This window comes from Sinohyriopsis cumingii, chromosome 4 (assembly GCF_028554795.1).
Source record: "Sinohyriopsis cumingii isolate HCF-2022 chromosome 4, ASM2855479v2, whole genome shotgun sequence".
Classification (NCBI taxonomy): domain Eukaryota; kingdom Metazoa; phylum Mollusca; class Bivalvia; order Unionida; family Unionidae; genus Sinohyriopsis; species Sinohyriopsis cumingii.
This window is the reverse complement of record NC_142964.1, coordinates 62910140-62982228: the sequence shown is the minus strand read 5'-3', so window position 1 is coordinate 62982228 and position 72089 is coordinate 62910140. Positions and strand designations below refer to the sequence as shown.

At 34.4% G+C, this 72089-nt stretch overlaps 2 protein-coding genes across 5 annotated transcripts in view; both read right to left on the bottom strand.

Annotated features, from left to right (window-relative positions):
* Positions 1 to 11896: 11896 nt before the first annotated feature.
* Positions 11897 to 43864, bottom strand: LOC149801318 (BLOC-1-related complex subunit 8-like). Of its 4 annotated transcripts, none has more exons than XM_089955357.1 (7): positions 43724 to 43864; positions 35884 to 35973; positions 31640 to 31752; positions 27560 to 27624; positions 25800 to 25907; positions 15875 to 16021; positions 11897 to 12633 (listed from the first exon to the last, which is right to left on the bottom strand). In XM_089955357.1, exons 1-6 carry the CDS (start codon positions 43770 to 43772, stop codon positions 15886 to 15888), a joined length of 561 nt encoding a protein of 186 aa, XP_089811483.1. In that variant the 5' UTR covers positions 43773 to 43864; the 3' UTR covers positions 11897 to 12633; positions 15875 to 15885. The 4 variants fall into 4 exon arrangements, with proteins under 4 accessions (XP_089811483.1, XP_089811486.1, XP_089811487.1 ...); XM_089955360.1 differs by lacking the exon at positions 43724 to 43864 and adding an exon at positions 43578 to 43707; XM_089955361.1 differs by lacking the exon at positions 43724 to 43864 and adding an exon at positions 43273 to 43388.
* A 26762-nt stretch (positions 43865 to 70626) lies between these two features.
* Positions 70627 to 72089, bottom strand: part of LOC149801317 (uncharacterized) — a 4250-nt gene continuing 2787 nt past the window's right edge. The window contains exon 2 of the mRNA XM_089955356.1: positions 70627 to 72089. This exon is cut by the window's right edge and continues 394 nt beyond it. Coding sequence (XP_089811482.1) covers positions 71720 to 72089 — 370 coding nt within the window. The 3' untranslated portion in view covers positions 70627 to 71719.

Genomic DNA, 72089 nt, shown 5'->3' with positions numbered 1-72089 from the left:
CCACATATGCATACATTTTAAGGCGTGAATGTACAACTGCTATTAAATTGTCGTTTTCCTTAACGTTTTAGTTCATTCATTCGTTGTTGCTGCAAATGTTAAAGTTTCTGGTTCAGATTATTCATACTTTGTAATCACCCAGCATCAAAATCTACCGTAATCTTTGATATATATTTCTCGTCTTCCTAAAGAATGTAAGGGGATTGTAATCACTGAATACAATAACCGGAGAACTACTATACACTTTAAAGTGATGCAAAGCCAACACCAAAGCGAAACATTTCCCCTCGATTGAGAGTAATTTCTCAAGTGCTTGTTTAATTTCTTAGCAAAATAGCACACTGGATGATCGACACCACTTTTGTCTTCTTGAAACAATATGGAACCAGCCCCAACATCACTTGCATCAACATATTTGAAACGATTGAAATTTGAAGCTAAAAGACCTGGTGCACTTTCAAACATGGCCTATAACTTATATTTTTCAGACCAGTGAAACATGTTTTTTTACTTAATAAATTTGTCAGAGCTTCCGCAATTATGGAAAAATTGGAACACAATTTCCGATAGTATCCAGCCATACACATAAATCGCATCAGTTGATTTTCACTGATAGGCAAGGGGAATTCAGAGATCGCCTTGACTTTAGCATGCACCGCAAAAGTCACTTTTTGATAAATTAATTGTCAAATTTGTATCGGTGAGTATATGAGAAAAAAAAACTTCCGAATCGTGTTCATCTTTGCAGACATCATTACAGATGATGACATCATAGATGTAACCAGCACAATTATCTAGACCGAATGCAACCATGCTCATTAAACGTTGAAAAGTACAAGGCGAACCTATCATACACATCGGCCTCACTTTATATTGAAAAAGTCCACCTCAAGTCACGAATGCCGAAATTTCCTTCGTCCTTTCTGTCAGTGAAATTTGACAGAACCCTCGTAAAAGTTCAAATGTGGTGACATATTTTGCATTTCCAATTTTGTCAATGCAGTCATCGATTATTGACAATTGAAACGAATCTGCTGTAGTCACACTATAGTCTGTTCACATGTTGAAAGTATTATCTGGTTTCGGTACAAGAATGCTTGATGAACTCAAGTCACTTTTACTCTTGTTAATGAAATAATTCTCAAGCAAATACTGAATTTATTTTTTGAACATTCTTGTTTGAGAGGGTTAAACCTGCAAGGATGCTGCTTCATTGATGTGGAATCTACAATTTCAACTTCATAGTAGATTTTATTTGTTGTGTAGGAACATGTGGAAAGAAGTGGTCATAAACAAGTAATTAGCCTTTTTAGTTCATATCTGTTTTAGTTCATATCCGTGTTAGTTCATTCTTTCGTTGTTGCTGCAAATGTTAAAGTTTCTGGTTCAGATTATTCATACTTTCTAACTGCTAAGGATTGGTTAGACCAAAGTTACTACAGTCTAATTACACTACATCGCTTAAATCCTCACTCTGTTGGACAGGTGCAATTACATTGACTGTGTGATTAACCTGGCTATCTCTATCAACATACTCCTTTTACATATTAATATGGCAAAATGGTTTTTGTTTCCGCGTCCCACCAGTATTAATAATATAACTTAAATCAGTTGCTTTCTTTTCAACTGTGTAAGGACCATAGTACCTAGCCTAAAGAGGATTTTGTGGTATGAGTAAGAGAGCCTGAACTCTATCACCAGGCTGAAAACCACTTTCCTTTGCATTTTTATCATACCTTATTTTCGTTTTTCACCGAGTAGAGATCAGATTAGGTCTTTAAACTTCACAGGCATTTGGCAATGTATATTTAAAATTAGAAATATAGTCGAGAAGTTTAATTTCTGAATCTTCATTTAAAAGAAGCTTCTCTTTTAACTGCGATGGTTCATGGAAAGTATGTCCTAAACTAGTTCAAAGTGACTAAATCCTAAGGATTCTTGATCTTAATCCATACCAGCAAACAACTGCAAATAGACACCGTCTTTCCAATCTTTTCCAGTATTAAAAAAATGGCCAAATCATATTGTTCAATTTTTGATAAAATCATTCTGCAGATTTCCGGGTGACAGGCAGAAGATTTGAACTGATGGATGCCTAATGCATGCATAAAGTGCTGAAAAGATCCATACATAAAATTTCACCCTTGATCAGATTTGACAGATTTGGGATGAGATTGGACAGATTTGGGAATGCCAAATCGAGTGAAAAACTTTATAAAATCTTTTACTATTGTTTTAGTTTTAATATTCTGCAAAGGAATTGGCTCTGGGAATCTTGGAGACGCACATATTATAGTCAACAATTATTGGTTGCCTGACGTGGTCTTAGGCAAGGAATCGACACTGCCTACCATTATTCTGCTAAATGGTTTTTCACATGCAAGAATAGGTTGCAGATGAGCCTTTTGTATGTTCGGATTGAGTTTTCCTACCATTTGACAAGTCTGATAAGATCATTTGTAATGATTGGCCAATAGGAACGATTCGAAGTCTCGTGATGAGTCCTACTGATCCCTATATGACCAGCATAACGAGTTGCATGGGCTAGAGTTAGAATTGCCTGTCTATACAACTTTGGACTCCAATTTGAGAGTTCAATGACCACTCATCACCAGGCGGTACCTTAGGTGGCCTCCATTTTATAATAAAGCTCCCATTTTTAACAAAATAAACAGTTACGTCTTTGACTTTTGTTTCGCTCACAGTTCTGTGGAATAAACAGATTTCAGGATCTTTTTCTTGTTCGACAAGTGATTGTTGTTTGTCAACCTGATTAGAATAAAGAGAATGAATAGTAAAAAGAGGATCACTATGATCAATACCTTTTGACTGATCCAAATAAAGAGCATATGTGATTTCATTAAAAGCCTAGCCAATATACGTGTCAGCTAAAGGAATAATCTCCTGATCAACATCATACTCAGAGAAAATGATTAGTTTTTCACAGAATAAAATATCAATGATTCAGGTCAGGTAAAAAATGAACTTGATTTTGGACAAGGTCAAGTCCTAAATACAAATATCCACAGCATATAATGAAATAAAAAATAAAACAGATAAACAATCCAAATTAAATATCCATAACACAGTAAACAAGAGGAGAAACGAGGAATTTAGACATTCAAAACTTCAGTTCCCAATTAGCTCAAGAACTTCATTTAAAAACGTCTTAAAAGATGTGTAATGACAGATAAAAAAAAAGATTCTATTTGTGCATCTTATTTGGTAGGTTCAAGAAGAATTGGCAAATATTATGAAGGTTATAAATATCTCCTTAATGTTACAGATACTTTTACCAATTAAGCCTGGAATATTACTGTCGGTAATGAATAAGGATTAGAAATAACATACTTCAAAAAAATATCACAGAACCAGGCAGAAAACTTTAAAAACTCTGGGATGTCAATGGTCTTGAATTATATATCTGTATACTGATGTTAATAAGATTAATATGTACAGTATATTTAATGAAGTTAAATCAGTGATTGTTGTTGTTGTAGGGTTTAACGCCATTTTTCAGCACACGATAGGCTATACATGGCGGCCAGTATTAATGGTGGAGGAAAAACCCGGGAAAACTCCGGAAAGAACCACCGATCCACGAGAAGCTACTGGCAAGCTTTCTCACATACCTACATTAGCCGAATTCGAGACTCGAACCCACGCAGACAGAGGTGAGATGGTAGTGATCCGTAACGGAGAGTGCTTTAGACCACTCGGCCCCTCGGGACCCCAAATCAGTGATTGATGAAGATTTAACGGAACATTATTAGAAAAAGAATTCTGGCCTCAATTTTTACTAACAAAGATTATAATGCTTTAGAAAAATTATCAACAACTATACAATTCAACATACAGAGGTATTACAATTACACCATCAGCAGAAAAGGAAAGCAACCAGTCCTTCATACAAACCTGCGTAATGAGCATTATGAGTTAAAACCACCAAGATATCAACTGGGCGAATTACAATTTCTGAGGAATAATTTAAAAATAGATGAATCAAAGCACTTACAATATTGTTGATTGAAACGTGAGAAAAATTAAGGTTCCCTTTATCAGCAAGAATTACAAACATGTAAACACGTTTTATAAAAATACTTTAAAAAACCCCAAAACAACCTTTACATTGAACTTGATGGGAATCAAATAATTTGTGTTGAAATTAATTTAAATAGTACAGACGTTTTAACAATATCCATCTTTGCATTATTCTGGTGCAATTATTGTGATAAATCTTTTATTCTAACATAATGGTAATTTATCTGGCATTTAATGTCTTTATCTAATAACAATAAGTTACTGCTTTTAGAGAATATATTTCCACTTTGTTTATATATAATGGGTATAAAACATTTTCATAGCTTACAATGTGTACATATAACGGGTATAAAACATTTTCATAGCTTACAATGTTTATATATAATGGGTATAAAGCATTTTCATAGCTTACAATGTTTATATATAGAATGGGTATAAAACATTTTCATAGCTTACAATGTTCATCCTCAAATTGTTCATCAATTTCAAATTTGTGAAAAGATATTACTTGATTGGAAATAGTAAATCATAAACATTTAAAATATTAATATAATTTTGTATTTTGATAACTGCTTTGCATTGCATTTAGCTGGATATATTGCACTTTATATTAGACCAAATGCAACATTTATTATCATTATTTTAGATAGTTATACATGCCTAAAATATTTTTTATTTCTTCTGGTAGATCAATATAAGCTAACCCTACAAAAGATGAATACACGGAAATATTTATATGTATCAAATTTGCTCCATCCAACATCTGTCTTCTACCATTTTCCTAAAATTTATAACATTTGTTAAATATTTCTTTAAATATTTCAACCATATTATCTCCCCTGAACAATGCTTTCATGTTGTTAGCTATGTGGATATCATGAAATACTTCTGCATGTTTTCCACCTGTTGTTATTGTCTTAAAAATGACATTTACATATATTTTAGTCTTTTAAGTCAAATATTTAGAATAGTATAATTTCTATGATACTTCTCTCAACAAAACCAATTAAATCTATTACTCTTTCTCCATATTATTTAAAATTCCAGCAAGTTTTAGCATATATGTTTAGTAGCTTTTACTAAAGTTAAATGTTTTATTTTTTATTTCCTGTTTTCTTGGTTTACTAATTTCATATTTGTTTACATTTAAACTGACTATCTTCTAAGTTTTTTCTATTTTAAAGAAGTCAATAACTTCATTGTCCACATTTGGTTTATTGTTATTACTTTTTTAAAAATTCAGAAAATTTGCTTTCTAACCTTTCTTTCAGCAAATTTTGACATAATTGTTTTTGTTCATTTAATTTATTATTGTTGTTTTCAGTAATATATCAAATTATCTTCCCAAAATTCCTCATCTTATCCTTAAAACTGCTGGAGAATTTTTTTTACATTTCAGTTACTAGTATTTTATAGCTTGATACTCTTTGATTAAAACTTCAGCTAAACAGGTACTTTTGAAGCAAGGTAAGGTGAGCAAAATGGCATGGAAAAGAGCTGAAATCTCTAGTACCATTATGAATCCCATTATTAATCAAATGAATCCCATTATTAATCAAATGAATCCCATTATTAATCAATGAATCTCATTATTAACTAAATGAATCCCATTATTAATCAAATGAATCCCATTATTAATCAATGAATCCCATTATTAATCAAATGAATCCCATTATCAATCAAATGAATCCCATTATTTCATTAGGATTGAGGAATTCATTAGCATTTAGGTTTTATCAGGGCATAATTTATCTGGATCCTGAACTTTATCAAAACTTCATACAAAAAAGCGTGATGACGGGATCCCTATTTCATGTCATAGTTTTCAGTGTTTGAACTTATGCAATACACATATACAAACTGAAACAACATATTGTACTAGTGCATTATACTTTTAGTACAATTATGTCAGATGTATATGAATTTAAGGTTGATTACTGTATTTTAAAAAAAATCAATCCTCCTCAGTGTCAGCTCCTTTATTTTAGTGTATACAACTCCTTAATTTTTGTGTACACAATAACAAAAATCAATTGTTTAAAACTTGACTAACTTTGAAAAACAAATATATCTAACTGTACAAAAAATTACATGAAATGATATTGCTCATTGCCACTCTGCTTAATACAGTCAATCCTGCTTAATAACTACTTTCATATATCCATGATTTTTTAAGAATATCAGAAAAAACTTGAAGAAAGCAATAGAAGATTGGATTGGACAAAAGTGCACAAAAATAGAGAGCAGTCTGATAAGGAATAACAGCAAAAAGACATTCCAAATTGTGAAAGACCTCACCAGACAGAAACAACCAAGAGTCAGTACCATTCAAGACAAAAATGGAAAATGCCTCACAGAAGCGAGTGACATTGCAGAAAGATGGACTGAGTATTGCAAAGAATTCTACAACCATCAGTCCACAAGAGACCCAGAGGTGCTTGAAGTTCCAAACTCCTCAAATGATGATGACTTCCCCATTCTCAAAGAAGAGGTGGAGTCAGCAATAAGAGCACTGAAGAATGGGAAGGCAGCTGGAGTAGACAACATCCCAGCTGAACTTATCAAGAATGGGGGGGGGGAAATCAGTGAAAGAGCTACTAACAAAAATCTGCAACAAGATCTGACAGGTGAATGGCCAACACAATGGACCCAGTCACTGATTATAACACTCCCCAAAAAAGGCAATCTCCAGCCGTGCCAAAATTACAGAACTATCAGTTTGATCAGCCATGCAAGTAAGGTAATGCTGAAGATCGTCTTGAACAGACTGAAACCACAAGCAGAAGAAATAATCACTGAAGAACAGGCTGGGTTCCGGAGTGGAAGAAGCACAACAGAACAAATATGCAATCTCATGGTTCTGTGTGAAAAGTACTCGCAACACCAACAAGACGTCTATCATGTGTTCATAGACTTCAAAATGGCTTTTGACAGAGTGTGGCATGAGGCATTGTGGGCCACAATGAAGAAGTATAACATGGGTCAAAAGTTAACCAATACCATCAAGCAGCTGTACGCCAAGGCTACCAGTGCAGTAATTGCCCAAGGTTCTGTGGGGGACTGGTTCCAGACAACAGTGGGAGTGCGTCAAGGCTGTCTCCTGTCACCCACGCTTTTCAACATCTACTTAGAGCGCATAATGAGCGAAGCCCTGGAAAACCACTGTGGGACAGTCAGCATTGGAGGGCATAACATCACCAACCTCCGCTTTGCAGACAACATTGATGGGCTGGCAGGCAGTAAAGACGAACTTGCCACCTTAGTGAAGAACCTGGATGAAACATCTTCCAGATTTGACATGGAGATAAGCGCTGAGAAGACAAAACTGATGACAAATAGTGGCAAACAAATCTCAGCCAAGATTAAAGTCAAAGGACATGAGCTGGAAAGTGAGCCAGTTCAAATATCTTGGTTCCATAATCACTGAAGAGGGATCAAGAGCAGAAATCTGTCAAGAGCAGCACAAACAGTGACAGCTATGTCAAAGCTAAGACCCATCTGGAGAGACAAGACTATGTCTGAAAACTAAAATCAGACTATTGCGAGCTCTAGTCATCTCAATCTTTTTGTACTCATGTGAGGCCTGGACCCTGACAGCAGAATTACAATGAAGAATCCAGTCACTTGAAATGAGATGCTACAGAACCATCCTTGGCATCTCTTACATGGACCACATCACAAATGAAGAAGTGCGTAACACCATCAGGTGCGAAGTAGGCCAATATGAGGACCTCCTCACCACCATCAAAAAGAGAAAGCTGAAATAGTATGGCCATGTCACTAGAGCCAACAGTCTATCCACAACAGTCCTACAGGGCAGCATCCAGGGTGGCAGAAGGAGAGGCAGACAGAGAAAAAAGTGGACTGACAACATCACAGAATGGACCAGGAAAAGTTTTGCAGAGACACAGGCATTGGCACATGAATGAGACAAGTGGAGGGAACTGGTCAGATGTTCAGCAGCACAGCGCCTTGACGACCACACTAGGTCAGGAGACTGATGATGATGATGATGATGACCACCAATAACTGCATAGTAATTATATATATGGTGTTGGTAAATTTGCATACCTTGCAATGATACTATAAATAGCTGTATTGAAGAAATAGCCAACAGTTTCCAGATTTTTCTCCATTTGGACATGAGATGCATATTGAGGTCACCTGTCAAATAACACTTCAATTTACAACTTTTTATATTCTCAATTTATTGCACTTAGCACATCTAGTAATTATTTACATACCATGTAAGAATCATAATTCTGTTAATGGAAATATTTGCAAAAAGAAAAAACAAAGCTATATAGCAAGTTCAAACTTGAAGAGAAACTTAGTGTTTTGGCTATAAGAAATGTCTCAAGAAATAAGTCATGTAATGAACTCTGCAATATCATTGGATATCATTTAGTAAACAATGCTTCATGTATATGCAAAGGCAGCTAATTGTTAGTTTTAGTTTTTTTCTGATCATTGGTGGAAAGGCCCAGAATGTGTTAAGATTGCCAGCAATGATGTTATCACCTCAATGGCAGTTACTGTGGTTGTAACAATGCCATTGCTTGTCAGGAGTAAAAAGTTGTCAGTGTCAAGAGTCTTATCCAGATCATCGTTCAAAAGGACTCACAATGGCAGAAATTTTGTGACAGCCTAAAAAACATTGATTTGCAAATCCTTTAGGAAAATGCATTTGCAAATACATGTAATTTCATTTTCATTTATCATTCTGTGTTAACTTTGCCATTATTCTTTATTTTGAATTTGATTTGGTTCATTCTGTATTCTGTTTGTTGACTGAAAAATATTATCCATCTCTAAGTTTGAATTCATCATTTTCAATGCTACTCATACTGGTTTATATCTCTCCGACCGAGACTGAAGCAACTCTGACATTCAACTTAAGGTGTGACAACAGTACATTAAATTCTAATATCTTCATAACACTAGACCTCTGTTCAAGTGCAATTTACAAGTGTGTAATTAATCCAAAGTTCATAAGTTTACATGAAGTATAAAACAGTCATTTCCATTGATTCTGCCCTGTTAAATAAAAATAAATTCATGAATGCGAAAAGTAATGCTTTCAGCCATCTATTATTATTTGAATAGCACATGACCTCAAAAATGGTGGCTGAGCATGACGTTGCAAAGATTAATGGCCACCCATCATTTGTCCATGATTTAATCTTTCTCCAAGTGTTCTTTACCTCATTAGCCACTTCCAGCAAATGTTTGCTGCACTACAAGGTTTCTACTTTGATTACATCAGTAATACTTATTGCTTAAATGACAAAAATCACATAAAATAAATATATTTTGTAAAATTTCATTTTGATAAATGATGCAGATATTTATGTACAATTCTTTAAAACAAAAATCCAGCCACAAATGGTTTCATACACAAACTGTATAATCAACTGTGGTTATAGCATACAAGACATTAGTTGAGATATCTGCTTTAGGAAAATCAACGCTTACTGCATAGCTTTAAATGCTGTGACTATTACTTTATGATGTCATTGATATGATGTTTCTGATATGATATATACTGAAGTACAATGAACTCTTTAAGAAATTGGGTGTACAATGATACGGTTGAGATTTCTGCACTTGCAACCAAAAATAAGCCACACTTTCAACACATGTGACAGAAAATTATGTCTTGCACAACTGGATAAGTAATAACTGCAGTGATTTAACTCGAAAAACACACCACTATAAATAGCCTCACTTCCTGAAAGTCATCTATACGTGTTTCTATCCTTGCCAAATCACACAAGCATTTGTGGCATTACAATTGTAAAACCCAAAGACATGTATGTGTTTTGTAAGAACACTTTCTACTAGATGAAATTACAAATCGTCTGGCTCTTCAAATGCATTTAACCAATGAAAATAATCTGATAAAAAGTTAATATAAAAATGTTCTATTATTAGTATTCCAGACTACTGATGAGAATTAAACTGTGAGGCCTATGTACATGGATAATTTCACAGATGATTCTGGGCCAAGATTGTTTGGATGAAATGCATGGGTGATCAATTTCTCTTTATAACTTTTTACCATGAGTAAACAATGACTCTTCATTAACTGAAACTAACAGATATGCTGAAAAACAAATTAATGAAAAGCCTGATTCCAAGTGGACACATGATGGTCTTGGGTTCTGCCCAGCATTAGCTGCTGGAAGAAAGACTAGCATTATCAAGATCAAAAGCACTCAGTACCTGTGGAAGGTACGCAGTCTATCAAATATTTATTATTATGGCTTGTACCTACTTTTTCTTCCTATTACTACTTGCACTATTTGATCAGGCTATACTGAATTTAAAGATGTAAATCATCAGATTTTCATTATGTTTCAAACATATTAAAGAAACCAATTTTTTCAGTAAGAAATGTGTCTTTGATAATACTTGCCCAATCATAGTACCTTCATAGTACTACCACTACCTCACAAATCCAGCCCTTCAAGATAAACATTTTTAACTATGGGAACTAAATGTTATCTGGATATGTGGCAGTCAGACAGAGTGATCTTCCCTTGACACAGGGATTGGTTCCTAATTCCATGTGTATTTCAGTTAGTACTGGACCAGAATGTACACTATCCAAATAGGATGCAACTGAGGAGGCTGTATCCATATTATGATCGAGTAAGTATTGCCAAAGAAACAGTATACAAGACAAATTTCTTTCTTCTTCAAACATATTACTCCGTCATAACACCTTCTGAGACCAGGCAAGATGTGGGGAGTTACATACTCTTACCCAGATAAGTGGCTTCCTTTTTTCCACTCCCCCTTATTTCTTTCACAAAGGGGGAGGTCTCTCTCTCAAGATAAAATCATGGCAGTATCTCTCCTTAAATTGTAATTGGGGAATAAACTTGGAATTTCTCTTTTTATGCAGAGATATTTAACCAGTCAATGAAAGTGCCAATGGAATATATAAAATATGCACAGAATCAGCAATGGGGCAGATTTCAAACTGCTCAAGTTTATCACCTTGATTAAGATTTAACAAATTATAGACTGTGTGTTGTCAATAGTTTTACTTCTTCAGAAACAAATATATGTACCTGTGGCAATAGCAGTCTTGCGCATCTGCAGGAAGTACAATGTGGTAGTTTTTGCTGGTATTCATCCTCATTCCCATGCCACAATTTGTTCTAGATGAGATTTTCTTTGCAAGAAGAAATTGCACGATTTCTTCTGTTTTGAAGATAACATCGTAATATCTTCCAAGTTTAACATGAAATTGGTAATAAGATGTTTTCAAAGCATTCATGCTTTGCAAAACAATGGGGCTGGTTGCTAAAGTGAGCTGAATGGAGCCACCATTAAACGGCCTAAAACGCTGAATAAAACTCACTGACAACCAACAGGCAGTCTGTTTGAAAGTACTTTTGTTATCTTGTCATCAATGAGAATTGCATATAAATATATGATAACTATATGTCTATCTGTAATCTGCAGACTGGAAATACAACCAAGAATGTCAACATACATAAAATGGCACCACCTACCTTCCAAAGAAAAAGACCATAAAGTTCATATGTATTGTTTCACCCCTAATATTTAATATGTTTATTATGTCCAACCTGTGCAAATTTGATGAATTTCAAAGTACTCATTCAGCTATTATGGGCAGTTAGTGACCAGGTACTTTTTTCATGATGATTCTTTGCTGAGCTCCATCTGGAGATATTCAGCATGATTTTGGATTGCTTCAAACCTTAGCTATTACATAGCTAGACAAATATCATTTTAAAATTATTTTTAAATACTTCAAAAATTTCACAAGTAATCATCCATAAAATGCATATAAGGTTGAAATTAAAAACAGAAGATGGTGTTTGTTGGTTTTAAATGAGTTTTTATTGGTCCTATCAGACAATATACTAAGCTAAAGCTTGAAAAAATTACATACATTATAGCAAAATGTTGATCACTTAACTATTGCACTAAGGACAATAACTCTGATAATTGTACAATCAACATCACAATACACTGTCAATTGAAAATTTTATAAATTCTTGTCCTGTGTAGTAGCTCACAGTCTGAATTTGAGATAATATCAATATGATCCATGTAGATGATCCTAGTCTGAATTTGAGATAATATCAAATATGATCCATGTAGATGATCCTAGTCTGAATTTGAGATAACATCAAATATGATTAATGCAAATGCTCCCAGTCTGAATTAGAGACAATATCAAATCTGATCCTGTGTAGATGATCCCAGTCTGAATTAGAGACAATATCAAATCTGATCCTGTGTAGATGATCCCAGTCTGAATTAGAGACAATATCAAATCTGATCCTGTGTAGATGCTCCTATTCTGAATTTGTGACAATAGATAGGAATGTGAAAACAAGAAACTTTAAAAATGTAGATGCGTTTCCATTGCCTCTAAATCCATAGACTGACCTTGAATTATGAGAAAAAGAACATAACACATGTGTACAGTGTAGTTTTGTGAGCATGTTCTATGTTCTGAGAAGTCATTCATTGTGTACTGACATATTCACGGAGGTGATGGTGGTGGTACTGCTTATTTCTGTGTGGGATGGAGCCATACCCTGGTAACTGCAACAAAAAAAAAGATCTTTTAACAATGCTTTTCATATTTAAAATTTTGTCTTCTACATATCCAAATTAGTAGTTTTTATATCTAACCATTAATCTGACCAACAGACTTTTTTCTACTTGATCCTACATGTAATCCATGATTCCTATCCAAACGCTTTTAACTGTGGAAATGACAGAGGGTCTCTTCGTAATCACAAAAGATAATGGCAATGAAAATAAAAATTTCACACATACTTCAATAATAATGCTGAAATTGCAATGTATGTGAATTTTATGATAATGAGCTTCAAAGATAGATAATCTCTTAAAAACACAAGTACATTCATAAAAAAGCCATTGATTTTATTGATTCTGATCAGCACGCATCATGGCTCATTTATAACTAGTATTATAAACTACACATAGTGAAAAGTTTAATTTAGAATTGAACTTCATATTTTATAGCATTATTAAGTACTGAAGCTTGAAAATCAATGCATGAACGGCTGTAGCAAAGCAATAGATATTTCTGTGTACTGGAAGTGTGTAATAAATTTTCAGGCTTCCTGAATTCCTGAATCTTATAATATAAAATATTACAAAACAATAACAAATCTGAAGAAAAAAAATGACTAAACTATCTTAATCAATGCATATAAATAATGACAGTGCACAAGATTGGTGCATGAATACACTGTAAGTTCTTTTTTGTAGCCTTATGAACTATATGACTTCATTTTCTGCAACATGATTTGATTTTAACAAATCTCAATAAATGTTACTATAGCTTCATCAAAATTTGAAATAATTTACCATTATTGTAAACTACCGCCACACTGATTTCAATTTGTTGTAAGTAAAGTGTATGCAACTATATTCCAAGTACTACTGTAAAGACCAGTCAAGAATGCAACATACCATAAGAGAGCTGTCAATCCTGGAATATCATTATCAAAGACTATTGAGTTTATTATTTGTATCACTTCTCCTTCAAAAGCTTTTATCACAATGTGTCTGCCTGCCAATCTAGCAGTTCTAGAAAACTTAGTCAACTGTTAAAAAGCCATTACCTACTATATATATATACTCAGTTATAAGTCCAATTGCAAATAACAGACCCAGATCAGCTATTACATAATGCATCAGCAGATCAGGGTCTATGATGTCTGTATTACTGATTATTCTATTTGTGTATGTGTATATATATATATATATATATATATATATATATATATATATATATATATATATATATATATATGGAGACAAAGAGACAGGCAAATAGACAGAGACGGACATAGGGTATATGAGATGCAGTTGGTCACAACCTGAATGCACACCTTAATCTGAGCAAAAAGTAAAATGTGAAACTTAGGTCAGAGTGACCTTGTTTATGGTACTGACAGATGCAGGCAATCTTCTTGTTTTATAATTCAAGGATTAATAGAGCTTAAGAAATAAACTTGATATTCAAAATTTAATCTGAGTCAGTGAAGCGTAAAATATGCTCAACAAGATGCATTCCTTCGCCAAGTTCAATTAATGCAGACATAACAGAACACACACACACACACATACACAGAGTGCAAAAACTTATCTGGCCATGAGCTAAAAGCAAAAACTTCGGCCAGTAAATGTGAAATGGTGGTCAGTGATCTTCTTTTGTGGTTAAGGTGTACTACTAACAGATACATATAAATATATAGTTTGATGGTACTATCATGAACAAAGCTGGAAAAATAAACATACGCCACACTCAGTGAAGCAAGAATTATATATCACAGCGACCTATATTTGTGATGATGGTACAGTACTCATCAAGATGTATACCCCCTTGTCAAGTTTCATAATTTCTTAACAGTGTTAATATAGTATCCAAAAACCTTGAGCTAAATACAAAAACTTTATAATGTACAACTACGAGTGACCAAGTGGTCTAAAGCGTTCTCCATTACAGATCACTGCCATCTCACCTCTATCTGCATGGGTTCGAGTCTTGGATTCGGCCAATGTGGGTATGTGAGAAAGCTTGCCAGTAGCTTCTTGTGGGTTGGTGGTTCTTTCCAAGGTTTTCCCGGGTTTTTCCTCCACCAATAATACTGGCCGCCATGTATAGCCTATCGTGTGCTGAAAACTGCGTCAAACCCTACAACAACAACAACAACAACAATGTACAACTACTGTGCATGTATGTAAAAATTTATCACCCTTCCCTGGGGGTGGTGGTAGATGATATGGAACTCACTCCAACCTGCCTAGTGGGCAGTACAATGCCTTACATATAATTCGTATAGGTGAGCTAAAAATGGTAGAAACAAGAGTGGTAGAACCAAACAATACAATAACAAAGCAAACATAAAAATGGTGACATGTCATAGGATTGATATTCCACTAAATTATCAAACTGGTTTTAAATCAGAAATTTTAAACTGTGAATATATTCAGAAAGTAACTGGTTCAAAGTAGGTAGCAATTACTTATCAATCTGTTGACAAATTTTTAAGAAAACATGACAAAAGATGAATCAGAGTCAAGTGAAAAATCTCCAACTGAACAGAAAAGATAAATGTTTGCCTCTATAATGCAGTTTAACTGTGAAGTCATTATTTTTTTCATTGGTACACATTTTATGAATTTCATGGTAGTTACAAGTCACAGATTTAAGGATAAAAAGTACAATAACCCCTTCCCCAGTCCATATATTTAAGCACAGACAAAATGCAAGATTTTGCAAAACAATGGAAATTTATATCCTTGATAAAAATGAATTGAAAATACACATGTAACAAACTGAACTCAGACAAATGACAACAAAATCAGAAATGACCAATATTATTGTTAAATGTTTTGAGTCAAACCAGAAAGAAAAGAAAAAAAATATACAAAATTGTCATGTCATATTTGATACAAACAACCAGTACATTTAAAGGAAATGAGGTTAAAGGAAAATAATAAAAGCTAAAAGGGAATAAAAATGAAGCAAACTAGGGCATGAACAAGAGAACAAAACCTACAAGACAATGTCAGGGCCAAGTATTTAAGATATCCTCTGGACAAAAAGAGCATAATTCAAGTTTTACACAAAAAACAGTTCTTTAAATTTTCCATTGCTGGAAGCCAAAAAAGCAAATGTAACAACATAAAGAAAGTTAAACTCAAGCAGCAAGAAGTACAAGTATTTCATTACAAAAGATTCAGCACTCATACTTAATGTAACAACTACATCAAAACAATAGCCACAACACTGACATTTTCATACGTGGCTGGATGTTATTTAAGTTTCTTCTTCATGGCAGTATCAACACTGCGACTCCGGTTCATGCTGCTCCCACGGTGGACATGAGAGACGATACCAGGGTCAGTGAGTGCTGCTGTATACATACTAGGACGTTTTCTCGCCAACTGTCTGCAATAATGTTTATCATATCTAAATATTCATATAGTTTCCTGTTTTACTCTCTATCCCTTTGAGACAGATACTTGGTTGAAAGCTCATCAGGTGGACAGTAACTATACATTAAAATATAGTTTCACCTGCACTTGCAACCACAAATAAGCCACACTTTCAACACACATGGTGGAAAATTATGTCTTACACAACTGGATAAGTAATAGCTGCAGTGATTTAACTCAACAAACACACCACTATAAATAGCCTCACTTCCTGAAAGTCATCTATACATGTTTCTATCCTTGCCAAATCACACAAGAATTTGTGGCATTACAATTGTAAAACCCAAAGACATGTATGTGTTTTGTAAGAACACTTTCTACTAGATGAAATTACAAACCTTCCGGCTCTTCAAATGCATTTAACCAATGAAAATAATCTGATAAAATTTTTGTAAAATGTTATATTATTAGTTTTACAAACTACTGATGAGAATTAAACTGTGAGGCCTATGTACATGGATGATTTCACAGATGATTCTGGGCCAAGATTGTTTGGTTGAAATGCATGGGTGATCAATTTCTCTTTATAACCTTTTACCATGAGTAAACAATGACTCTTCATTAACTGAAACTCACAGATATACTGAAAAACAAATTAATGAAAAGCCTGATTCCAAGTGGACACATGATGGTCTTGGGTTCTACCCAGCATTAACTGCTGGAAGAAAGACTAGCATTATCAAGATCAAAAGCACTCAGTACCTGTGGAAGGTATGCAGTCTATCAAATATTTATTATTATGGCTTGTACCTACTTTTTCTTCCTATTATTACTTGCACTCTTTTATCAGGCTATATTGAATTTAAAGATGTAAATCATCAGGTTTTCATTATGTTTCAAACATATTTTTTAAAAAAAAATTTTCAGTAAGAAATGTGTCTTTGATATTACTTTCCCCATCATAGTACCTTCATAGTACTACCACGACCAACAAATCCAGCCCTTCCAACTAAACATTTTTAACTATGGGAACTAAATGTTAACTGGATATGTGGCAGTCAGACAGAGTGATCTTCCTCTGACATAGGGATTGGTTCCTAATTCCATGTGTATTTCAGCTAGTACTGGAGCAGAATGTACACTATCCAAATAGGATGCAACTGAGGAGGCTGTATCAATATTATCAGGTAAGTATTGTCAAAGAAACAGTTTACTATACAAATTTCTTTCTTCTTCAAACATATTACTCAGTCATAACACCTTTTGAGACCAGGCAAGATGTGGGGAGTTACATACTCTTACCCAGATAGGCGGCTTCCAGTCCCCAAATCGCAGATTCTAGATTAAGAATCCAGTAGGAGCACAGACTCTATATACTGAGATATGGCTTTTGAAAACTGGAAAATTTTCCCTTCCAAATCCACCTGAAGTCATGATGCATCATCGCTAAAAAGCTGCCAAATAACCCATTAAGAGAATATGTTGTGCTGCAGTGACAGATCCCACCAGGTCTATCTGGGCCTTCTGGGGTGAATGATCCCTGAGGTAGAAACTAGAGAAAGTTGACTCCGACCTCCATCCCTTGGTTTGTAAAATGTCAGCTCAGGAACAGTTTTGTGCTAATGCAAGACTTGTTGTGACTGCCCCAACTTCGTAAGCTAAACTGCATAAGAAGTTGATTTGATTCTGCTGAATGAATAACCCATTTTATCCAGGACAACAGGGCATGCACTAAGATATCATCCTTTCCCTTTTTCATAGGAAATAATAGACACGATCTCCCTCTTCCCACCAGCTCAACTGTTTTCAGGTACCACTTCAAAGCGCTCACCAGGTCTCATAGATGACATCTAGCTGAAGGGTCAGGCTAGGAAGAAGCTTCACCACAAAAGACTCACTGCCAATGGGTCAGCTGACAAGGTACGTGCCTTGCTGATTCTGCCTGCAGCAACTAATAAGATTAAGAAGCAGGTCTTATGCAAACGGTGAACCAATGAAGCTCTCAAAAGCAGTTTAAACAGTGCCTTATTCATTCAGGTTAGCACACATGACAGATTGCACTTTGGGCACAGAGCCAGTGCCTCGGCATGTGTGAAATTGAAATTCAATAGATCATACAATTCTTTGTTTTGTCCTATATCCTCTCTTCTGTGATGATATAGCCTGTCAAAGATTGTGGAAACCGTAACCTTTTATTGCAACTGGAGCTAACCGTTTCTCTTCAAAGACCACAAATAAAAAGGTATCTATATTTTAAGTTGAGAAATATGTTCATACTCGCATCACTGTAAGAAAATCCTCTTCCCCTCATACACTTTCAAAGTGTAGAGCGTTCTCACTTCAGCAATTTTCTCCACTATTTGTTGGAAGAGCTTACTGTACTTGAGGGCTTGTTTAATATAATCCAGACATGCAGGTTCAACAGCTATTGATTTGTGCAAGATGCCTGTCATCTTGGGTGTTTGAGTAGATTTGGAAATATCTCTATTTTTCTCAAGATTTACACTCCTAGATTTATTAAGCCGTTTATGCATAACTTTTTCCACTTGAGGAAAGCATTCAGGATGATGTGACACCACAATTTTCTTGATTTTCATGAATCAAAATGAGAGGCAGCATATGTGTCCAAACCATTCCAATCAATGGAAAAAGTGTCGACCACTTAGGCCTTTGGATCCAGGACTGGAGAGATAATGGTAGAAAGTTTTGCATTCCACCTTGTTGCAAATAGATCTACTATTTGTCCCTCCAAGCAAGTACATGAGCAACTCAAAACCAAGTGAAGAAGCAACCATTCTGTTTTTATTGATTTCTTTGGGACAGAAAGTCCTCTAATATATTTAGTCTGCCCAGAATATGACAAACTTGTACACTGGTATGTCATTGATGACACCAACTTAGAAAATCCCAAACAACAATACAGAGGTCTAGAAAGCTGGTTTCTGCTTCTGCCTTCTGACAGAATTGACCACAGTGGAATTGTTGATAGAATGAGAATGTCCTTTCCATATAGCTTTATCTTCCACCAATGAAATGCTTTCAGTATGGTTTTCATCTAAACAATATAGATATGCAAAAGACAACTTCAGTGGGCCACTTGCCACTGGCTCCTTCAAATGATGGAAGATGTGGTTCCCAGACAGTTATGTTTGCATCAATGCAAACCATCAAACTGAGAGTAAACCCAGTATGCAAAGGAATTCTTAACCTGAGAGACTTCTGTGTAAGAATCAAAGCCACCAGCCCCCAGTGAACTGATTTAATTGTGTTCCTAAGGGAGACGTGCTCTGTTCAGAAGTGTTATGAACTCCATACCTAAGTTGGTATGAAATCAAATTTGATCATTGTTGACAATAAGTCCTAGGCTTAGGAAGTGTGCGACAAGAGATTTCATCTTTTGATTCAAAATATAACTCACCTGGTGTTTGTGAAGTGTGTCCTCCAAGTAATTGTATGTCTTGAAGTTGGAGATGGTCCTCAGAGTGAGTCATTACTCTGTCCATATTATGAGTGAAGACCCAGAGACTGATACTGAGTCCAAAAAAGGGGGCACCCTCAACTAGTAAACTGTCTCCCTAAAGGTAAACAATGGACTGGGACATGTAGATATGCATCTTGCAGATCTACACTGATAGCAATGTATCCCTCCTAAATGGCATTTAAAACCTGCCCTGGTGTTTCCACTTGAACTACGGTGCATGGATGAAATGATGGAGAGTGTTTATGTCTGACTGAAGAATGTCATTGGCCTCTGAGACATGGAACAGTCTTGAACATAAACCATTTTATTTTATGTTGTGAAGGATCTCTATCACCATTTTCTGAAGAAAACTGTTGATTTCTTGCTGCCTTTAATGGGTCTTTGGGAGATGTCTTCAGCTAAAGGGACCATTGTGCAAATGGAGGAGGGGCACTGAATGTAATAATGATGCCTGCTGAACCCACTTGCTGGGTACAGTGATTGTGTGTTCTGGTGTCAGGTAGGGATACTGACTGAGACATTCCCTCCTTTGACTTTAAGGGCAAATCAACTGTGTGGTTCACCTGTTGTGCATAATCCAATCTTGGTGTAACAGTGCCATTTTATCTGGGACAAGTTAGGGGATCCACAGAACTTGTCCTTACTTCCATGGTGCAAGACAGTTTCCGAGCTGGCTTAATCTGATCTCAACCTCGCTTACATGTACCAATACAGATCACATGCTGTTGAATCCAAGTGGTGTCCGATCTATAGGTTCTGCCAAATATGATTTGTCAGGTTGAGAATACAAAGTTGGAGCTGGGGCTGCAGCACATATTCATCTCTCAGTGTGCACTAGTGCATTTTCTGTTTTAATTGTGCTCCATGTACCAAGACCCATCTACTTTCAGTCCAGACCATGCATATATAACATGTTCCAGGGTAGCAACCCACACATGCTAGACAACCCACACATGCTAGACATACTCTGTGAGTGTTATCCACACCTTTCGAGTGTTCAATGTCTTCACTTAGTTCTGCATATTGTCAAAACTTGGCAACGAGAATTAGAGCAGACAACATTATTCAGGTTTTCCAGCCACAAGTCCTGCTTCATGACCCCATTAACATTACTGGGCAACTACACTAGATTATGTGAAGCTACCTGTGAGAATGAACCCACATATTAGCCTATAAAGGAACAATAGAGAAATGTCACTTTCAATCACTACAAAGTGGAAGCTAGCATAAAGTCCTACCCACTTATAGCAAAAAGCCACATATGTTGATGAAAATGCAAATTTCAGGGTCCATGATCTATTGTTACTATCAAATTCGTCATGCTTATGTTGATTTCAAGATAAAACATAAATGTATATATCGACAGAAGCACAAGTCCCCAACTGAACAAATCCTTTGTTTTCTCATCATTTATGTTGATAAGCTGCCAGTTCTGATCAATGCTTTGTGTGTGTGTGTGTGTGATTTAAATTTTTAACATTGCTACAATGTCTTCAGTGTGGTAGTTTAAAGTGATATCTAGCACTGGGGCATCATGCCAGACACGTAGCATGATGTCCCACCCAGTCACATTATTCTGACACCAGGCTGATCAGTTCTAACACTAACCTCTTAATGCTGAGTGCCTAGCAAGGCAGCTGTTAGTACCATTTTTCTAAGTCTTTAGTATGACTCGGTCGGGGTTCGAACCCACAACCTCCTGCATCCAGGGTGGATGCACTAACCACTAGGCCACCGGTGCGGTCTCAATACTTTGTTCAACAGTTATTTGATATTGCCACCAGACTTTAATGTTGCCGTCACTATAACAAAAGGGCATTTGTTTGGTCCTCCAAAGTTGGCCTTTCATGGTGACTTCCATAATGCATGAATTCTTCATCAAAGAAAGCCAGCTACAATCTTCAAAAACCAAAAAAAACAACAAAATACAATACACCCTTCATCAATGGAACTTAGCACCAAACAAAAATAAAACATAAATAAAAGCAACAGAATCTGATGGATTGTTGCATTTTCCAAAGTGACTGGAACATGTTTATTGTGCTGTGAAAATTTCCCACTTTGCAAGAAAAAAGTAACTTTATGTTTATAATGACAACCAGTGGTGGTTTAAAATACAAATTAAACGTAGAATTTCCTGAAACTATATATCTGGCCATCAAAGAAGTCAAATGTGAGACATCTTACAAAGAGGTAAGCGAAAAAATTTCATTTGTTGACATGATTTAATTTCCCTATGAATAAGCTTCATCCCCTTGCAAGCCTCAGTGAGATGATTATGTCTGTTGGCTTGTGCAGACCAAAAGTACATATATCTGTAGCATGTAAACAACAGTTATACAGCCACATGCTACTGGCAATAATATCATAATTGTTTAGTGACATGTGTTAGCTGACAATGGGATATAGATCAAATGAGGACTACCAAATTTTATATATATGTGTTTATTTGTTTTCTAATGGAATGTGATGAATACATAAAAAAATTTTATGTGACCTATATTCGAAATCATGGATTTTTCATGTACCTGTATGGTACTTAATGCACTACGGATTATATTACCCAAACGTAACACTAATATAAGCTGTCAGTAAACAAGTGTATTTCACAATGGTTTTGTCTTCATTTAATAAAAATTTCCATTGTTATTTTCTCTCAGTGTAAATCCTAATCACTGACAACAGGTTACTCCATGGTTCCCACGCTTTTCTAAAGATAAATTTCCAGGTCATTTCAAAGTTCACATATGACCATTACTGAATGGAATTAAAGAACATTTTAGATTATAAAAAATGCATTTTCTAAATCTAATGATGGTTCTTTTTCAATTCTCTCCAAAACATCTAAGCCAGAAAAGATGATCATGTACAAAACCACAAAATGTATCACACACAAGTTTGATTATATTCCTATAAATTGGCTAGTAAAGTCATTTCAATGTACAAAATAAAAAGTCTAAATTTATTTTGCTGCCCTGCATTATGTTGCTAAATGGGAACAACATAATGAACATAAATTAGTTTTGTTTCCTTTCAAACCATTAATTCTAAAGAATTCTATAGCAATATATAAATGCATCTTATAGAAAGTAAACATTTCCTATTACAGTATAAAAAAACAATAAACACAAATAATTATAATCTTGTCTTGTAATGAAGAGAGTTTAACACTGAATTTATCTGTGCCAATAAAATCACAAACAAGATTTTTCTAACAACCTAAGATCCTTAAGAAGTTCTGGTTAAATATCTATCATTTAAAAAACATTTTCAAAAGGGTTGATTTAAATTTTGACAAAATACCTTCAAAATTATACATTTTAAACAAGGACTGAATTTTCTGTAAAATCAACTTGTCTTCTTGTAATTCGTTAGACCAGTCCCCAAACCTGTATTGATAATGTGGCTCAAATAGTTTTTTAATATATAATACAAGGGACGAAAATGTCCCATTTCAGCTGAGATTTAACAATTTGGACTACAAAATTTGGTTTAAAACGAGTAGCAATCCATTTTCTAATCCGGGTTTCCTCTGAATATTCCCACCCCATTTTTCATATTTGGACATTTAGGTTGGGGTGTGGGGTCATTGCAATTGCATATCGAAAATTTGAAATTTGACACCACCGTGTGGTAGCGACATATGGTAGTGGCTTAACAGCAGGCCTAGAACATTTAAACTTATGTTATATCGATTTATACCTGTATGAAATCAACAGGAAAATGAATTATTTCCTCAAAAATGGCAAGTATTATAATAATTAAGTCAATAATCTGCTGACAGACTAGACAAAACTATGGCATTGATGAAATCTGACCTGGTACTCGCCATTTGCACTACATACAAGTCACTTCACAAATCTCAAATGACGACATCGGAAGTCCATTAATCACGTGATATCAACAACAGACTCCATGTTAATGTTATTATAGAGAAATTCAATTATACTAAATGAAAGTCAGATACTTTTTGTAAAAACCAGCAATCTGGCCAGTCTGATTTATCAAACAGTGAGCAGATGTCAACGTGGTAGTCACCTGATACAAAAAAACTCCAGAAGTTGTTATTGGAATATATAAATTTTGTAAAATTTTGTGTTCTTTTGTTTTTGTATTTTTATAACAACCAGTATAAGACTTTCATTTAATATTTGTTTCATTTTTTCTCTACAACATTTGAAAATGTGGGTTGTTAGATTTGTGTACTCATGCAACTGGCCCTTGCAATTAACTACAAAAGGGTGCCTATGTTAACAACAAAGTTATAATTTTACAATAGATATATTTTGTCTGCAAAGGAAAGGAACAAGAAAAGGTTGGAAATAAAGACAAAGTATAATTCTCTGAGAGAAACTTGTCCAACTAGCTCTAATGTGGATGATCTTCCAAAGTTCCTAAAGAGAATATGTGAGATCTCTTACCAGAAGAAAGCGTGCTACTCAACACAAGCAGAAGTAACAATTTAAGTACATATAGGATCTAGCAACAATCCCTATATTAAGAGGAGATCACTCATTCTGACTGCCAAAAATTTTAGCTGGGATGGCTGGATTTGTGAAGTAGTGGTAATATTTCTAATGTATTATGATCCATTAACATATCTGAAGAAGAAACTAATAGATTTCAATAAAAACATTTTTTTTTTTAATGCAACAATGTAGGCAACAGAACCAGTGAAAGATGTAATTTCTCTTGTTCTATTTTAGAACTTATTCTATGTTTATTCCAAGAAAATTATTTCATTTATCTATGGCACTATTTACTGAATCCATGTCCTATACAATATTTATAGGTCAATGCATTTGTATTGGAAAATACGACTATATTTTTTGGAAAATACTGCACAAACTGCAGAGTGCAGTATTTTTCAGAAAAAATTTGTACATATTTTCCTATTCAAATGCAGCAACCTTCTTATTATATGCTGATTTTGTTTAACTACCTAAGGCTTAACAATAAAAGACATTACAAGAAATAATGTAACTGAATTTATGCTTATTTCTAAAATAAATTCACCACCATAGATTGATCAATACACAGTAACAGTGTTCATGCACGTATAGCTCTACCCAGTGACCTTTTAACTTAGTAGTGTGCTCTACATCAGTTTAAAAAAAGAATTTACATATTGGTCTACTTTAAAATGGAAATTTAGAGCCATATTGTGAATGAATGCCCATGGATTTTTTTCTATATTGATAAATATGTGCATAAATGTAAGTATATTTATTACCATTCTTATTACCAGCTAAAGAAAACATGCTAATGCCCTGTCACTTGCATCTTGCTGTTGAAGGGACCCCAGCTATGACCTGTATCACACAGTGTGTCTACTATCTCTAGCCTAACATTGTATCAAAATAGTTACACAGTGAAAATAGAAAAGCAGCTGTTGTGTGATACTCCATTTGCCCAGTGGAAATACTACTTTTTTGTCATCTTGGATTATTGGCTTTGAAACCTTCAGCTTCCCACCAAAACCTTCAGCTACATTTTTTTCTCGAATCTAGTATTTTGATAAACTTGCCAAATGGTACATCTTTGATAGATACGTGATAACCCTTGGCCTCAATATGCTTTTCTATGCTATATTTTTTTAGACCAAGGAGAGTACTCGCCATAGTCTTAACTATTCTATTTGCCAAATAATATGAATATTCTCCCAAATAAACTGTTTCAGTGATCAGAATGGTATTTTTAATTACTGCATCTCTCATGTTGTTACTGACATTGTGAATATCATGTTCATTCATTTGCTTGTTTCAAAAGTTTTGTTTCTGACTCAATGAACTAATATACACCATTAACTTTATCATCTATACTTTCAAAAGGATGAAACAGCTGCTTTAGTTCATTCACAAATTTAATCCATCAAAACCTAAAGCATCTACTACACGAGTGTACATGGTTTGTTTACAAAGTAGTTCCTAATACACTACACTATCTTTAGGCACACGTGTTGTGCATGTGCGTCCAATATGAAGGTGTTCAGCATCGTAAAATACTGCACAATTCTGACTATGTAAAGTTAACGGAAACAAAAATGAGCATATAATAAAATATTTATTGCATTTTAAGTCAAGTTAGATTATGTTATGACTGTTATTTCATACACTCCATAGCATGGTCTCTTTTCCAATCCATCATTTAGTTCCTTAAATCGATTTCATTTGTAATGTTAATATGCCACAATCTATGCCAATACTGCAGTTCTTTGCATGCGATTACTAAATTACAAGAATTTATTCCCTGACACTACTGTGAACACTATATTTTTAGGCAATAAAACAAATGATTGTTCCTTGCCAACCTTTTGGTTTCCTCATAGTCAATCTGCTGCTTCATGAACATTGCATTCTTCAGCAGGTCCTGGATGTTCTGGAAGTGAACAGAGCTCTTCTGTAAGTTCTTTACAGCACTGAAATAAAGGAAGGAATTCATTCGGATTGTTAAGCAAAAATTTGGGATGATCCCAAGTAAATCAGGATAAGTGGCATATCTGATTATTTTACAATATTACATACTCTACTAGGTAAAACTGCTACTTCTAAAACCACCACCATGATAATCTGCCCAAACATTTATGCAATGTATGTGTGTATGTGCATGTGCTGACTAAATGACTCCAATACTGATGCTGGAGTGACTGCATTAGCTTATCTTCTTCTTCCAAGTTAATAAGCAAAATAGTCTCCAAAAACCGGTAGCAGAAAATATGTACCTATGTTTTCAAGAATATTATTTTTTTACAATTTTATAAGTATATTCCTACCAGAAACATTCTAATTTAAACAACTGTGTTACTTTGAAAAAATTGTCCTGTTTTTCACTGACCAGAAATTATACATCAACAATAAACAGCACACAAAAAGAGACATTTTCTGACAACATAAAGAAATTTAATATAAATTCCGATGAGATGCAAATCTAATCCTCAATGGCAGTCCATACAAAAACTGGAAACAAAACTGTAGCACACAAATGATTTATTTCTTAACTTTATAAAATTAATCATCTTTGTGCATTCGTGGTGAGGTACCTTAAACTCCATGTGATTAATAATTCTTACAGTGTGACTGGTATGTGATCTGTCACAGAAAATTATTTCAAAACTATCAGACAACAATTAGAATTAGCCAAGTTGTTCTACACTGATTTCATACAATGCTAACTGCATTTAACTCTGTAGAAGATTTTATCAAACAATCTTAAAGATTTATGTAATTTGGCTACTATGGTCAGGGGTTGAAAATTCCACTGCTCAAGAACCCACACTAATTAACCTGAATGCCAGGCAACTATATTCCGAATGTGAAAGCCTGGCAGAGCAAATGAAAAATATTATTAAAAAATGATCATGTAAAAAATTAAAATGATATTTTATATATTTTCCAGTGACAAACATTTGATCAATAAATTGACCATCTATGTTTCTACAGTGGCATGCCAAAATTATCTCCATACAATTCTTTAACTGAGTGTTAGGTGACTTCTACTGGTAAGAAGCCATGCTGATTCATGCGATGGCTGTTCATTACCTGTTTAAGTAATCAAAGTTCATACTACCAGCCCTCATGGTGAACCCTTAAAAAGCATGACTAGAGAATGTTGTTCAACCTTTACAAACACACCAACATATGGTAGTGATATCTTTCATCTTCAGCTTGCCAGACTGAATGTATCTTACCTTGTATTATGTTTTCCATTAAAATAATGGGCACTCACAATTGGGCAAGTGACAGAAGTTTCTGTTCATTAACTTTAGCTAAAGAAATATGGCAAGTTTAAAGAATCAAACCAATCACAATTGCAGTTGCATACTGTATGAAATAGATAAACAAAATTTCAACATTGAAAATAAACAGTTACCTTAAAGTTTTGAAATATGGTTAGTATGCACAAATGTTAATTATTACTATAGGAGAAGGGCCTTATCCATGTTCCAGAATTTGTAACTCAAACCAAAATACTTCATAAAGAACACATCTGAATAAATTTAAACCACTGATAGTTCAATTAAGGTACTGATATGAGTGAATGTTTAAAGAGAAGAGAGAATGAGAGAGTTACTTTGTGGCATATTCAGCATCAAAGCAGCATCCTTGAACTTTCTGTTGTATTTCTTGTATTTCATGCTAAAAAGAATATATATATATATATATATATATATATATATATATATATATATATATATATATATATACACACACACGACTATGATCTTAAACTATGTTACAGAAAGAAGCAAAACTAAAATTTTTTTAAAAATTCAACAATAATTTATTTCCCCAAAACACAAAGTAAAAATTTAAAATGAACTTACAGTATTGTGAATTAAATCCCAAATAATTCTATGTGTGCTATCACAAGTCCAAAGGTATAGAATATTTCAAATGAATTTTTAGTCTTAAATGAGTTGATGTACTGATAGTCTTGATGCACCACAATAATATAATCCAGAATGTCTTTCAATGAGTCTTCAGTAATCCCAAAGCAGTGTTTTAGTCCAAAAAGTTAATGAGCACTTTGAAATTCCAATGAATAATTTCAATAATTCCTCTCAAATTATAACACAACTAAAAATAATTTTAATGACTAATCATAAGATAAGAATGAATAATTTTATTATCATGACCTTATATAAGAACGTAAGTCACAATAAAATGACCAGGATGTGGAATACCAGTTCTCTACCAGAACATTCTATTCTAAATTTACAAAAAAGGCTAGACCTTCAACTCAAATATCAGTAAACAACTTATTTATAGCTTACAAACATGACAAAAATACATAAGAATTGTCAGGTAGGCCAAGCCTCTACCCTCAATTACCGACAAAGATCAAGCACACAATACAAATTAAAGATACATAACAATAATATATATATATATATATATATATATATATATATATATATATATATATATATATATATATATATATATATATATAAATTAGTGCTAAGTATCATGAAAATTTTTGTATACTGTCGTATTTCTCAATGTACTCATGGTATACCACAATTATATCAGAGGCCAACAATTCAGTATTCCTTTTTTGTTTAATTTCCCTCCATCAATAACGAATATCTTTCTCTGATTTAAAGGTATAAATAACACCATATTATATCCATGATTTTTAAAGGAAATAATATTAATTAACTAGAAATAAATAAAAAGAAAATATTTTAGCTTAAAAGAAAAAAAACAGCCCCTCAATACTTAATTGGCTATTACCTTACAGCAGATGTGTCTACTAAATGATGTACAAGTTGCAATCTAAATGCTGCAACTAGTGGGATGATTAGACTACACTAGAGCTGTACTGTAACTAGTACGATGATCAGGCTACACTAGAGCTGTACTGTGACTAGTAGGATGATTAGGCTACACTAGAGCTGTATTGCGACTAGTAGGATGATTAGGCTACACTAGAGCTGTACTGTAACTAGTAGGATGATTAGGCTACACTAGAGCTGTACTGTGACTAGTAGGATGATTAGGCTACACTAGAGCTGTATTGCGACTAGTAGGATGATTAGGCTACACTAGAGCTGTATTGCGACTAGTAGGATGATTAGGCTACACTAGAGCTGTACTGTGACAAGTGGGATGATTAGGCTACACTAGAGCTGTACTGTAACTAGTAGGATGATTAGGCTACACTAGAGATGTACTGTAACAAGTAGGATGATTAGGCTAAACTAGAGCTGTAATGTGACTAGTAAGATGAGAGCTGTACTGTGCCTAGTAGGATGATTAGCCTACACTTATTGCTGTAATGTGAATAAGGGGATGATTAGGCTACACTAGAGCTGTACTGTGACTAGTAGGATGATCAGGCTACACTAGAGCTGTATTGTGACTAGTGTGATGATTAGGCTACACTAGAGATGTACTGTGACAAGTGGGATGATTAGGCTACACTAGAGCTGTACTGTAACTAGTAGGATGATTAGGCTACACTAGAGATGTACTGTGACTAGTAGGATGATCAGGCTACACTAGAGCTGTATTGTGACTAGTGGGATGATTAGGCTACACTAGAGATGTACTGTGACAAGTGGGATGATTACACTACACTAGATCTGTACTGTGAATAACATCATGCTGACATTAGAGAGCCTATTGTTAAAAATAAAAAGTGCTCATACTGAAGACTACAATTATCTAGCTATTGATATGGTAGGCAGGAGTATTATGTCAACACTAGGGCAAGACATATTCTAGAGGTCCAGAAAAGATTAAAAACACATACTCAACAATTGAGAAAATATTTAATGGACTTAAGAAATTACTTAATGTTCAGACAGAAAACAAGTGCACTCCTGAAAATCGAAGGCTGTTCAACACTCTTACAAAGAAATATATATATATATATATACTTAACACATTCACATATGTTGGTAAATAGCTAAAACAGGATGTGTTGTTTTGTGTTTTCTGAAAGTTGGATTTTGTCCGAATCTGTTTCACAGTTCTTTTGACCATTGTGTTGGCATATGTGAATGGTGTAAAAGATGTGATTAAAGGATCATAAATAGAAATATATTTGTCTCCATATATTTGTGACAAATTCAACCATTTTGTAAGCAAACAGATACATTTTTAAAACTATTTTATCATGAAAACATGCTGTGAAGATCATAAGTTCTGTACAATCCTTAATGATGGCAACTTTAGATACACGAGTACAAAGACGTGGTACCTACCAATTGAAAAATCACTATGGTAAACCAGTATATCAGTAATATTGAACTCCTCTAAGATATATATATAAAATAAATGCAATCCACTCCCTATGTTTAATGAAGAAATGAAGCTGCTGTTTAAGCAATACAAAACTCTAACAAGAGTACCAGGCAAGAAGACATTTTTACTATGGAAAAGGGTACACAAAAAATGATTTGGAAAATAAGGGAAATAATGATGAAGAGAAGGACAGCATTTGGAGTGTTCACAACAGTTGATTAAAGCTTACTATATTATAGTTTACTAAACATTTGAGACAAATAACATAAAACAAAAGAAAAAAATCATACTACATAAGAATGTTACCATTCTTCTTAGTCTGATTCATCAAAACTGTTTAACTTTGTTCTGCAAGACTGTAACCTTGAAAATGGTTGGTTACTATCAAAACCAGATAACAGGTATCAAGGTACAAATCCTCTGTTCTTATTTTTACAAGATGAAATATAAAATAAACCATTTTCCCTTCACCAGCAATCTGCCTAGAAACCTCAAAAGAGTAACAATTTTCTCATGATGAGCCAACATGTGCATCAAATTTCACTCACTCCAGGTTTTGTGTGCAAATTATTTTTGAGAATTCTCACTGAGTGAAACATAATTACAGGCATACATAATATGCATAATAATAAACATAAAAATTCTTCAGAAACAATGAAAACACTTTTAAATGGTTTTATACTGCTTGTTGCAGATAACAAAGACACAAACTGATATTGTACTCAAAACACAAAAGCTTTCAATGGCCAAAGGGGGGTGGAGTGATGTTGACTCAATAACAAGCAAAACCATCTTTGCTTTATCTGGGTGAAATTACATGCACTGGACATCTATTTCATCAGAACAGCCCCCTCCCCACATGGACCCTAAATGAAACTTAATTTTATGGTATTGTACAAACTGTAACATATTATAGGTAATTAACAATCTTTTGTTGGCTGAGATGCTGTGTGAAATGTTTTTGAGGAGGTAACTGGGAAAATACAGACAATAAGCTGACCAGAGTCCACTCCCAAACTCTGATAATAAGTGCACTAATTAATTAGAAAAATACTTAGAAAACAGACTTAGAAAAACTCTCAACAATGAAGTTAAGGAAGGAATGGAAGGAGGGAGGATAGATGGATGGATCAATGAAAATTGGTATTATGCGCTTTCACCAAGGACAGCTTGACAAAATCTACCAACTATGAATGGCTTACCATTTAACATTTCATGTGCCAGAACTGGGTTGAAATGATGCCATACAGGTGTAAAGAAAATGTTTCCCTAATGCAGATACCATACAGGTGCAAAGAAAATGTTTCCCTAATGCAGATACCATACAGGTGTAAAGAAAAAGTTTCCCTAATGCACTAAAAAAGCACATTAAAAACCTTCAATATGTACGAATACAAACCTTCTGTTCTACAAGTTGGGGCAAAGATTTTCGGACATGTTCCTGAATTCTAAAGAATGCCAGGGAGGGTTCATTGGCTACAACATGCAAACACTCAGAGAATTTTTCTGCCACTGAAAAAGACAAGGCACACATTTTAAAACATGTTCATATATCTAAATTTTCAAACCATTATAAGGAAGACTTTTAAACAACGAATTTGCTTGCTGTCTGGGATTGTATCAAAATATCTGAGTTTTACCATATTTAAATCAAGACATTTCCATACTTGACAAGTCTCCTGGTGTGTCTGGTAGTCTTTGATTTTGGCCCCAATCTCTGGCTCTACTGATTTGCCAACAAAACCTCAAAGAAATCACAAATCTGCCAAGCATAGATACTGCCATCTATAACAACATTCAATAGACTGTTTATGACTATTGTAATCTGTCAACCTAGACACCAATCAAATCATGGCTCGTGACATGCACTAATGCATTAATTGTACATGCGTAAGTTGTCTTACTCTTCAATATTTCAATATTGAGTAATGTGTCATATACATCAGACTGACGTCAGCTATTTGAGAATGAAACATATGTTAATGGACTCAAAGGAAAATGTATGGTCAAAAAAGAAATATAGTTGAAGGTTCAATGGTGCTTGGATAAACAAATTTTAAATGTGCAAAGTGTAGCGAAAAGGGAGAAAAGGCACAAATTGCAGTACACTTGAACATTTGGGTGGAAAAAATGACACTTTAAAAAGCATGCAGCACACTGAAAATATGAGACTAGCACATAAAGTGCCTAAAGTACCTACATCAGTAAACAGCATAACTAAAGCAGAGGTTCTGCTTGCTAACTCAGAGGGAGAGCATAATTTACCATTCTTGGTTGCTGACAATTTGAGTTAACTGTGCAAGGTTGTTTCCTGACTCACAAATTTGCTCAGCAATTTCGCTGTGAAAGAACTAAGGTCACAAACACAAATAACAATGTACTTGGTACAATGTATGACAATCAAGTAACTTTACAATGCAATGTAAACCCTTTCTCAGGGATGATGGATGAGTCTAATGACAACAGTGATTAAAAACATGTAACAATTCTAGTAAGGGTGTTTGACACAGACATTTGCAGAGTGACAACCAACTTCCAGGTTATGCTTATTTGCAATATTGGAACTGGTGAAAACCTTTTAAGTATCTTCAAGAAGTCTCAAGAGACAGACTGATCCCATTGAAGAACCTGGCAGAGTTTAGCAGTGACAATGCATATATAATGGTTGGCAAGAAATATTCTGTCCTCTCCAGAGTTCATGAACAGCAACCAAATGTAATCAACCTTGGCTGTATCTGCCATTTCGACAATACGTCCATGCAGTATGGTTTGAAGAAATTGGCCATATTAGTTCAGGAACTTCTGGTCAACACCTACTACCACTTAAATTACAGTTTCAAATGAAGAGGTGTATAGAGCATTCCAGGACTTTACCGACACCAAGGAGTACAAGCTGGTCAAGTACTGTAGCACTAGGTGGTTGTCACTCCAGAAATGCATTGCATGCTTCCTTAAAACAGTGGACAGCTCTTCAGTCCTATTTCCACTGCCACAAATATGCTGAGAATACAGGGAAAAGAGTGAACAGATGTTCTGAGAACCTAAAAGACCTAGACATAAAACTGATGGACCACTTTCTTCTAAACATCATAGAACCACTGAATGACCTGAACACCATGTTCGAAGCTGGTGATGCAATGGTGGGATACCTCCATGTGGAAATGGACAAAATTCTATGGAAATTCATGTGAATGTTTGTGAAGACTAGTGTTATCACTGCATGAGCCAGCTTTATGGAGGTCAGCTTTATGTCACCAGAAAATCAGCATTACAATTCTTTCTTAGCAATAATACCTATTGCTAAGAAAGAATTGTAATGCTGATTTTCTGGTGACATAAAGCTGACCTCCATAAAGCTGGCTCATGCAGTGATAACACTAGTCTTCACAACATTCCATACTGGAAGCCAGATGTTTGACAGCAACCCAGATTACATTTCTCCAACCCAATTGAGCTACTTCTTGAGGAGTTTGAGTTCCTTCTGTGAGAAAGTTGCATCAAAGATTATAGTCATGTTTCCCTTTCATGAAAAGACCCTGAAAATCCTTGGCTACTTGAATTCTGAGAGGTGACCTGAAATTTCTGTAGAAGCTGTTCTTCAGCTGAAAGACAGACTGGGTACAAAAACTGAATGCGTCAACCTGAAGATGAGTTCGGGGACTTCAGTAGAAGCTGAATGTGTCAACTTGAAGATGAGTTCGGGGGCTTCCTGCTCTCCTATACCTCAGACCTACCAAGTTTCACTCTGGGAGAAACACCATAGGATGTTTTCTGAGTAGAGATAAGTAGAGTTTCTACACCACTGAAGAAATCCAGATTTCCATATCTAGTGAAACTCTATGGCAGCACTCAGCTTGCCATACAGCTACGCAGACTCTGAGCACTGTTGCAGTATGTTGAGGGAAATTTAGACTGACGACCAAGGTAATTTATATCGAAAACTGTGTCATCTTTAATATCATATAACATAAATGGAAAGCGGGACTGTTTTATGCTCAGACCTTCAAACAAATTGTGTACTGCTGCAAAAAGACCTGCACTACAAGACTGAAACACAACATATATTGAAGGAAAAAAAATCCACCAAGACAGATTGATTCTTTTGAAGGTTCATAAATTAGTTTTTTGTGAGATTAATAAAATAACATATTAAGTTGAGTAACTATAATTTACTGCAGTTAGTTTACTTAGTTTTGGCAAGATGTTCACTTTCGCATTTACTTTTATGACAAAAACAGATGTTAAGCTAATTTCCCTGATTTAAACCCAATCTCTGATTGTGAGCACTAATCTCCCCAATTTCATTCCAGAAAACTTGGCATGTATGCTCTATGCTAACATCTTGTACATCACATCCCAGAAAACTTGGCATGTATGCACTATGCTAACATCTGTGCATCCCATTCCAGAAAACTTGGCATGTATGCCCTATGCTAACATCTGTGCATCACATTCCAGAAAATATGGCAGGTATGCCCTATGCTAACATCTGTGCATCACATTCCAGAAAACTTGGCATGTATGCCCTATGCTAACATCTGTGCATCACATTCCAGAAAGGGGCCCCAAGTGACCGAGTGGTCTAAAGCGCTCTCCGATATGGATCACTGCCATCTCAACTCTGTCTGCGTGGGTTCGAGTCTAAGATTCGACCAATGTGGGTATGTGAGAAAGCTTGCCAGTAGCTTCTTGTGGGTCAGTATTTCTTCTGGGGTTCTTCTTCCACCATTAATACTGGCCGCCATGCATAGTCTATCGTGTACTGAAAAATGGAGTTAAACCTGACAACAATATTCCAAAAAACTTGGCACATATGCCCTATGCTAACATCTGTACATCATATTCCAGAAAACTTGGCATGTATGCCCTATGCTAACACCTGTACATCACATTCCAAAAAACTTGGCATGTATACCCTATGCTAACATCTGTACATCACATTCCAGAAAACTTGGCATGTTGGCCATATGCTAAACATCTGTACATCATGTTACAGAAAACTTGGCATGTATGTCCTATGCTAACATCTGTAAATCACATTCCAGAAAACTTGGCATGTATGCCCTATGCTAAACATCTGTACATCACATTCCAGAAAACCTGGCATGTTGGCCTTATGCTAACATCTGTACATCACATTCCAAAAAACTTGGCATGAATGCCTTATGCTAACATCAGCACATCATATTTGGTATAACATCCAAATAACTTAAAGATCGTATATTTTTGTGACTTTTTTTAATTTTTTATCAATGCAGTACTTTTGCACTACAATTAAATATTATTTCATTACAAGAGTTATATGCCTTGAGGCATAAAATGCTTGCTTGCAAGAGTTCCATTTATCAGAAAGTTAGATGAGCAGGATAATTAAATGAGCAGGGTAATTAACCTGCCATGACTGTCAATCCACTGACGGAAGCATCTTTAAAATAATGTCTAGAATGAACTGTAGCCTTTAGAATTATCAGTTTTGATCTTTTAATGCAGACAAACATATTTTATACACAGAAGGAACTTTACAAATTTAGACTTATTTATACTGTATAGTAATTTAACTTATAACTTAATTCTCCAACATAGAAAAATCCAATGATAGGTATTAACAGTTTTAACAGATAGTGATGGTTTGTGGAACATTACCTTTCTTTGTCCTAATTTCCAGTTCCTGGTCTGGATTGGTGTCTCTAAACAGTTGGTTGGCAGCCATACGATTGTAGAGACTGTCCCCTCCTGTGGAACAATCAGAAAATGTGGTAATAATTAAGTAAATGTGTGAACATAATGCTTCTGACATGTTACCATTCCACAAATGTAAGACAGCAATCTGTACTGTACAATGACTGAACATGTACAAAGAGGTTACTGTACTATGATTGAACATGTACAAAGGTGTTACTGTACTATTACTGAACATGTACAAAGTGATTATATGTGTTATAATCTCAGAATTTACGAGATTTGTCTTTAAAATGTTGGAGACAAAAAAAATATGCTAGAGATTCATCCCACAGCAATACAAGTTACTTTTTTAAGCCCCAAAGCTCTCTATAAGATTTTGTGACCAATAGCAATGCTCACAGAATGTTTTTTTAGACAGAGACCCCAGGCTGGGACAGTGGTTTGAAGATAATGCAAGTGTCATTAGTGTTCACTGTTGTGCTGGCGTGCTTCACAAAGTAAAACTGCATCAAACAAGAATTTTCAAATTTAATTTTGTTGGACTTTGATAATAGCTTCCTTAATTGACTTCAAAAATAAATTACAATTGAACACTATTCCTACAACTGAAATGATCATGCTTTGCATTCTATGTACGCAGTAAAATCCGACTTCAACAAAATATTGCCACTGTTCACAAACTTATCAAAAATATAATACATATGGCTTAAACATTTTAATTCAAGGCAATAATAGGAGGTAACTTTTGTTCTTGTACATACATTTAGCATCTCTGTGGTTTACCTATAATGGGTTGTTCCACTTCCTGATCCTACCCATGCAAATTAGCACAATGGGTCACCCACTGCAACCTTCAAAGGCATCTCACTAGCTATTGTCAGCCAATTAAGTAATATTATGAAATGGTGGCTTAAACCTGATCTCTCTGCCTTAATTGCCAATTAAACTGCCCAAGGGATAGTTTTACATCAGCTCCAATCTTGACTGTTTACTGTTTATACATGCTACATGTAACAGGGATACACTGAAAGTGGTGGTCATTTGTCTTTTTTTTGTTTCTTGGAAGATAACTGAAAATTATGTTTTCTCAAAACAAGGCTGTGTCAGTGGGTTCTGGAGCATAAAATCATAATTTTAACGTAACACACCATGCTTCAATCTGATTAAAATCAGATCTCAATTTCACGTAGGACAGTGGTGATCTGATTTAGATTGTGCCATGTTATAGCAGATATGTCAAAATATTGAAAATACATTTACACATTTCATCTGTGATCAAAGTTTCCTCAGGCAAATTAAAAGAACTTTTTACAAATCTGACGGGCACCTCACATGGAATACAGAATGAGCCCAATCTAAAATCAGAGGGGCCCTGGGCTATCAGATATTTTTGAGCTTTGAATACCGATATCAAACACGATAAGAATCTTAAATGAAGCGAAGTTATCTAAACACTTTCTTCAATATTAATATATTTTTTATTCATTTTGTTAAAGAAGTATACTTCAACTTAGTTCCATTAACCCAATTTCAGCATTCCCCGCTTCCATCGCTTTCTAGCCAACAGTAATGTAGGTCAATATACCTTGAAATTATGTCCATCTGCTTGTGTGAGAATTTTAATTTATTAGAAAAAAAGACATAGGAGTAACTAAAGTCTGACTAAAACTTGATGACTTAAACGTGTAGAAAAGCATCATTATGGGCTGCCAAGTGTGACGATGTTAGTCAACATCAAAATATAATACACAATACGCTACACAACACCATTATTTAGGTAGTAAGACCTCGATGCCCAAAATATAAATGTCACGGTCGGGGTATTCCAATGTTTGTACCCCCTACCAATTTCAATAACGGTAATCTTTAATGTGATAAAAATTCACAGAACTTAGTTGATTCATTTATTGACTTATAATTTCTAACCTGAATGTGACCAGAGTGGCTCTAACACAGGCATTCTCTGTGTCTTTCACTCTTAACGGACGTTCCATACTAACATGGCACCATATTGTGTACACTATGGGCAAGTTGATTTCCCTAATGTAAGAGAAATTACAGGAATAGAGTAAATTAATGGAACCAGTTTTACTTTTTGTTCCATCACGATTATTTAAAATTTTCCATTCCAGACCACATGAATAACTATCTCTCTGACTATATCATTCTTTCATACCTCTCATTTAATTCTATGTATGTATGTCAACTGTTTTGACCTTTTTTCGAGACCTCAAGCCTGTGTGTTCATTAATTATGTTTATAATGGCGTAAAACTTGTAAGTTGAAAAACTTAGGTCTAATCCTTTTGCTCTGTATACACACGTGATCTTCTCGGGAATAAAACATATATAACAAAACAAAATATATACATGTATGTTGGCACTTGTGAACAGTATATACTAATCTATGTTATAAAATAATAACATATAGTTGCATAGTTATGGAACTTAATATATTTATCATTTTATTTCTGTCTTCATTTAAGAGACTCCATTTAAGTGTTCATTTTTCAAAATTTTCTGAAAAACATAGTTAACTGGTTTCTATTGTAGGACTAATGGCTGAAACATTTCAATTTCATAACCACCTAAAACTAGTAAAGTGTGATTTCATTAAATGATACATTGTATCAGTGTATCCCCTAGGGGTGCAAGACTGAGAGTCAAAAATCACCTTGGTGTCAAAACTGGGGGTCAGACTGAGTAAAAACAAACTTTGGTACCAAAAATGGGGGTCAAATTAAAAATTTGGGGGTCTCTGAAGCACAAACGAGGGTAAAAGGAAACACTGATACATTCACACCTTTCACACGTCTTTGATGTCTTTGACATCCACTTTAGCTGTACACAGAATCCAGTAAGTTGAGCAGGTAGTGTCATGCATGGTCTAACATAATTATCGATTAACAACATGCTGTTGTTGTTGTTGTTGTTTAGGGTTTAACGCCATTTTTCAGCACTCGATAGACTACACATGGCGGCCAGTATTAATGGTGGAGGAAGAACCCAGGAAAACACCGGAAAGAACCACCGACCCTCGAGAAGCTACTGGCAAGCTTTCTCACGTACCCACATTGGCTGAATCCGAGACTCGAACCTACGCAGACAGAGGTGAGATGGCAGTGATCCGTAATGGAGAGTGCTTTAGACTACTTGGCCACTCGGGGTCCCCACAACATGCTGTGAGATGTAACGTCAATGAACATTAATAGAACTGAATAGAGGTATCAACAATATTATTTGTTACAGATTTGAATTGATATATGAACAATAGTGCTTGTTATCAACTTTCGCTAATGTTTAAACAGAGATTTTTAATGTAAATAATTGGCCTCAAGACGAAAAGAATGAGAAGGCTCCAACAGACAAATATCCTTTTTATATATAAGAAGGTTGTAGTCAAACCAAAAAATAATTTTCTATTCACCGCGTTAAAATTCTCAATTTTGTGGACATTTGTGATATCAGAATGGTAAATGGAAAGAGCAAGAAACAGTTTATTGTGGTGACTGTAAGAAAGCTTGTGAGTCATGCTGTCTTTTATGGGAGGTATGTCTTCTTTTGGATTGCTTATATATTGTTAAGTTTCTATTTAACGATCTTTAATTTATATCATTATATTCTCCCTGCAAATTCTTTGAGCTGTCAGTACAATCATTCATTGAAATATGCAAACCTCCTGTTATCTGTGTTTAACATTAAACAGTATCTACATAAAATACATAATTGCCAATAAAATGTATCATTTGCTGCCATTTATAATAAACACAGTGCTTAATAATATGCTATTGAATGTGAAAAGGAAAGATGAAAGAAGCACTTAGAATAATAAATAACATGTTCCCAAGCATTTATATGTCCTGTTTGTGTAATGTTTGTGCAATGTTAACAACATTACATGTAAAAAATAATCAATAACAGTACATTTCTTTAATTCAGTTCAACTTGGTAAAGTAGATGTTTTTCAATATTAATTGTATTTTATCATTAGCTTTATTATCGAATTGATCAATGTCATTGATCACAAAATGATGATTTTTAGTCTTTAAATTAGCATTCTATCTTTCTGTCTTATAAATGAGTCTTTGACAAGAAAATTTGACCGATTCAGTGTTATTTGTTGCCGATTGCATACCGGTATGTATCTTGAAAATGGTCAATGCAATGTAGTAAAATCAATTTGAAGGAAGAAAATTAAATTTGACATTAGTCTATGTATTCTCGTACTTAAATATAGTTACATGTGTAAATGTTTTGCATTTATTATTGCAGAGTACATGTTTGATTGTTTTTTTTTAATCAATATATCTACTATATAACAAATAATGAATCAGCATCAATAGTTGGGAATTCTGGTAAGGTTACTGTTGGCGGAGCCTCACAGTGGGATTTTGAAGAATGAGAAGTTTATGGACATAACAGGAACATTGAGACTTTTAAACCTAAATGAATATCATAGTGCATTACCACATGTACCGCCTGGCATAAAGGAAAACGTGTTCTCTATAGTTGACAATACACTAAATGAGGAGAGAGCGAAAACTGGTATGAGGAGAGAGCTTTGAGATGACTGTGGCACATGGATGAAAGGTACTTCTCCCACAAATTACTTTGTTACACTAAACGAGAAACTGGTCAGCATTATAAAGAGAGACAGACAATATTGCACTGAAAACCAATTAAATGGTGTGTGCGTCTACCATCCATATGAACCACAACTAGATGCTTCGGAGGTGTAAGTTGTGCATCAGGCATATAGCAGGCACAAGAACTCTCAAAATACAAGTGACATGTAACTTGGATAGGAAATGTGCCACACTCTATGACACTATCTAAGTCTGTCTCGATTATGGAGTGTGTCAGTGCATTTCCTGGGAGGACAATTCATGGAAATACATTAAAACCAGAAGTACACGAAGAATACATAAGAACTACACAACATGTAAAAGTTGTGACTGCAAGTATGGTAAAACAGGACTCTGCAAAAAAATGTGTACAGCAAAATAAACCAAGGAGATGTTTATGACGTTCCCAGAAATATCAAGGTTGTCCCAAACATAAAACACAGGCAAAAAAGACAAGAACAACAACCGACCAAAGATGTTTACAACAGAAATCTTGCCAACCACATTCTAAATGTAGAAAGTAAAGTGTATTCTCAGCACCCTTTCATCAGAGTTGTCTGACACGTTGATTCTGGTCCGTCCATCATGCTGTACATTGACGCACAGATACAGGATATGAAACGATTATGTTGTACGATGGAGGGAACAGTATTAGGTGTGGACAAAACATTTAATATTGGAGAAATGTATCTAACATCAACACTGTTAAAAAACGGAGTACTTTTATGAACCAATACCGGAGAGTCTCCTATTTTTTTTGTCCCCTCTTTTCTACATGGTAAATCTGACTTTGAAACTTACAATGTTTTCTTCTCAAAAAATGCCAGTCATTTCACAGATGAAGAGATAGAAAACATGACTGTCCGCTCTGATCATAAAACTGCAATTTGTAAAAGTTTACAGCGGTCATTACCTGGAGCAACACAGATTGTTTGTACACTTCACTTGAAGAAAAATGTCACTGACTATTTAAAAAATAGGGTCAGCCTCAATGTGCAAGATAGAAAATCAATTGTAAACACCCTTTTCGGTGACAAAGGAATTGCACAGGCCAATAAATCTGTTGTATTAGAAGCAAGAACAAAACATGTAACAGATGTCATTTCAGTACAAGCTTCAGGTTTCCAGCCATACTTTGAAAAACAAATGCTACTAATTCTGAAAGATCATGTTAACTTTCCTGCAAGGTAAAAAATGTGGATGCCCACTGGACAAATAATAATGCAGATTCTGCCAATAATATCATGAAGATTGGAACCAACTGGAAGCAAAGAATTATATCCAATCTGATAGACGTACTACCATTGATTGTCAGTTCCCAGTATAAAGACACCAAAAGATCATTGATTGGAAGAGGCAATTTCAAGCTGGCATCCAATTATATGCACCACAGAGTTTCCATTGACGTGTGGTGTCAAGAAACAGAAACTGAATGAGAAGCATTATTTAGAAAGGTTCTCAAACACAAGGGTACAAATAAGTCGACAGTAAAGGGTCGACAAATGGTAAAATCACTATACCAAAGACACCTTCAGGAGGGAAAAAACCTCACCAGAGAAAAAGGATGAGAGCTGAGCGGAATCAGACAAAAACAAAATAAAAAAGGTTAGCATTTATATATATATATATAGAGAGAGAGAGAGAGAGAGAGTTGTTCCATTTTTTTCAGAATTATTTTAATTAAAGCATATTATGAGCACTAATAAAACAATATAACAACCACATTTGTTTTTATATGTATTTAAGTTCGTACAATAAAAATTATAATATTTAATGTACATTACCATAATATCTTTTGCAATATTGTATTTTTGTCCCCATTACTGTCCATTACTCTTCATTACTGTATATTACTATGTTTAGGGAGACCCAAAATGGATCTCGAGAATGGCCATCATTTATATTTAAAAACTTCCGTTTAGCATGTAACGCGCAGACGATGATGGTGTTAGGGCCTCCCTGGTCACAGTCAGGTTAGAAACTATAAATCAATCAATGAATTGAGCAAGTAAGGTCTGTGCATTTCTGATCTAATTTATACTTTCCATTATTGAGATCAGCAGGTGGGTAGAAACAAATGGGGAGGTATAGTCTGACTAATATTTTTCAATCAGCCTGGCATCTGGGCCGAACTGTAGTCCTACAGTGTAAGACATAGCACGTGTTGGTTTTGTTTTAGTGCTATGTCTTACTATCCAAATAATGGCCTTCTATAGCAAGTTCCGATGTCGTTGACACTGGAACAAGTAGTCAAAGTTTCAGGAATATCTCACACATTTGGCAGCATATATCAAAACTCTTCCACTAATTTATGTGTAATTGATATACCTACTGTGCTGTCTTTACCCTGGCGGAATGAAAATATGACACTAGCAAATGGATGCATTTTGATGTTCAACTTGACATACATTTGAATTTGTTACAATGTGATGGTAGTCGAGGTATGCCGAAGTATATTTAAGTAGGTTCATGTGGCTGATATGTTTCTTGAATGAAACAAAACGTTGCTTTACAGTTCCAATAGGCATAATATATCTGTATTCGTTTTGTTAAAGAATATTTCAACTTAACCCGATTTCGGCATTCCCAGCTTTCACCTCTTTCCAGTCAACTGAAATGTAGGCCAACGAAACTTGAAAACAGGTCCATTTCTTCTGTGAGAATTTGAATTTATTAGAGAAAAGACACCAGAGTAAGTAAAGTCTGACTAAAACATTATGACTTACTTTGTAGAAAAGCGCCGTTATTTTAGTTGCTAGTTGTGCGAGTTATTCCACAAAATTTGACTTTCGTTACGATGTTAGTCGACATCAAAACACTACACAGCGATGTTAGTTAGGCAGTAAGACCCTGACGCCCAAAACATAAATATCAGCGTCAAGGTCTTACATGTAGGACTAGGCCGAACTGATCGTAATTTGGGCCGAATCAGCCAGCATTCGGAAATATGGTACGAGTCATAAGGAACCAGATCCATATTGTTGTATTAAATTTTAGAACAACAATTAATAAGATGAGCAAATGCGCCTACATGCATAATTTATGCAGAACTGGAAGACGACAATATACAGTACAACATCGAGTGGTGAAAGTAGAGACTCGTGTAAACAGCCTTTTAAAAAAGGCTGATGAAGCATTTGACACTTATCAAATGATCAAATAATCACTAATGCTAACCCTGCATATTCGTATACAACTGGGCTACATAGTTAAAACCATTTTCCATGAAGTCAGTTGATTGTTGATCACTACCAGTTTTCGTCAAATAAGACTAACTTAATGTTATCGAGTAGTTGAGGGCAGATAACTCGATTTCAGTTCGAGAAGGAGTAATATAGGGGCGCTCACCAGATAATATGTACTTTTGAAAGAGTGACGTATGTAAGGTGAATTAGTTAGCATTTAAAACATGCACAGTGGAGAGAATGTTGGCATACCTCTATGCTACATTAATGTAATGTGGATGATATTTCTTTTGGATATTGTACTTTTGGAAATTTTACATGATTTAAGCGCACTGCTAACGAAAGTGACTGCTCCCTTGTTTTAAAAAAATCAGCCTGAATTAGTCTAAAGTACACTATATATAGCAACTATTAAAATAGGGACAATGAATTTTCCAGACTAGACAATACCAGCTGCTGAAAGTGCAATGAATGAATTACCAAATATATAAAATGTAAAAAAAGTTATCGGCTCTTTTTTATACAATTTACCTCTGAAGTTCAGGAAGTGAAAATGACCAAGTAGAGCTAGCACATTTTTGAAAGATGCACATCTGAAGTAAGGCCAAGCTATATACTCTATAACCCATAGTACACCCATCAATCATACACCAAAATAAAGGGAATTAAAGGTTCTTTGCATTATACCTAAGATATACAAGGTCTTTTTTAAATAACCAGTATAACCAGTGAGGAAAGTCGGGGAAATTCTTTTTCTTTAAATGTAAAATACGAAACTGTAGAGCGCCACCATATGCACACAGGATGAACGGATGGTGTTTAACGGAACGGTTATAAGGTGCCGAATAATTTCCGGTAGACCGTAGTCAAATTTGATTTCGAGTTGGAATTCCATTACTATAAATCATAAGAAATATTAGCTATTTTCTCGACATATTTTTTTTAAAAACAATTTACTTCATCAATCAGACGTACTTAACAAGTATATACATATTTTGTTACAGTTATAACATCATGCTTCTTTGCTAAAACTGCAGACCCCTTCCCCAATTTATGATTTATATTATAATATAATGTGAGGAAGCAGCAGAGGGGGCGAACAGACCCAAGAATTCCGACCAAAAAAAAAAAAAAAAAAAAAAATAAACAAAAAAGTAAAATCATCTCGTAGAAAGGTCCAGATTTTTACAAATAAAACGTTTCCTGGGAGGTTTTTATTTTTGTTGAAACCAACCCCATCAATAAAACCTTAGTTCGAAAAGGTAGCTGAAAAATAAAGTACTCTACGTGTTTATTTACTTTTTGTTTAATTTCCACGGACGACTAACGTTGGTAGGCGCCCTCTCTGCTGCTATTAATTTTAAAAATCAGAAACGTTAAAAGATTTTATCAAGACCCACACGATATCTTGTTCTTGATTCATGTATATTTATTGTTATAAATCCATGCGGAGTAGCTTGCGCTCGTGAAAAGAAATTTCTGAATTTATTACAATCCATGTCACCACCACACCAAGTTTGATGAATATTTCGCAGCGTGTGTGTGTCTACACCATTAAACACAACTAAAATATTGCAGTTGTCTCTGATCACTTTCGGAATTTGTGTATATCGTTGAGTAACATAGATCACATCTGTATTTTTATGTCTACCGCGAGAAAATATTCTGGCTGGATTTGATTGTTTATCTAGCATTACATCGTCGTATACAACTAAATTATTAATAAATCCGTCTAAAACATCAACGGACAGTGCTTCATCAATATCGGTTATAAACTCTATAACATCATTACCTTCGTCCAGTAATCTTACGTTTTCACTGAAATCTTTAAGTACATCATAACATCGTTGATCATCAGCGGATGGTGCTACCAAATACAATTTATCCCATTTTAACTATCTCATTGTCAAATTAAGTAATAATTGCGCCTTACCCGATCCAGATGGTCCTATGATAATCATTCTGATGGAATTGGGTAGCGCAGGATGATGCTTAACAGGTTCTTGTTTTCTTGTCGCTGAGAAATCAATTATATCCATATATTTTATAACATGAATTTATATTGTTTACGCTGTAAAGTTAAAACTCCAACAACTAATTTAGCTACGGTTACGACAAAAAATAAAAAAATAGCGTATGGTGGAAAATGTTCTGTGTGCGGTAGAAATTTTTTTTCATTTTTACCTAATAAGCGCGGTGGTGATATTGCTAATTTGATGTCAAAGTTTCCATGTGCCCCATGGGCTAAATACTCAGGAGAGAAACATCTACCAGGATATAATTATTGCGGTCCTGGTACCAGACTTGATATCAGACTTGATAATCAAGATCAACCAAAACCAGGCGAGGAACCAATAAACGCTATTAATCGAGCTTGTCATGCTCATGATGTTGCGTATAAAAGTAAAAATCTACAAGATAGACATATTGCAGATGTGAAATTAATTCATGCGCTAGATTCTATAAAAAATAAAAATGTCAAAGAAAAATTAGCTAATTGGTTGGTAAGATCTGCGATGAAAGGTAAACTTGTATTAGGGGCTGGTAATATATAATGGAATTAATTTATTATTCACGAAGAGGATACTGGAGAGGCAGAGCAGCAATTGGTAAACTTGCTGATGCAGCAGCGGTTAAACATTCTACTGCTAAAGCGTGGTTATCCAAACAAGCAATATGGCAAATTTATCTACCACCACCGAAACGAATTCAATACGCATATTTCGATGTTAGTGTTCCTAATGAAGTTCATCAAGCAGATATTCTGTTTTTACCACATGATACTGTACGTAGAAAAACATACAAATACGCGCTAACCGTTGTTGATGTTGCAAGTAGGTATAAAGAGACAGAGCCGCTATCAACGAAAACATCATCTGAAGTAGCCGATGCGTTTGAACGAATTTATCAACGAGGTGGTCTGCGATGGCCACAATTATTACAAGGTGATCCTGGTAAGGAATTTCTTGGTCCAGTATCATCGTTGATGAAACAACATAATACCAAAATACGACGAGGGCATACTGCAATTCATCGTGATCAGGCAATTGTTGAGCGATTTAATCGAACACTTGCTGAGCGGTTATTTGGATATAAATACGCGAAGGAATTTATTCAAGATCAAAGATCTCGCGAATGGGTTGCAAGATTACCAAGCGTGATAGCTGCATTAAATAATGAGATTACACGAACAACCAACATGAAACCCATTAATGCAATTACAAAAAAAAAAAATATACCAACACAATGAAAAGATATTGAAATACAAAAAATATTGGGTGATGTTACAGTTAGATATTTATACGAGCCTGATGAACTTGAAGGTGGTAAAGCGAGAGCGACTGATCCTATCTGGAGTGTTACCACACACAAAATATCCACCGTGACAAGATCCTCAGGTAGACCTGCAATCTATAGATTAGATTCGGCTGCTCCTCAACGTGGATTTACACGTGAACAACTACAAATAATTCCCGAGGATACACAACTACCACCGCGATCACTTAATTAGCACCCAAGGCGCTGGCGCCTCTACGTCGATTACACTCGAGACAGGTCAACATCACATTTTCTCGTGTATGACCGCGACTATTATCTTTTCTGTCTACGGTAAATTGTCTTGAATCATTACTCGAATACCGCCATAACATTATACAATTACAACTTGCACAATGATTATTCTGCTGATGTTTTAACTCAATAATAAATTCAGCATCAAGATCAAAGTCGCGTTTATTTTTTTTATCAGATTGTTTGTATCCGATTAATTTTTTTCTTATTATATCATCATCGATGATGTTAAATTTATCAACGATTTCAGGAATTATAATTCTACGTAATTGAGATATTTTTCTAACCCTCGATACCGCTAAACAAACTAAATTTGACCACTCGATGCGATCGTCTACAATCCAAACTTGTGTATCAGAAATAGTTAATCCCTGAGACGAGTGGATCGTCATAGCGTATCCCAATACCCATGGAGATTTGTCAGCGTGTAATGCATCTTCGACCACACTGATATCAACGGCGACAATATCATTTAATACGAGATTCTGTTTTTCAGTCTGTCCTGGAATATCAACATTAATATTCTGTTTTCGTGTATCTGATGGTCTATAACACAACGGTACGGGTTATTCTGAGTATTTTTCTTTATGTAGTTGAAATAACTGCTGCTGTAAAGCGTCTCTGATTATTTTTCTGCCTGCTACTATCAAATCGTTGGGTCTCTATAAATTTAAAAAATCACTCATTGAGGTCTCTGAGATTACTCCGCGTATTATTTCACACTGAATTTTGTTTCATTGTAATCTGATTAATTTTTTAAACTCTTTTAAATTTGCATCGAGAGCTCTATGATCATCATCTATTTCTTCGTAATAATCAACGAAATTTTTTAACCAATCATGTGGAGATGGTCCAACAAAAGGCTGCGGTTGACCATGATCGCCACACATTATTATAGCGGTATTTTTCGTCAACAACCAATCAAGAAACGTTTTCAATGTATCCAATGACACCGTACATATCTCGTCCCAAATAATTATTTTAGGTATATATTTTTCTCCCATTCGTTCAGGAGTCCATGTATCCCAGCGCCACCGAAAGAAACAATGATACGTGCACGATTGTACTTGCCGTTGTTTCATCTCGCGTGCAAGTCTATGTGTGGGTGTCAGCACGATCATATCTGAATTTCTAAAAACATTAATTGCTCGAGTCGTTTTGCCGCATCCACCAGGTCCATTGAGATATACTGTCTTATATCTAGTTATTGGATCACTCACTGACGGCGCTTTCGATATTTCTGATATTGTATTACCCTTACGATAAAAATCTCTCATTGGAACATCTGCTGATTCTGTATAATTGTGTAATATTTCCTTTTTTATTCTCCACGAACCCCATCATTCATCATTACTTGTAAATTTCATAACAGATTCTAAATATTTACTCGAAATATAAACGAATCTGTTGCGACTCTGACTGCGGTCTCAGGAAATCTATTAATCATCGATAATAAATTTATAGAAACATAAGCCAACATAGAAGATCTTAGATGAGTATACTGTGGGGAGACATCATTTATGTAACTAAAGATCGTACCCAATTTTGTTCCGTCGGATAAATAAACACCTTCTCGATTTAGAAATATATTTCTCGCTGTTGAATCAGCGATTATAAAATCGTACTCGGCATCATCTAAAATTAATCGTACGTGATGTCTTTTATGATCATATGCACCACCCTGAGTAAATTTACCTATAATTTTTCTACCTAGATCTTTTGCGGTTTTGAGTTTAATCTCGAGAATTTTAGGAGCTTCTTTGATAATATTATCTTCGAAAACATCAGGACATTTTTCCTTAAATTCCTTAATAACTTCATCGAGACTGATAGAATATGGCATGGGCAACCAAACTTCGGTCTGTGCATGATATGATATAATTGCCTCACTAACCACCAACGATGTCAGTATCGCATAATCTAGCATATATCGTAATAAAACTATAGGCGCTCAACGTTTTTCACAAAAATGTCTGCCAAACCAAACATAACAAATCTTGTGAAGATTTTCGTTAAACTCGAATGATTCAACACAAGCGAATCCAGTCAGATCAAAATCAGGTAATGGTCCATTAATTGCCACTCGCGTCATCTCGTTTGTAGGGTGACCAAATCTTTTAAAGTACACAGAACAATCTCCGTATCCTAGAAAGCTTCCTGGATAACATGCAACCATATCAACCGAAATAACATCATTGTAATTATACTTGGTATTCCATAATCCGCCGTGTCCGTATTCGACGCAACTTGCGCGTACGTCCTCGAGTAAATCAAATCGTGCTGGTTTCCATAAATTTTTTTCTCTAGCAAAATGAGCCGCAACAGATGGAACGGTAAAACAATTAGTTAGTATTTTGTCAGTACTTTCCGTGGAGTGTTTGAACTCTAAAAACTTCTCCGCGAGATTTTTCATCTCGTCGTGGAGATATTCTGTTCGATATATTTCACCATTTGGTCTGACAAACTGATCAAATCCACCTTCCTCATTACTTTTAAATAACCATACTGCTACAGGATCATTTTTACTTATTTCGTTAATAAAATCAAACATACTCATATCTGAGGGGTAAAATCTAACAGTTCGATCACTTGGAAATATTATTACTGCGCTAGTCCATGCATGCGCGTTATGATCAATACTATTTATTGTAGCTCCTTTCGATTTATATTTCAATTCGTACAGTACTTCTCCCGTTATTGTCGCTACGGTTATTGGAAATTTTAATATTTTTCCTAATTCAGCAACATCTTTTATTGTAGCACCGGTATCCTTAACTGAATCAGCCCACGAGTTTATTTTTTCACGTCTTAAATCAGTTAATCCATTTCCACGCATCGCGTTTGTAAAGTGTTCTATCACTCTTTCGGCTACACAATTTAACATTGAAAATTTCATTGGTGCCAGTTTATCAACGTTGGGTTTTTTATTTATCTCATAGATTCCATAAATAACTGCTGTTACGGGGTACGCTCGCTCATAATACGGTTTGTCAATACCCGTCAATAGACCCGGTCTGGAATATTTACTTAATATGGCAATTTTATTATTACCAAGGACAGGATCATATTTGTCACGGATAATCCAACTACCTGTTTCTGTTAATAAAATAAATTTTACTCTGAAGAAATATTTTTGATTGTCCTCGTACTCAGCGATGTAGTTAATGATAGTTGCCGCTCGCTTGTCATTCACTGTGGCGTCCTTGACAGTATTGCGAATAATCTTGAACGTTGACCATACATGAGATGCACCATCTGTGTAAAATTCTTTTTTGGCGTCATGAATCTTACTGATCAAACTTTTATTTTTCGGATCAACCAGATCTCGTACTGGTAAATCAGAAGATAATCTGTCGAGGTTGAATTTATATTTAGAAGGCCTAGTTTGGGATAATCTCTCAAACTCGTTCATATAATTAAAACAAATATTTAAATAAAAAATATTATATATACAATGTCTCAGTGCAGATGGTTGATGATCGGTTCAGTAAATCGATGTAATAAATCCTGCAGAAAGGAATTTTGTTGGATGCACTTACAAAGTATACGACGAGGAAGTCTAGGACCAATACCATGTCTGCGGTGTGATATTGGGGTGCGAGGAAAACGGAATTATGTGGAAAGTGCGGTGGAAAACGGTTCAGAGAACTTAAAAGATATTATGATAAAAAAATAATAATAGTGAAAACGCCATAAAATCCGTGGAGGATTATATATCAATATTTCAGACAAACAATGATTTAAACAAATAATATTCTTGTATAAATGGAGCAAAATATATTTGTCCCACATCCTGTCATTAAGAATTACGAATCAGATCGTAATGGCATGATTAGAAATTGCATGTTGAAGAGACCGGTTGGTACTGTTGATAATACTGGCTATCTTAGATTTACTGTTGGGAAGAAAAGATATCTTTGTCATCGATTTACGTACGAGTGTTTCTTCGGAGTGATCAAAGATGATCTTGTTATTGATCATGCTGACGGGAATCCTCAAAATAACTCCCTATCCAATTTACAAGCTATCTCATAGAGTGAGAATAGTATGCATGGTAATACTGGAAGATATAAGACAGTTTCTAGAAGGGTGATCAAGGCTGCAAACACAGAAACTGGCGAAGAAATTATATTTCGTTCGATACGTTCTGCTGCGAAATACTTTAATATTCACCCATATTCAGTACAAAAAGTAGCAGAAAATATATATAAAACTTCTTTCTCAAAAAAATATAAACAGAAAATTACCTTCCGATATCAATAATTATCATCACTACCTTAAATTATATTATTATTTGAGGAGACCCAGTACTGTATAATCGTATACTACTGAATTTTTGATTATACAAAAGGGAGATTACTTTGTAATATATAGTTTTCTTCGTAGATTTCTGATTTTTTATGATCGTAATTAGTCAGTTTGACTAATTACGTCGTAATTAATTACTCGCAGAAGTATATTTATGGTTTTTAAATATATAAACGTATTTTCCCATCATACAACATAGCGGATCCATTACGAGAAATCAGGGCAATTTTACAACCGCTGTTATTGATCCGCAGGTAGCTGTATATGCTCCATTTACAATCAGTTTAGAAACCGTTGTTATGGTGCACAGGTGTATTTCACAATCCGTTATTGATTTCGCAGGTTTGTATTTGCAGTCTGTTACGAAAAACGCTGTTATAATACAGATATATTCAGAAACCGTTATTTTAAAGCAGAAACAGTTATTTAAATGTAGAAAGTATTATTATTCAGAAACCGTTGTTTTAGTGCAAATATATTTGAAATTAGTTCCTTTTCAGCTATATATTAACTTCCGAAACATATGTTTGTAACATGTTTCGATGGCTCAATCGGTATCGTTTTGGACTGTGACGCTCGCGGTCCAGGATCGAATCCCCATGGCTGACAACTGGTCGGTGGTGTACGCATAATTGCGATTTTTATAATAATTGGGGAACCGCAAAACCCCCGCTCAGCAAAACTCAACCACCATATCGACCGGTGGTTGATACATATTTTCGTATCACCCACGGGATTGATTATTGTGGGTGGGGTTTTGCTGAGCGTATATGTTTGTATTGTCCTTTATTCATTTCATAATATATGTTGTGCCGCCCTTGAAACATCCCGACGAACTCGCTAAACACTCGATAGGGGTTCGATAGGGATAATTTTTTTTATTTTAAAGATTTATATATTATATAATGAACCATGAAAATATCAAAGACATTTTTTCTACTATCAAAAAACTAGAAGAAAACGGAATTAATATATCTGATGAACTAAATCCTGAAAAAATAATATCTGATTTTGAAACGTTAGAAGAACTTAAGAATGAAAATAAGTATGTTCTATCATCTCAATATAAGTTCATAAAGCGGATTCAGGCAGCTATGTTTCAGTCACTAGCTATGGTGAACGATGATCAAGTAAATGAATTTATTCCTCTTTCTGTCGCAGTAGAAAAGGTCAGATCGGGATTATCCAGCGAGTACGAAACGAAAACAACAATCAGTACCCGCATAAGATACTTACGAAAAATTATGTCAGCAGGTAACGACCAAAGCAACCCTGTCTGAATTATTCTATATTTATTTTGAAATATTTTATTTATTCTGAAATATTTTATTTTATTCTGAGATTATATTTATTCTGAAATATTTCATTTATTCTGAAATATTTTATTTTATTCTGAGATTATATTTATTCTGAAATATTATTTTTTTTCTGAAATATTTTATTTTTTCTGAAATATTTTATTTTTTCTGAAATTGATGGGCTAGCTGGTACTCAGAATCATGCAAATTCATAATTTTGATGGGTTAGTTGGTACTCAGATTTATTATTTATTCTGAATTATTATTATTTTTTCTGAATTATTATTATTTATTCTGAATTATTATTATTTTTTCTGAATTATTATTATTTATTCTGAATTATTATTATTTTTTCTGAATTATTATTTATTTATTCTGAAAATGATGGGTTAGAATCATACAAACCAATCAAATTCGGACTAGTTGGTACTCAGATTTATGTAAAATGATCAAATTTATGACTCTGATGGGTTAGTTGGTACTCAGATTTATTATTATTTATTCTGAATATTTTATTTTATTTTCTGAATTGTCTATTAGATCGTCGGGTAAAGTTGCTTGATTCTCTAATTGATTTTAATTGAATAAAATATCAAAACCAGTAAAAATTACAAAAATCAGTAAAATTAGCTCAAATATCAGTAAAATTAGCTCAAAAAATATGTAATTTTTTTTACTGATTTACTGGTTTTTACTGGTTTTGATATTTTATTCAATTAAAATCAATTAGAGAATCAGGCTACTTTACCCGACTATCTAATAGACAAAATCACCCAAGATGGGTAAAATACCCCTCAAAAACACGAAATTTGTTGATTTTTCACTGAAATTTAGAAAAAAATAAAATATTTCTGATAAAATAAAATAAAATATTTCTGATAAAATAAAATATTTCTGATAAAATAAAATAAAATAAATAAAATATTTCTGATAAAATAAAATATTTCTGATAAAAATAAAATAAAATAAAATATTTCTGATAAAATAAAATAAAATAAAATATTTCTGATAAAATAAAATAAAATAAAATATTTCTGATAAAATAAAATATTTCTGATAAAATAAAATAAAATAAAATAAAATAAAATAAAATAAAATAAAATATTTCTGATAAAATAAAATAAAATAAAATATTTCTGATAAAATAAAATAAAATAAAATATTTCTGATCCACCCCTTATTTCATTTATTCTGGAATATTATTTTTTTAAGTTGATCGTCTTTAATACAGGAGTGTGCATAATTTAGAATCTGATCTCTGCTGCAAATGATCTCGATAATATGTTTTTGACGGAGCTCATCTAACTGTTCTTGTGTTAATAAGAAATCCTCGCTTCCGTATTCATCAATAACTAAGTTAACGTTAAATTCTTCTGTGTTTTGTGAAAACGTTGTTCTGATGGCGTTTTCAAGTACTTCTTTGTCATGTATTAAAACCATCACGTGCTGGTACATTATATAATATTTACTGTATCTTTAAAATCAAAGATTTCATTTCACATACAGATTTATCACAAGCTCTTCTCCATGTATGTCAATTAAGCGATTAAGGTGGTCTGTGAGCTTAAAATTTATTCGTGTTAACATATTATTGTGACACCGCAAATACACAGGATTAGTTGGTTCTTGCACGATTAAACTTCCAGGGGAAACTTGTGGTGTAAATGTATATAAAATATATCCCTGTTGAGCCTGATTTGATTTTCCGAGATCTATTTGATAGCTACCATCGACTACGTCACAAACCAGATTGACCACGATCGTGCTGGTTATATTAACGATTCCCGGTGATACGTGTCTGCCGCCGCCATGTGGATCATTATTATATCTTAAAACAGTTGGAGGTGGTGCTAGTTTTCTCCATGCATCGAGTATTTTAGGAAAGTTCTCACCAATGACATCAATGACAGATTATTTTAGTTCATTCGCGTTATATCCGGAGAATTTAAAATTTGGTAGATCAGCTTCCTTTATTTTATACTTGTCGAAAAAAAAACTTTTTGTCATGGTTGTCTGCTTTAGTATTAATTACTGTATTAATTAATCTCTGGTTAAGATATTCCATGTCGGATACAAGTTGATTTAATATTTCCATACGCGTAATGATTTCTTTGCGTGAGCTTGTTATATCAAAAAGATGTTCTTGAAAGTACTGTTGCAATTGCTCTAGTTGTTGTTTATGATGTTTATTAATTTCTGTAAATATTTTAGTAAGTTCAATTGTGTTAATAATAACTAGGGCAGTTGTTCCGAATTCTGTTTTTTCAGACGAAAATGACCAATAAAATATATCTTTATCAGAGTAAAAAAACTTATCACCAGCCTTTGATTTTTTTGCATTAATTAACGTTTTTTTATGCACTGTATTAATTTCGTGATATGATTGTACATCTGTGATATAATCAGATTTTTTCGGTTCTGGTGGTCCTTCATACACCGGGGGAACATCCGGCCAACCTAGTACGGATCTTATCGTGGACTGATCAATATCAACGGCATAATCGGGAGAATGTATCTCAACCGTCGAAGATAGCGTCGGTTCATGAACGTTAATTGATATTTTTGCTTCTTTTCCGGTTATTGATTTTATTCTACGTTGAAATTCCTCATTGATTTGTTCGATCTCATAACTACCAGTGGGTATTCCAACATCTATCCAGTCAGGAGTACCATCTGGTTTGTTCTTGTTAGCAAATACAAGCGAATTATTTGCTGGTGTACCATTAAATGATTTTGATCTGATATTTGGCCAGCTGTAATATACCCGTAATTGCGCTAGTGCTATTTCCTTCACTGGAATTGCAGTAGGAAAGTTAATACTAAATTCAGGATTAGTTGAACTTACCGAGATCATCGTTATCTTTGGCGGAGTTGTATTAGTCACGATCTGCTGGAGTAATTCTGTCATTATTAGTACTTGTATCTTTAATACCGATACCTTCGTCGTATATTTTAGTCATCATTGAAAACTCGAAATCAGATATAATTCCATCACTGAGACTCGCTGATAACAACGAGGATAATTTCGAGTATGCTACTGTCGCTGTGTGTAATTTTATTGTGTAATCGGATAATTTTTCGTTCGTGCAAGTACATATTTTTTTGCGATGATATTAAGCACACCTGCAATAGTTGTTGCTGCTGAAATACAAATAGTTACGGCTACTGGTGCCATCATTGTCACCGCTGATAAAATAACACCGGTTCCAGCAACAACAGCAGATACTGAATAAACAATCATATCAACGATAACTAATCGTCGTCGATATTTCTTTACTTTTACTGTATACTGTTCGACTCGATCTTTCAACGCTGCCTGCCATTCACGCGCTTGATTATACCTGTATTGTGCACCGTCCATATATTTTTATGCAGTAACCAATTGAGGTGTTTCGGCTACAAATTCCAAACACCACCGGTAAGATGTTGCAGTTAATTTCTTACCAGCTGCTTCCAAAATAAAAATTTCTTCGGTTCCGCTATTTAATATAACAGATACAACCCCGGAAAACTTATCCGTTGAATGACGCCATGGATACGTTGTAAATATTTCAAATTTTCAGCACTAAACACAGATAGCCTGTACACGCCAGTGACTGTTGCGGTATATTTGATAGTTTTATTTTGCTGCGACCATGTTGCAAATCCCGATGATACTGTGTATACGATGTTTGTGATATGTCCGGGAGTTATTCCAGCTGGAATTTTAATCAAATTGGTTTTATTAACGATCTCAGGAATCCCCGCTACGATGTCTTGCTGTGTTTGTTTGATCGTGTCTAGGTTAGTTTTGATATCTGCGAGTTTTATGTCAATGGTGTGCTGAGTGCCAGAGAATTCTTCTGCGGTTTTTTGATAGTTTCTACGAAATCTTGCAAAAGCACCCACGTGAACGTCATACTCGGCCCGCAGCTTGGATAATTTACCATCTACGTTGTCGACGTATTTTTTTGTTGCTGCGTCTTCGTCGGATGTTGGATCTCTTTAAGCTACTATTTTATTTCCGTTCATGCTGAGTTCACCCGTCATTGTGTCGCCGGTGTTTCTCACACGATTAGCAACGCTTCTTGCAATTTCATTTCTGATGGTTGCAAACGACATACTTGAATCTCTGATTTTGCCGCTGTCAGTAAACACGGGAATATTATCCGTAACTGCACCGAGTACTCGTCGAACTATATCATTCCATCTGATATTGCTCGTTTTTAGTTTACCATATCGATCTTGAAAAATAACGACCTCATCTGGATCAACTCCAGCAAGATTCATAATATCAGCAAGTTCATCTTTAGTTGCGTACTTTGACAGATCAACATCGCCGGATTTTTTCTCAACGCTTGAGGATCTTCTTCCGTAAATATCAACCATTATAATAAGACCTGTTGTTTAAAACGAATCGGTTGCTTGTATAATCATACACGACTTTATGTGGCGGTTTGGATGATTTTGATATAGCGTTAAGTACATTAATTACCTCACGGCCACATATTGGCGGATCTGTCATTGTTTGTGTGGGTAGCGTTGAATACCAAACCTTACAACCAGAGGTTCTTGCGTGAAGTGGTGCAACATACTTGATAAACTCACGCGGTGGAGCTAACCCGTATGAATCAAAATAAACGATTCCACGTGGATCAACCGCGTATGATACCCAATGAGTACCGGGTCCTGAACTCGAGTCTAGATTAATAATACCTGTTTCGAGTTTGTTCGGTTGTTTCGGTAATTGATCTCGCATAAAAACACCTCTGAAGTTTTTATTTTTAATTTTTTAGCAGCATCAAGTAAATCAAAATTTGATGCTGGAACGTCTAGCGTGGAAGCCTCAGACCTCTTCCCCAGCGAGATCCAAGTAATCTTAGACCGCGTCCCTTTTTTTTGCTATATCGTCCACCAGTAATTTTTTCGAAAACATTTTTAACCGCCGCTTCAGCAGCACCTAACGGAGCAGCTTTTGCTAACGCCGGTGCAGCAGCTGCGGCTATCGCAGGTAACGCAGCAGCTTTTGCTGCAAGTAGTGCTGGTATTGCAGCTAATAGTGGGAAAAATCCACCTATTTTAATCATATCTTTTATAGCGCTCGGAGAAAGATGTATTTGAACTCCGGTTTTTGATTCTAGGGCTTTATTGAAATGTTTAATCTGATTATTTGTCAACGATAATTTGTTTGGACCACCACCAATCTGATTTCGTTTTAGTGATATTTTAGTTCCACATTTGTTGGCGGTTTTTGATTGAAGCTTTTTTACCTGACCAGGAGTCAGAGTAACATTAACATGACTATACGACATTTTTATATAAAATATATTTTTCTAAATAACATGATTAAATATTTTCCACTGGTGCATCAACGACTCTCATTCGACCACTACCACCTTCAAGTAACATGGCTTTATCGCTGAGTATGACCGCGATTGCTGTATAATTAACACCACCTGTATTTAATGTTGCTTTAAGATGTATATCAACAACAGATTGCTTTGATAGATCAAGATGCTCTAATGAAAAATAATAAATCGGATATAGTTTTTTAAAATCACATTGTGATATCTGCAACCCAGTATCAACATTTTGATCACGTCCCATGAATGACATTAAACGATGATATACACGTCCTATACGATTCTGTTCATAATCTAGTTGTATATTCTCTGTTGGTTCTTGTTGTCCGTTCATCCGTAAAGAAATATCTGTAATACCTACTTTATCAAATATCATATGAGAGTGAACTTGTGAACCTAAACGATCATAGTTCTGAAACGCAATAAAAATATGTCGCGGTGCAGAAACACCTTGTTGTGATGCTATATGCCATGTAAACTGACCGTTAACGTTAGTTTGCATACTATCTGTGTTTGTTGTTAACCATGACAACAAGGATTTACCACCAGTGTCCATGAAAGAAATCAACTTTTGTTCTTCTGCGATCGTTGGAGTCATTACCGGCATCCACAGTGAAAGTTTCGATAATACTACCTTACCAGCATCACCAAGAGGTCTCCACAGAGCATCGTTATCATCACCCTTTCTTACAAGAACAACCGTGTGTCTAGCTCCAAAAATAACCTTTCTAAAATTTCTGCAAAATCCAAAAATATGCGATAGTGGAATTGCACATGAGAATCTTCTATCGCCAGGAGACAACATACTTCTGCACACTGTAAATCCCAAGTTGAAATTTTCATTAGAACCATGAACTACTGGCCACACATCAGCATCAGCGGTATTAGTATCGTTTCTTGGTCGTCTTATATTATATTGATCGCTTTCAGGGTAATCAGAATTATCTTCACAAACATCATTGTGGGACCTGCTGATCTTGTATAATCATCAGAATATCTTGCTAATCCTATTATTGTTGTAGCAACGTCTACATCTTTCTGAATCGATTCGATATTTTTTTCATCGATCATATAAGTGGCGCTATCAAACAGTGCCATGATCCCATTGTTGACAAAACCAACTTTTACTGCATCTGCGTAATTAGTATTATCCGTTTTTACAATTGTACCTTCTACCTCAATAAACGCCTCAGCAGGCAAAAAGTATCTACTTGTGTCATGAACTTGTAGTTCAATTCTTCCACGCTGATCTGGTATTCGTGCGTCATAAGAATAAAACTGATAATCACGCACATATTCATCTTTAAGCACAGGTGCTTCCATGTCAAATGCTGTGTCTGATATACGCTTGAACATTTATTATAATTATTTTCCGTTTAACACGTTGATTACCGATTCTCTTCCCGATATCAAACTTGAAATATTTTTCCCTGATTCACCTGCTAACGCCGCTAGTTTTTGATTTGCAGCCTGATTTATTATTTTACTGACATCTGCAGGCATAATTTCAGTACTTGGTAATTTTACTGGTGGTTGTGATTTTCGTTGCAATAATCGTGCTAGTCTTTCTTTGATTGCCGAGAACGCCTTACCAGCAACATTAACAATTGCTCCAGGAGCTTTATCACGAACAATATCAATAGCTTTCATCGATAATTGTTTCGCAACAGGCGCTACTTTTGGAGCTATCCTTGTAAATAATCTCCGTACACCATCACCAAGTCCATCTCCGTAAATTGCTCTATAGGTTGGTAATCGCGAGTTTACTGCTCTGACCTGTACAGATTTACGATGATTATTATGTATGATCATCTTATTTTATTTGTTATTTATCTAACAACTAGTCATCAACGAGTTCATCAATAAGTTCTCGGTAAACTCCGATATCCATAATACCGCCTTGAAATAATCGCCGACAAATATCAGATGCTTCATTAATTATTTCTGGTGAATTATTTCCAGCTCGTTTTCCTCCTATGAGAACTTCTAACCGTGACACATCATTAATAATATTGTCAGGACAAACAAAATTATTTTCTCCAGATGTAGTCAGAAAACCACTTCCAACAGCGCTCGGAGGATCATCACCAGGATCTTCTTTTTCAGAATCTTTTTTACTTGATAAAAGAGACAATCTCTTTTTCCGCTCAATTTTTTTCCTCACTCAATTCTTTTCTTTCTTGTCTTATTTTTTCTTTTTCTTGTTTCAATTCTGCAAGAAGTTGTTTACTTTCTTTTCTAAACTCTTCAGCTGACTCCCGCTTCGACGAAAAAGGTTGTTGTTCTATTTGTTGCAGAGGTGGAGGAAGTTGATACTAGGAGAATTCTTCTTGTTCTAGTTGTCTTATTCTCTCTCTATGAAGATTTTTTTATTTCTTCAAGAAGAGTGTTGTATTCTCGACCTTTAGCCTGTTTTTTGTTGTGATATACGCGATATATATATCTAATAATATTATCATCACTTACTTTTTCATGACGAGGTTTAAAAATATCAGATTTATTAAATATACTATTTAATATTACTTCGGGTAATTGTTCTTTTTTAGTATTTCTAATTTCTTCAACAACCCCTTTCCTAAATTTTGCAATCAATTCTACGTTTTTTTCTACTAGTTCGGGTTCAGGTGTATGTTCTTTTTGCACGTCGGCGACTTCAGCACGAAGTTTTCCAATTTCTTCAAGTATTTCCTCACCAACAGGTGGAGGTTGAGCCGCAGCTATATCAACTGGAAGATCTCGTAAAATCTTCTTTGTTTGTTTAATTCTTTTTGCTATTTTTTTAGTTTGTTCCGCAGTTTGTTCTAATACCGGAAAAATACCCTTTTTCCTCTTCTCATCTTCCTCCGCAATATCCCCCCATATAGTTTTTTCAGCAACCGCTGAAGCTTTCTCAGTAGCTGCAGTGACGGGTTTAAACAGTTTTTTAGTGTCCTCTTCATACTCAACTTGTGCTTCTTGCTGCGCTTGCAAGTTTTTTCTAAATGAGTCTCTGACAGGAAGAAATTTTTTAATTGCTTCTAATCGTTCTCGTGCTATTCTTGCAGTATGAGATTCTGGATGTATCATTATTTTGATATAACAATTTTTTAATTAATATAGCAGCAGAGAGGGCGCCTACCAATATTGGTCGTCTGTGGAAATTAAACAAAAAGTAAATAAACACGTAGAGTACTTTATTTTTCAGCTACCTTTTCGAACTAAGGTTTTATTGATGGGGTTGGTTTCAACAAAAATAAAAACCTCCCAGGAAACGTTTTATTCGTAAAAATCTGGACCTTTCTACGAGATGATTTTATTTTTTTGTTTATTTTTTTTGGTCGGAATTCTTGGCTCTGTTCGCCCTCTCTGCTGCTGAGGAGAATTGTCTTAGGTGACACAATTTTGCTCTCTCTTCAATTACATGCAGTGTTTAAATACGGATGCGCAGTTGTTTGCCAATACACACTTAAGATATTCCCCCACAATTTATAATTTCTATTTAAAAGCAAAAAAGTCGATGTACATACATATGATATGATTCACATTCACATGCTGTGTTAAATGCACTGGTTAAAATAATAACATAATATATCTTCAAAATAACTTTAACTTGCGCTTTAAATGTACAGGACAGGGACAAGGCTGTGTAAAACGTGCTAAGGCACACCTATAAGATTAGTGTTTACACATCGAAATCATATTACGATTAAATGGATCATCCAAAGGGAGTGAATCCAACCAGTTCATTAAAGATAAATTTCAATGGATTGGGAATTTGATTTATCAATCTAAACTAGTTGGTTTCAATATTATAAACGTTATTTCCTTTTATATGGGATTAAAGTACAAATGATAAAATACAACCTTAATAATATTCCAAAGAAGTTCTAATATTCAATGTGTTGATGTGCCTGAAATTTCTTGAACGTGCTAATGCGTCTATGGGCTGAAATGTGGCCATGTGCTAAGAGTCTTTTGATGTCACAATAATGTATTTCAAAATGTTCTTGTCTGAATTCACTATAATTCCAAATTAATGTTTCAGTCCAAGAATATGATTGATGGGCACTATATATTTCCAATGGATAATATTTGAATTAAAAAATCAAGCGGAATGAAAAACTGAGCATAACAATAAGACTGTTACGGAAAAAATGAGCATTCTCTAAAGTAAACAACATTAGCTAAGACACAATAGTATAGTTCGGATCTAGGTCAGCCTCGACTCTAAAGTATTAAAAGTTGTTAGCAAGTTTAAGAATATCCAATTAACAAAAAATATGTCCTGGACTCAGATTCAAATAAAAATGTTTACTTCCATAATAGCATGATCAGAACATTCAATTATATATTCAGAGAGAAATATTAGTTATGTTTTATGTTGCTTACAAAATAAATGTTACTGGTTAGATACAACATGACCTTGATTTTGGAGAAAGTCAGTTACTAAATACAATTGTATATAAGGTATAATCATTAAGAAATTCCAGCAAATAATACAAATTAAATTTACAATAACACCTCCCCTCATAAAGAAAAGCAAAGATCTATGTAATAAAGATTTCTTTCAGCTATTAGTCAAATATACATTTGATTGAAAATCGCATTAGATTAAATCTTATAAAGGACACAAAATACACATAAAGCAATATATTACGTCTATACGCGTGACAGTGCATCTGCCGTTAGATTATCTTTTCCCTTGTTGTGCCTGATGTCAATATTGTATTCATGCAGCATCAAAACTCTACTTCATAATCTCTGATTTATTTAAATTTTATTTCTGATCTTGCTAATGAAACTAAGAGAGTTGTCATCACTGAATACAGTAATTGGAGATGGAGTTGAACTAATAGACAATTCAAAGTTTTGCAAAGCCAATATCAAAGCCAAACATTCCTTATCGATTGTGGAATAATTGTTATGGTGCTTATTTAATTTCGTAGAAAAAAAGCACACTGTATGATCAACTTTATTTTTGTCTTCTTGAACCAATACTTCACCAACACCAACATCGCTTACATCAACATACATTTTAAATAATTGACTAAAATTTGGAGCTGAAAAAACTGGTGCGCTCTTAAATATAGAATGGAACTTATCCAAAGCTTTCTGACATTTTTCAGACCAAAGTGGTTTTCTTTCTTAACAAACTGGTTAGGGATTCAACAATTATGGAAAAATTGGAGCAACATTTCCGATAATATACAGTTATACCCCAAAATGGCCTCAAGTGCTTTTTACTGATAGGCTAAAAGGAATTCAGAGATAGCATTGACCTCAACTGCTATAGATTTAAATTTACCGTGTCCAATGATATGTTTAAAAATGTAACACAAGTACGGCAAAACTCGCTTTTAGATAAATTAACTGTCAAATTTGCAATACTTTGTATATCAAAGAATTTTCGAATGGTATCGAAGTTATCTTTCCAGGTTTCGCTGTAGATAATGACAGCTTATAAAATAAACAACACCAACACGTATAATGTGTGACCGGTTTCGCTTTAATGCTTCATCAGACTGAATTCAACAAAATTCCCATACTTTGCAAGATTTCTCCTTCCTACCTATTGTTAAAGCTGATTCTGAGATCGAACGTCTGCTAAAGGAAACTTATTGGATCCATCGTCTTAATACGGTATATCCAAAAGGTCTAAATTCAAAAACACGAGATTCATTAATCCTTTTCTTTAATTTTTTTATAATATTTTTTTGGAATTATGTCACGTTTTTACAATTAGTTAAGAATATTTTTATATTATTCTACTTTGCAGAATAACTTAATTAGCGAAAGTATAAACTAATATCATAAAACTTTACTAATTCTTTAAAAATGAAAGTGCATTTTTATAGTAATTCTCAATACATTATGATTAATTATTTATACAATACTTGATTGTAAGTATTATACACACCATAATGTTTTATGATATAAATTGATTTCTGATGAAATATTGAACATTCGTCTATAATATATAAAGATATAATATATTATGATTATTATTTTTTTAAATATTTTTTTGAAGGGTTGTTGTTTTTATTTATTGTTTTGTTGTTTTCTTCAAAAAATGTTATATATTTTTTAATATCTTTAATAAATGGTCATTATACATAATACAAATATTAATAAAACTGTTTATCTCTATTAGTCATAAATTATAGATAATGACGTCATCGACGTAAGCGTCACAATTATCTAGACCAGATGTAATCAGTTCATTAAACGTTGGAAAGTACAAGGCGACCCTTTCATTCCATAAGGTATCACTTTATATTGATAAATTCATCTGGAGTCACGAACACCGAAATTTCCTTCCGTGAGTATAATTTGCCAGAAATGTTTCAAAAGGTCAAATGTTGTGACATAGTGTACATTTCCAATTTTTTTTCAAAGCAGTCGTCAATTCTTGGCAATGGAAATGAATCTGTTTTAGTCATACCGTTCACTTTTCTATAGTCTTTGCACATGTATTACCTGATTACTATAAAAGTATACATGGTGAACTCCAGTTACTTTTACTTGGTTCTATGAAATCATTCTCCAGTAAAAACTGAATTTCTTTTCTGAAACATTTCTGTTTGAGAGGGCTCATCCTTTTCAGATGATGTCTCACAGGTTTGGAATTAACAGTTTCATCGTCATGGTAGATTTTATTTGTTCGTGTTGGAACGTCTAAAAACAAGTGCTCATATTCACATAAAAGTTGTTTAAGTTCACTCTTTTCTTGTGGCTATAGATGTGAAAGTTTCTGGTCCAGATTAAGTATTATTTCTGAATTCAGAAGACCGGTTACACCAAAATCAATACAGTTCGATCGGTTAAATCCCACAGTGTGGCACAGTTACAACTGAATTGACTGCATGACTGAGGCAAGAGATCCAGAATTCTACCACCAAGCTTAAAACTCCATTCCCTTGTGTTTCTGCCGTACCTGAATTTCATTTTTACTTGTTCTTAGGTAAGGGATTGACGCAGTATACCATTATTATGTTGAATACATGACTTGGTTGCAAATGAGCCTTAGATCTCATCTGATTGGATTTTCCTACCATTTGACAAGTTGGACAAGATTTGCAGTATTTACAAGCATCACCTTTAATTTTCGGCAATAAAAATGATCCAAGATCTTGTAATAAGTCTTACTGACCCTGACGGAGTTTCATGGGCTAAACCAGAAATTCCTGTATATACAACTCAAGAACAACAATTTAATAGTTCACTGACCACTCGTCACCAGCGGGTACCTCAGGTGGTTTTCATTTTCTCATCAGGACACCGTTTGTAAGAAAATAACAAACATGTACTTATGTGGCTTCAGTTTTGTATTGTCTTTTTCCTCGTTCTGCAACTGCAATTGTCTTTCTTGTTTTTGTAGCTGCATTTATTTCTCACTTTTATCTTTATGAAGTTGAAGCTTTATCAACTCTAGTTCCATCTTGAGTTTTAATTTTAATTCCATTACTTTTATAACAGAAATTGACACAGACTTAGTAATCAAAACCAAAGTACATTTATTCAAAATATTCTTTTCTACCAAATATTGGACCAGGATAAAATTATGTTTTATTTTTGTTTCTTTAAAGAAGCCTTCGCCACAAAATGATTATATTTTCTGACAAGCTGGAACAATGTATTCTTTTTCAAAAAATCTAACCTTTCCTTGGTAGGATTCAAAATAAAGTTATCCACTTTCGATGACATAGTGAAAGCCTGTTGATTTCACTATGTATACCTAAATAATATAACATATTTCATGAGACTTATAAAATTACGAAAAAATTTAAATTTAAATTTCACAAATATATTTTTCAGAAATATTTCTATTACGAATTTATAGTCTTAAACAAAGCAGCAGAAAAGAGCGAAAATCAAAAAGTTTTGTAACATTCAATCAGTAATTTATATCCCTAGAATGCAAAGTGAAAATTTAAAACGAACATACAGTATTGCGAATTAAATCCCAAATAGATATAAAAGTTGTATTGCAAGTCCCAAATGTATAAAAATCAAACTGAATTCCTGTGTTATTCCATAAAAGTTCCAATACTGAACGTGTTGATGTGCCTGTAGTGTAGAATGTGGTAATATACCAATGGCCTGAATTATGATGACATTTTGAGTCTATTGATACCACAATAATTTAACTCACAAATGATTTTGTCTGAAATCGCTATAATTCCTGATTAATGTTATAGTCCAAGAATATTATAGATGAGAACCTTTGTATTTAAAGTTAATAATCTTTATATTGTTTACAAGTAAATGTCTCTAGTCAGGCACATACTGAACTTAATTTTGGACATGGTCAAGTACAAAATACAATTATACATAACATATAATGATGGAGAAAAAAACCTAAGAAATACAAATTAAATATACACAGCATAACTAAAGCATAATAATGACTAAAATCGATTTAAATAAATCTAAATGTTTGAAATACGTCTTGTTATATCCTACCTGACTTGCAGAATGTTAGAAAGGTATGCTAGATAATAAATGGTGACAGTATTTGCATTAATGCTGAGAATAAAGTTTATGATTCATTACGAGTGTTTCTGTTTTTAATAGCTACAAATGAGATTTAAAAATAGCTACGTTATGTCAAAACGTATGATTTACGAGTTACTTTGTTAATTAATATTCAAGTAATCAACTTTTAACATCAATATTCTTATCGTACGTTGTGGGTTTAGCATGTTCCGGAAAGAAAACATCTTGTTCTTTTTATTTAGACCAGTTTTGTCAAGTACGTTATGGGGAAAATGAATATCTTAGGAAGTCCAAGGAAACATATAGTATCAAGATCATCACTGGGGCATCTTGCCGCAGATACGTAGTATCATGTCCCATCCAGTCACACTATCCTGACACCAGACGGACCATTCCTAACACTAACCTCTTAATGCTGAGCGCCAAGCGAGGCAGCTGTTAGTACCATTTGTATAAGTCTTTAGTATGACTCGACCCGGGTTCGAACCCGCGATCTCCCGCATCTAATACGGACAGTCTTGAAACTAATATGACTATCGTGAATGTTGCGAAATGCTTTTGTGAAAATATGTAGACACAAAACAATGCTACAGTAGCATTATACCATAAGTATTGTTGCCGCACAACGCATGTCTTAAGAACCATCCATTAACAGGTTATGGATCTGGGCTGTACATATTTTCAAGAAATGATTGCATGCCTTTTTTTGGACACAAACGACTATACAGATACCTGTAATTTCTTACCTTGAATTTTAAAGAAAAAGAATTTCCCTCAGTTTTCCTCGCTGGCTATCATGGTTATTCGAAAAGGACTTAACATATATTAGGTATTGTTAAAAGAACTTTTAATTCCCTTTGTTATAGTGTATGAGTGATGGCCGTAATATTTGTCATATATGTATACTGTTACGACTCTACGGTCTTAAACAAAGTAAAAGAAAAGAGTAAAAAAAACCGCAAGTTTGTAAAATAAACAAATAATTTATTTCCTTAAAATACATAGTAAAGAATGTTAAAATAACTTACGATATCGCATGCAGTGTCATTACTCATAATCTTGTTATCCAGTGTCACAGTGAAATAATTGTACTTCTGAAGTTCACAGAACTGAAAGCATCCTTCTTGATAAGTCTTTTATATGGCCAGCAATAATGCTTTACATTGCATGTCACTTGTATTTAAAAGCTTGTCACAAAAACTCACACACATTAATTTGTGTAAAGACAATGCAGCAATAATGCTTTACACAGCATGTCACTTGTATGTGAAAGCTTGTCACAAAAACTCACACACATTAATATGTGTAAAGACAAGCCAGCAATAATGTTTTACATTGCATGTCACTTATAAGTAAAAGCTTGTCACAAAAGCTCACACACATTAATATGTGTAAAGACAAGCCAGCAATAATGTTCTACATTGCATGTAACTTATAAGTAAAAGCTTGTCACAAAAACTCACATTTATTAATTTGTGTAAAGACAAGCCAGCATTAATGCTTATCTGCAATAAAATGGACGTTGACTTAAAACCAAACCAAACAAAACAAAACGATGCACAAAAATATATTATATTAATAAAAGTGAGATATCAGTCTTAATGTTGACGCCTAATAACAAACGTTGTACGTTTGAAAATATATTTACAACTTTAATATGTTGTGTTGTCATAAATGTCACTGTAATCACTTCAGTGTTCTTATTATTATAATTATGTAATACTGAAAATAACAGATCATTATCTTTTTACAAAAGGAAATTAAGAAAATCAGTCAGTCAATCATATTTTCATACATTCATATGCACACACATGAATACATAAGCATTAGTAAATACATGCACTTAGCCAAATACATACAAATATACATATGTACAATCACAACTGTCATGGATAAGAATTGAGTCATGGATGAAAATAGTGAAACAGAATTGGAAAGAACCTAACATTAAACAAACATATAAAACAAACAATTAAGATAAAATTAAAATAAAATAGGATCGGAAGAGGGACAAAGGATACCTAAGTACAGAGAAGAACATTTGTATAATCCAACACCCACCTTACTCACCAACACCACATCAACATACAAGCAATGTTACTATTCTTTTTTAAAGTCATCGTTAGCGCGATGTGTCATATTGCTGTGTTCCACAATCATTAACTTTTGACCTTTCAACTTTCATATGAAAAGTATCTACCTTGCATGTGCCAACGCGGTGCGAATACTGGCTTGCTCAAGGTAAGTATAGCCCTGGAGGCTAGGTGATGTAGAATGGATACGATGCGCCCTCTTGTATGTCGTCAGAAGCAACTAATTGAGATCTAAGCTGTGTTGACACAGTTGTTAGTATGTCGATCTCGCAATATGTATACTGTACCTTTGTTATCATTACAGGGCCGTAACTAAGAGCGGATCCATGCGAGAACTGGTAACCCCCATACCCACCCACTTGAAGGAACCGTAATATTTTATAAAGTAGTTGTTTTCTTTGCAGTGAAATAAATAAAAATATGCCCAGAAAACGCTTTAAAATTCCAGGTCCATACCCCCTGCGCCCCAGCCCGCCACGATATTTCTGTATTTCTGGATCCGCCACTGAAAGCTAGCTGTCTTGGCTAATTATATCACAGTGGATAAGCACTATTATTATTATTATTATTCCAGTTAATCAGTCAGTCTGTTTGCTAAACATTGCAAGCAAAAACACACGTTTGAATAATACATCAATAAAACATGCTCTGAAAGCTTAAGAAGCTCTTAAAATCCACATCTAATCCTAAGAACACCTTTTGTAAGCAGCAGTCTCATTACAAGTTTTAAAATACGATGGGTTTCGAGGGGTTTTGACAAACTGGGACAAGTCTGCATCCGAAGGTTACATCAAATATGTATCGTTTCCACAGGAACAAGTTGTCCCGATGAGAACGTACTTAGAAGCATGTGTGTGAGCTGAACCTTTAGGCCAATTAAAAGCATGCATCATCCCCAAAATGAATTAATGCACAGCTCTCATGTTAACAGAGGTGTGAGACCGTCAATCTCATTAAAGCAGCCAAAGACGCGTCGACCGCAAAGTATGCACGAGATGATCTTCAGTATATATAAGTCTGTTGTTTTGATGGAGCAATGTATAACTGTCATTTGTATTCAACAATTTTCCTTCCAGATATGATTTGAAAGAGGTTTTATGGCAGATGCATGACACGAATTTAAATTCATCTTCAGAACTCGAACAAGTGAAACAATGATAGAATCATTATTTGCATACATGTCCTTGTTTGGTGTGTAAAGCGGAAATCAGTAACAAAGAAAAGCTTGGTCGGTGAAAGTGCGTGATTGATTCATTGTTACTAAAATAAGCAATTTCTCCATTGTTAATAATGTATGATGATTCTCTAATCTGCGCGGACAGAATACACAAATCAAAGTTCTGCCCTTTGCATATAAAAACGTTATCAAGTGTATCAAAACTTGTAAATAAAAACACATGACATAGCTGGAGTTATTTTTGAACCTAAAAATTATTACTTATTTCCTGATACTTTGTACACACACACACACACACACACACACACACTTAAAACTGTACCCTTTGAAGTATCATATTAAGTTGGTCTCCTTTGGGTATGACAATCTGACCACACGAGCTATACAGTACTGACAGTTGCATATTTTGATTGATTTGTATAGTAAGTAAGTGTACAAACATGGTACATATTCGTTTGTCCTATTCTCAAGTGGTCCCTAATCTCGCGATATTTACTGTTTCCGTTCCAAATAAATCGTGGCACCATCTGTCGGTCATTAATTGCGGTAGTTTTGTTATCAAGAAGCGTTTGAATTTAAATAATAAAGCCCTTCAACAATGTTTCCTTCTCTGGAAATAAATAAGACAATAATGAATCAGTAGAAAATTTAATTGCATAAAATAGACGGATCACATGCCGCTTGGCTGACTAAAGTCGTCGAGCCGATGATGGATTACAATGATGCAAGCCTAGTCCTATGATTGACCTTTTATATAATCGTTCATTGTCAAAAATACGGTCGACAATAAAGGCTGTTCTACTGAAACCGTGACGTCGACACGGAATGTAGCAATCGTTTGACTTTTTCTGATGATGTATAATAAAGATATGCCAAAATATATACATGAAATTATACCAGTAATTCATATTAATTAATAAATTACAATAAAGGCTGTAATGAATAAATAATAGGCCATTTAAATCATATACTTAACAATCAAGTAACCAAATGAGTGACAAACTATTATGGAAGGGAGATGTTCCAAGAAAAAATCATAATTGTCTTTAGAAATTACGGAATCTACTCCTTTAATAGCATATCCGTAACAGTTTAGAAAGCACTGAATCTATTCCTTACATAGCATATTATTAACAATTTAGAAAGTACGGAATCTATTCATTTAATAGCTTATCCGTAATAGTTTAGAAACTACAGAATCTACTCTTTTAATAGATATTCGTAACAGTTTAAAAAGCACGAAATCGATTCCTTTATTAACATGTCCGTTAACAGATAGGCTCGAGAATATGAAATTCTCGTTTCATGCGACCGTAGTTAGAGTACTGCTTCAAAATTGGCATAATTTAGAATATTTATTGACTACAGGATTAAAAATAGATTATAAAGGCAAATTATTGTCTTTTATTTGTAATTCGTTTCATGTTTATTACCGCTAAAATACATCCCCTGACGGCTTGTACGAGAGTTTTAATGTTTGTCACCAATTAGGCCCTAATATTTGGATCTTGACATCATGGCGGAAAACGTCACAACTGTTTAGGTCGCTCAGATAAGGACATATTAAATGTATATAGCTTTATGATTTCTTTTATATCGGTCTATGCGAAGATACGTTGATCATACAAAGATAACAGAAACATGTAATTATTCAAAATAAATCTTTCAATGAAAATCGTAAAATGCGATACAAATTTTTTAATATTTTATTTTTTTTATTTTTAATCAACCTACCCATAAATCAGGCTGAGATGAATGATGAAAGTGCATGAAATTAGGGTCAACCAATTTTGAATGAAATGAATCCTTTTTAATTGCCATATCAAATTTCCCTTTTCCTTCGGGACCTTGATCAGGAGCTTGAGCAAGGTTTGGGTTAATTTTTGGTTGAATTCCTTTACCTATGTCCTTCTTAAAATCTTTGGATTTCGCTTTTGAATATGGTTCCGGTTCTGGTTCGGGAGCAGGCAGTGGGTGTGGTATTGGATCAGATTGTTTCGGATGTGGATCTGGTATTGTCCGATCCAACATTAGGTTGTCAAAGGGGACGTCTGATGGAGAAATTCCATGGACACCGTGAGGGAAAAATATCCTC

Coding starts and splice junctions, on each gene's coding strand:
- LOC149801318 (XM_089955357.1), bottom strand. CDS start 43,772: ATGGAAAATGGTTTTAACTATGTAGCCCAGTTGTATACGAATATGCAG. Junction 35,974..43,723: donor GTTGTATACGAATATGCAGG/GTTAGCATTAGT, acceptor ATTGTTCCACAG/GAGGGGACAGTCTCTACAAT. Junction 16,022..25,799: donor GACTATGAGGAAACCAAAAG/GTTGGCAAGGAA, acceptor ACATTATTGCAG/ACAGTTGGCGAGAAAACGTC.